The sequence below is a fragment of the Schistocerca cancellata genome, chromosome 8 (assembly GCF_023864275.1).
Source record: "Schistocerca cancellata isolate TAMUIC-IGC-003103 chromosome 8, iqSchCanc2.1, whole genome shotgun sequence".
In the NCBI taxonomy this organism is placed as follows: domain Eukaryota; kingdom Metazoa; phylum Arthropoda; class Insecta; order Orthoptera; family Acrididae; genus Schistocerca; species Schistocerca cancellata.
This window is the reverse complement of record NC_064633.1, coordinates 123,944,717-124,016,805: the sequence shown is the minus strand read 5'-3', so window position 1 is coordinate 124,016,805 and position 72,089 is coordinate 123,944,717. Positions and strand designations below refer to the sequence as shown.

General features: G+C 39.6%; 1 protein-coding gene across 6 annotated transcripts; it reads right to left on the bottom strand.

Annotated features, from left to right (window-relative positions):
• Window positions 1–15,329: 15,329 nt before the first annotated feature.
• On the bottom strand, window positions 15,330–60,451 carry LOC126094489 (elongation of very long chain fatty acids protein 4-like). 6 transcript variants are annotated; one of them, XM_049908896.1, is made up of 8 exons: window positions 60,273–60,451; window positions 55,383–55,460; window positions 51,719–51,906; window positions 50,590–50,670; window positions 35,085–35,256; window positions 21,146–21,273; window positions 16,642–16,791; window positions 15,330–16,545 (listed from the first exon to the last, which is right to left on the bottom strand). In XM_049908896.1, the coding sequence occupies exons 2-8, from the start codon at window positions 55,456–55,458 to the stop codon at window positions 16,417–16,419; spliced, it is 924 nt and encodes a 307-aa protein (XP_049764853.1). In that variant the 5' UTR covers window positions 55,459–55,460; window positions 60,273–60,451; the 3' UTR covers window positions 15,330–16,416. The 6 variants fall into 6 exon arrangements, with proteins under 6 accessions (XP_049764853.1, XP_049764850.1, XP_049764851.1 ...); XM_049908893.1 differs by having other exon boundaries at window positions 55,383–55,464; window positions 60,273–60,450; XM_049908894.1 differs by lacking the exon at window positions 60,273–60,451 and adding an exon at window positions 57,328–57,433 and having other exon boundaries at window positions 55,383–55,464.
• Window positions 60,452–72,089: the final 11,638 nt, after the last annotated feature.

The window sequence follows — 72,089 nt, the reverse complement described above, 5'->3', positions numbered from 1 at the left end:
TAGAATCACCGAAAAGTGGCCACTGTCACAAAGATCATCATGGGGTGACCAGTGTAGTGATGTCATAAGAGCAGGGGAGGAGATTGTGAGAACAATAGCAGAAAAGGTGCCATAAGCAGCACTGTAATGGTCAGGGGAAGCATCTTTGAGGAGACACTAATCAAAGTCTTCATGCAATAAGTTGGTCAATTAGAAGACCCTTACTCATTGAAGTGGCACACCCCCACAGGAGATAGTGTGCATTGAAGTCCCTGAGGAGGAGGTACGGGGGTGTGAGTTGCTGTGTTTAAGGTGGGCAGGTCAACATACGGAAGTGGTCTACCTGGAGGGAGGCAGACATTGCAAATGGTGATTCCTGGGGTCATTTGCACTCATACTGCTGTTGCTCCCAAGTTGGTATGAAGGGGGATCCAGTAACTGTAAAATTTGACTATGAGTGAGAAGTGTGGGCTTTGTCGTAGGTTTGAGTAGTGGGTTACAGTGTGGAAGTTTTTCAAAGTATTTTCATTGGGGGAAATACAGTGGGGAAGCCAGTGGGCATTATAGTGAGATCCTCCCCTGTGAATGCAGAATCTGTAGAAGAAATAAGATGATAGAGGAACAGGAGCATAAGGTCTGTGCCCTTCAGGTGCAGTTACAATATGCTGAGGTGAAATAGACAGGTTGAGGAGTGTGAAGTGTGTTGGGGAATGGGAACTGGCAGTTGGCTAGAAGGCAACTAGGTTAGGGGGTATTCAGACAGTTTTACTTTTTGTATATGCTATATATGTGACCAATTGTCAGGTTGAGTGGAGAGGAGCCTTTTGTAGCTGTAGGTGTAGGAAACATGCAGCAGTCCTCAGCAGTTAGAAGGCCTAAGTCAGTTGCAAAGTCTAACAGAAAGGAGAAGGCTCTGCTGATAGGTAGTTCACACGGTAGAGGTGTGGGCCAGCAGTTGGAGAAAGTGTTGGGGAGTGAGTACCAGATCACCAGCTTTGTGACGCCTAGTGCAGGTCTGGCTGACAGCATAGGGGAGTTATGCAGGAATTTTATGAAAGAAGATCAGGTACTGATTGTAGGAGGAGCAGGGGATAGTCTTGATAGAAATGAGGAATATGCTGTAGGTGGTGACCTGGTAAAGATAGCTTCTCAAATGCTTTCATGCATTCTCAAATGCTTTCATGCATTCTCAAATGCTTTCATGCAACTACTTCAGCATCATGATTAGTCTCATCTTAATGAGGCTGTTACGCACATTAACATGGGGCTGGAGAAGGCACTGATGGCAGAGGGCATAGGTCACATTGCAGTGGTGCCAGTTGAGTCTATCAATAGATCGGGTTTCACTAGGTGTGGCCTGCACCTCAATAGGTATGGGAAGGGGAGGCTGGCAAAGCTTATAGGTGACAGTGTAGTGGGTGGTGGTGGGTTCACTCATGGAAAAATTCCTGTAGTAGTTGGTGTTAGAGTTGCACCTTTTTTAGATTGAAGACAGCTGATAGGTATACCTGCTTGAAGGAAGTCCTTCTAACTAAGGAATCACCTTTAGAGGAGGTCAGGTATCCAAGTAGAGAAGGAATTAGTATTTTTTATGAAAATATGAGAGGTATTACAGATAAAGTTAGTGAACTGCTTGTAGATATTGACTCTGACATTATTGGTACATCAGAGCACCACTTAAATAATTTGACAATTCAGAGGCTTCCTTTACCAGGATACAGATTAGCTGTTTCTCAAGGAGCTCGTTGCAGAGTGGGGGAGTGGCCATGTGCATAAAAAACAGTATTTCATTTTAGTCAACAGACATATCACGGCACTGCACTGAACAGATATTTGAATGTTGTGCAGGGGCAGCTACATTTAGAGAAACTAAATTTGTAATTGTTGTTGTTTATAGGTCCCCTAACTCTGACTTCAGAGTATTTGTGCTCAAGTTAGAGAGGGTTCTTGGTTCACTTTATAGGAAGTACCAGAAATTAGTTAGATGTGGTGACTTCAATATTAATTTCGTATATGATTGTGCAAGAAAAAGGATGTTGGTAGATCTCCTAATCACATATGATCTGATGCAGACTGCGTTTTTTCCAACTAGGGTGCAGGGGAACAGTAGCACAGCCACAGACAATATTTTTATTCATTCTTCATTACTAGATGGGCATTCTGTTAGTAAAAGGATTAATGGCCTTTCAGACCATGTTGCACAAATTTTAACACTAAAAGGCTTTTGTACTCAAACAAATGTCATGTATAATTACAAACTATGTACAGTGTGTAAACTTTTAGATGGAACATCTCTCCCTAGTCGTGAATCGGTAGAAGTCGGTAAACGTTGGGAGGCTTCGGTAGGCACACAGTTTCGACTGCTGCCAACATTACATAGCGGACTGTGTTGTACAAGGTAGCCATTGTCGTCTCCTTCGTTCTTGTTTTGCACTGTACTGTTCTGCATGTTTTTATTGTGCAGTTGAACTAAACATTATCAAACTGAGTGAAGAGGCAGTTGCTGGCCCATCTCGGGACTCGCCAACAACCCCTACCGGTAGCCCTACGGTTATAAGGAAACCAGTATTATGTAGCGATGCTCGCAAAATTATATTGTGTGTTATTGAATGCTGCGAAAGGGAAAGGGAGCAGAAAAAATTGCTTCACCCCATTTACAAATCTTGAGTGAGAGCTGCTACATACACAGGACAAAGCATGTGTAGCATTGGAAGATTCAAACAGTTTTCCAAGAACCATCCTGGCGTATCACCACAAATGCCTGGCAAGAAAAGATGAGTTTCCATTTCTGATATTTTGTTCGCCATCACTTTGAAGGAGCCCCCTATTTCGTCCGAATTACCTTATATTTCATTTTTCCTTGCTACCTTATTGTTTTGTATGGAAACACCACTGGTTATTGTATTATTTTGAAACACATTCATATTACAGCAGTACATTTAACATTGCGGGGAATGAAATAAAATGAAAAAAAAATAAAAATAAAAAAAAAAATAAATAAATAAATAAATTTGCGAGCAGTGGGAATTGAACCCGGATCCGCTGCATGGGGCCTTGTCCTTGTTTCTTCTTCTTCTCTTTTGGAGGTTGATGAGAGCAGGGCACAGAGGGAGAGCAGGCTTCTGCAAGATTTGGAACCAAAAGAGCGTGAATGACCTTCAGGCACACACATGGTGTGTCCCATAGCCGAGTTGTGGGAGCAGGCTTCCGGCCTGTGAGATGGCAGGGTAAGGGGTTCTGTGGGTGGGGGGTGGGGGGGGGATGATGGGGGAACTGCAGAGGAGAGGGGGATGGAGCTGGGATAAGGAAGAGGTAGGCGGAGGAAAGGATGTAACAAAGGCAAAAGTTGAAGAAATTGGCACTGGGTGGAGGTGGTCATATTTTTGGCGAGCCTCAGCATAAGATAGATGATCCAGGGATTTGTATTATTGGATCTTCTTTCCCTTCTTGTAAACTGTGCAATCTGGTGAGCGTGGAGAGAGGCAGTCAAGACAATTGGCACACACAGGTAGTGGAACACAGGGGCTTCCCTGAGGGAGTGTTTAGCCACAGTCCATTTCAAACTTGTATCCACACAAAATCATCATTAGTTTACTCATATATACATATATCCCATAAGTAATACAATATGAAATGTAAGCATAATTTTTAATTAATCTAATCACAGTGTAACTTCCAATTTAGAAGTATGCTGAACTGTACAATGTAAAGAGTTATTTTGTGTTTATAATACAGTGTGATAAAACAAAATTCAAGTTGACAGCATAAAATATAACCTACTATACCAGACAAAATGTACATTTGTGTCCATGAATGACATATCAGATTCAAGGGTTATCCTACACCAAATCATAGAAAAACACTAGTTTGAAGTATGTACAAGAAAATGCAAAGGAAAATTCCCTTCAGTCTGTTAACTGGGACCAAAATAGTGCATCATAGAACTGCACAGAATTCATCCAACCATAGGAAATGCAATTTCAGCAAGTGACTGTAAGGCCACAAAATGTGTTGTATTTGAAGAAAGTCATTTACATCCTAACATACAATCAAATACAAGAGTTAACCTACAATGCACCCCAAGGTCCAAAGGTACTGACTGGCCACCGTGTCATCCTCAGCTCATAAGCATCATCACTGGATGTGGATATGGAGGGGCACATGGTCAGTACATCACTCTTCTGGTCGTATGTCAGTTTCCTTGACCGGAGCCAATCAAGTAGCTCCTCAGTTTGCCTCAGAAGGGCTGAGTGCACCCCAAGTGCCAACAGTGCTCGGCAGACCAGACAGTCGCCCATCCAAGTGCTAGCCCAGCCAGACAGCACTTAACTTCGGTGATCTGACAGGGACTGGTGTTACTACTGCGGCCTGGCCAATGGCCTGATAAATTTTTATAGATGACTAAAAGTATACAGGAAACCTACTGTCTCAATACAAAGTCCAAAATCATGACACAACAACAGAAAAACTACATAAAAATAGAATTTGGCATGAGAAACCTCAATCCAAATTGAAAATGTTCAAGGCCTACATTGCAACGATCAAACTGACCTGAAAAATCCAAACCACTCATACTAACCAGTAAGAAAGTTCATAATAAATTAGTTCAAATACCAAAATCCATAACAAATAAATATGAAAATACACTCCTGGAAATGGAAAAAAGAACACATTGACACCAGTGTGTCAGACCCACCATACTTGCTCCGGACACTGCGAGAGGGCTGTACAAGCAATGATCACACGCACGGCACAGCGGACACACCAGGAACCGCGGTGTTGGCCGTCGAATGGCGCTAGCTGCGCAGCATTTGTGCACCGCCGCCGTCAGTGTCAGCCAGTTTGCCGTGGCATACGGAGTTCCATCGCAGTCTTTAACACTGGTAGCATGCCACGACAGCGTGGACGTGAACCGTATGTGCAGTTGATGGACTTTGAGCGAGGGCGTATAGTGGGCATGCGGAAGGCCGGGTGGACGTACCGCTGAATTGCTCAACACGTGGGGTGTGAGGTCTCCACAGTACATCGATGTTGTTGCCAGTGGTCGGCGGAAGGTGCACGTGCCCATCGACCTGGGACCGGACCGCAGCGACGCACGGATGCACGCCAAGACCGTAGGATCCTACGCAGTGCCGTAGGGGACCGCACCGCCACTTCCCAGCAAATTAGGGACACTGTTGCTCCTGGGGTATCGGCGAGGACCATTCGCAACCGTCTCCATGAAGCTGGGCTACGGTCCCGCACACCGTTAGGCCGTCTTCCGCTCACGCCCCAACATCGTGCAGCCTGCCTCCAGTGGTGTCGCGACAGGCGTGAATGGAGGGACGAATGGAGACGTGTCGTCTTCAGCGATGAGAGTCACTTCTGCCTTGGTGCCAATGATGGTCGTATGCGTGTTTGGCGCCGTGCAGGTGAGCGCCACAATCAGGACTGCATACAACCGAGGCACACAGGGCCAACATCCGGCATCATGGTGTGGGGAGCGATCTCCTACACTGGCCGTACACCACTGGTGATCGTCGAGGGGACACTGAATAGTGCACGGTACATCCAAACCGTCATCGAACCCATCGTTCTACCATTCCTAGACCGGCAAGGGAACTTGCTGTTCCAACAGGACAATGCACGTCCGCATGTATCCCGTGCCACCCAACGTGCTCTAGAAGGTGTAAGTCAACTACCCTGGCCAGCAAGATCTCCGGATCTGTCCCCCATTGAGCATGTTTGGGACTGGATGAAGCGTCGTCTCACGCGGTTTGCACGTCCAGCACGAACGTGGGTCCAACTGAGGCGCCAGGTGGAAATGGCATGGCAAGCCGTTCCACAGGACTACATCCAGCATCTCTACGATCGTCTCCATGGGAGAATAGCAGCCTGCATTGCTGCGAAAGGTGGATATACACTGTACTAGTGCCGACATTGTGCATGCTCTGTTGCCTGTGTCTATGTGCCTGTGGTTCTGTCAGTGTGATCATGTGATGTATCTGACCCCAGGAATGTGTCAATAAAGTTTCCCCTTCCTGGGACAATGAATTCACGGTGTTCTTATTTCAATTTCCAGGAGTGTATGTGAATCAAATGATGTGGAGTTTCAAGTTCCAGACAAAAACCACCTACTACCATAAGACAAACAGTAGTTAGTTTTAGGAGCACAAATAGTCAGCATACAGTAAAGCATGAACAACAATTACAACTCATGTCGTACATGGAAAAATCTTCTAGACAGGTAATATTATTCATGTTCATATGAATGACTGCTTGAAGACAAGTCACATATGTTGGCACCTAAATGATTCAATAGGAAAAGTAATGTACGTATTCAATAATATCCTGGACAGGCAGTTGAGGAACACAATGAGAAAACTGCATATACCACTGATATCATGGCATTGATGTGAGAATGTATCCAGACAAAAGTGGTTCAACATGTGTAATGTGAAAGAATCTATGGCAATCTAACTCCAACATGGAGACTAAATTGAGAGAGAATACTGAAAATATATAGACACACACACACACACACACACACACACACACACACACACACACACACACACACACACACACACACCCCTAAGTTACTTGAAAGAAATTTTATTTAACAGAATATATGTTGATCAATTGGTCACATACAGAAAATATAAATGTTTAAAATGAGCATCAAAATACCATATGACAATGTTGAGCATCAAAGCACTAAAGAAAATATATGATAAATGCTAACAGCCAATACAGAAAACATGACACAAATCATATACAGAATTAATTATAGATAGAGGCATAAGCTCTTCAATCACACATTGAATTTAAGCTACATTTCAGCATGTCAAGTGTATTACATTGCTTTGCACTATGCTTATGCCTTTATCTATATTTGATTCCGTATATATATCAGTATTCTCTCTCAATTTAGTCTCCAACTTGTTGGAGTTAGATTGCCATAAATTCTTTCTCATCACAAATGTTAACCACTTTCGTCTGGATACGTTCTCATATCAGTGTCATGATATCATTGGTATATACGGTTTTGTCAGTGTGTTTCCTCAATTGCCTGTTCTGTATACTATTGAATACTTACATTACTTTTCCTATCGAATCATTTAAGTGCCAACATATGTACTTACCTTCAAACAACCATTTATATTAAAACATGGTATGAAATAATTAGATAGTGTTTTTCTTGTGTTGAACTATGAGACTTCTCCCAAACTTTACCACAAAAACATTTTCACCACATTTTATTACAGTATGAACATGAATAATATTACATGTGTGGAAGATTTTCCCGTATTTGAAATGAGTTGTAATCATTGTTGATGATTTACTGTATCACTGAGCCTTTGTGCTCCAAATACTAACTTCTGTTTATCTTATGGTAGTAGGTGATGTTTGTCTGGAACTTGAAGTTCTACATCATATTGCTTCAAATGTTTGCATATTTATTCCTTATGGATTTTGTTGTTTGAACTAATTGATTATGAACTTTATTACTGGTTAGTACCCAGCAGTTCGGGTTTTTCAGGTTGGTCCGATCATCACAAACATAGGCATTGAATATTTTAAATAGGGTTTGAGGTGTCTCATGCCAAATTCTATTTTCATGTAGTTTTGCTTACTATATCCATTTGAACTGTTTGTCTGTTGTGACATCATGATTTCGGACTTTGTATTGAAACAGTATGCTTCATAGGTTAACTCTAGTATTTGATTGTATATTAGGATGTAAATGAATTTCTTTAAATATAACTTGTTTTGTGGCCTTACAGTCACTTGCTGTAATCGTATTTCCTTTGGGTGGATGAAGTTTGCATGGTTCTAAGCTCTACTTTGGTCTCAGTTAACAGACTGGAGGGAATTTTCCTTCAAATTTTCTTTCATATACTTTAAATTAGTGTTTTTCTATGATTTGGTGTAGGATAACTCTTGATCCTATGTCATTCATGGACAAAAATATACATTTTGTCTGGTATAGTAGGACTGGAGGGAATTTTCCTTTGAATTTTCTTTCATATACTTTAAATTAGTGTTTTTCTATGATTTGGTGTAGGATAACTCTTGATCCTATGTCATTCATAGACACAAATATACATTTTGTCTGGTATAGTAGGTTAGATTTTATGCTGTCTACTTGAATTTTGTTTTGTCACACTGTATTATGTACACAAAATAACTCTTTACATTGTACTTCTGAAAAGGAACTACACTGTGATTAGATTAATTAAAAATCATGCTTGCTTTTCATATTTTATTACTTATGGGATATATGTATACACGAGTAAGCTAACCATCATTTTGTGCTGATACAAGTTTGAAATGAATCGAGGAAGGAGTTATATAAAATGATGTGAAATGGAATATGGTAAAAACACAACACTTTACACTGAAATACAGTTTACTGCATTTGAATAACTCATAAAGGTAAGTTGTAAAGTGCTTCCAACGACAGAGGGGTTATTCTGAGGAAAAAATTAAGTTTTTTTTTTACTGATCTGCATTCACACTAATTTGAGGACACTAGTCTAGATGTGATCATTATGACCATTAAATTTGGACGCTGATACATTTCTGTGGTCCACTGAAATTTTGACTTTGAAATCGGTTTGGTACAGCACCAAATGTCTGGCATTCTGGTTGAGGCAAGTTCTTGTCTGGGAAAAATGAAAGTACAACCATAATTTACTTGTGACTGCATATTTTTTTTAAAAAAATATGTGATACTATATTCACATTTTCATGCCCAACTAATCAGAGATTTGTGAGAAACCAACTCACATTAACATTTTTCTTTTGGAAGTAAGACACATTTTATTAGGTAATAATATGTGTACACTGAATGTAGTCTGGAGTGCATCAAAAGGGCACAAAAATGATAAAACTGTGAAATTTTATACACTAGTATTTTTTTCTATTATAGTGACAAAAAAATTTCATTTTGTATATGAGAAAGTTGACTGACTAATCTTTATATATAACATGTACGCAATAATACATACCTTGTATTAAAATCATACATGCTTTTTAAAATTTTGTTATGGTAGTAGATATATTTCACAGACACTAATCATCAAATTGTTTGTTTCACTAGTCATGATTATGTTCCCTTAATTTTAGCTAGTGATTTAGAAGAGCTTTGTCTCTCTTTGATAGTAAAACCTCTTCAGGGGGGTATTGTAATACCACAACCCCTTGGGGCTCTATACCCTATTCCAATCTCATCTCCACTCTCCCAAAGAGGGCATATATATAAAATTAGTAATTTATACTAATTTAAACAGTTATTTTGACATTTTGTCTCACCAGTAAATGGAGTGAAGGAAACATGTTGGATTAAAAACTAATGTACCATCCTAATTTACACACAATACAACTATCAGGTACATGATGGGAATGAGTTTGCTATTGTTATTATGGAATAATTAATGATTAAATATCCAATATTTTCAAGTCATAGAGACAGCTATTTTTATGTTCTGAAACCAGAAATTGTTTAAATCTCTAATAAAAGTATGACATGATGATTTTTCAGTCAGAATTAAGCACACTTTTTTTTTGTAATTGGTGTTAGTTAATAGAACTATAATTACGACCATATAAAAATGTAAAATTTTACTTGTACAAAAAATTAATTAGTTAAATTTAGGCCTTTCATTCAATAAAACTGATCAGTCTGTTCACCTAAAAATGATAGCATGATTTTTCTTTAAGTCAATGAAATACTATATGCAGATTAACGAAATATATTGCTGAAATGATAAAACATGTAATTTATAGTCTTAATAGAAATAGATTCTTTTCTGTCTTTGTTTGAAATTATTCACTTTTATTCTATGTAATCTGGGAAGATGTATGCAAAAACTTTAATTGTATAAATGCCAAAATTCAGTATGTAACAATGACACTAATTTTTTAAAACTATATAAATAGAGGCGATTTGCATGCCGCCATACTTCAGTCTTAGACCGAATTTTGTATCAACAGCATGTAGACAGACTTTGTAAGTTCTATGATGTATGTTTGCCACTAAACATCTAGTGTGCAAAATAAAATTCTTTGTAAACAAGAAACACTAAAACTTATTTTAACCATCACATGTTATCCATGTGATGATGCAGTAACATCAAAATAAACCTATGACAGCATCAAGAATCAACACCCTAGATTACACAAGATACACATAAAATTGGTGGAGGATATTTTTTTGTGCTGATAATGTGATGTAAAACATGGTGTACTGAACATTCTTTTTCTTGTGTTAAACTACGATACTCATCCCAAACTTCGTAAAAACATTTTTGCCTAGTTTTATTACAAACACTGGGGCTTCCCTCAAGGAGTGGGTAGCCACAGTCACCACACAGAGGGTCTGCAATACAGCAGGAAGACATGTGCCCAAAATACTATCACCGAAAGTATCTCATGGGTGGCAGGATATGTAGCTTCACATCACATCAGTAACACATAATCTTGACCTTCTCTGGGAGGGTATACCCCTCAAAAGCCAGGATAAAGGTGCTGATATTGGTGCGGTTGTCTTTATGACCCTTTTGCACATGTGGAACAAAATGGATGCAGTTTGCATGATGAGGTTCCTACGAGAAATCACTCACTGTACCATATTCAGAGACTGGTGAGGGGTGATAGACACTGGAATGTTGTCAAGGCAATCACAACCATGAAGATCTGTAGACTGGGTGGCAGAAGAAGCTTTGATCAACAGGGAGCCCAACAACATCTTACTGAGATACTCCACTTTCACAAACTTGTCCTCAATATTCTCCACAAAAAACAATAGCTTTGTGGTGGTGAATGTGTCCCTGTCCATCCTAGTACAGACCAGGTAGTGGGGAAAGTATTTCATCCCAAGACAGTGATCTTGGCCCTCCTCCCAGGTTGTAGCCAGGGAAGGGAAGGCTGTAGGGTCATACAAAGCAGCATTCAATGATCCTCTACCAATCGAATAGAAGGCAGTTTGAGAATGGCCAGATTTTTTGCAGCTTGGTATGCTTCATGTGCCAAGCATCCACCCTAATACATCCCACTATGATCAGGGGCTTTGCCTGTGGGCACTAACTATCCACAGCAATGGCTGTTGCTGGGACTTCTGATGCTCTAGGCTGACAAGCAACCACTCCTTGGCATACATGGAGAGGGAACAGCTCAGGTATCAGTAGTGTGATCCCTGTGTCGCTTGGGGGCTCAACCATATGGGTACATAACAGATCCACCACAAGGACTGGCTACTCGTGCTGGTGACCTAGTGGGGCGGAGGAGGAGAGCTATGGTGGGGAAGGAAGAGGGGAAGGAGGAATCCATGCCATAGATGCTAGGGATGGAGTTCTTTCCCAAATGGCTCACACTGAAGACAGAAGTGGAGGGCAGATCTCATTGGGAGACCAAATTGCCAAAACAGGATGAAAGAGAATAGGAGAACAGGCAAAAGAACCAAAATTGCAAGGAATACGGGGAATCAGGTGGACAGCCATGTTAACACAAAGCAGAACACTGAGAGAGGGGAAGGAGGGGGAAGTGGGGAAGGAGTGAGGATGGGGATGGAGGAGCACAGTGAAGGAAATGCAGCCCCGGGAAAGAACAATGGCTGCAATAGCTTAGGGCGACGTGTGGTCCATTCATGAACAGTGAGCCCCCTAATGAGGAAGTTATGACACTACTCACCAGTATTACATACTGAATAGCTCTATATTAATCTTTCCCTACCACATCTAACCAATGCGACTCAATTTACCATTCATTATTGTGACTCTTCTTATTTCGGACTAGACATGAGTAAGATTTTTTTAGTAAAGTTAATGTTTCAAATGATGCACTCAGGCATTTATTGCAGTAAAGATCCTAGCAAATTAGAACATATTTATGAAGTTCATTTGACATATCAAAAATCATCATCATCATTCCATTCTGCACAGAACCCTATCACTTCTGTAAACAGACCTGTTACTATACTGCTGCGAGACACTGAAACTTACTCACCATCTGGACATGACACAAACAACCCACATTCCATTATTGTCAGTCAAAGACCTGCCAGAAATGGCATGCCACTCACCAGATGTGCAAACAACCACAAAAGATAAAATAAAAAAAAAAGAAATCAAAACAAATTTGATGACTGAGGATTCTGAAACATCATAAGGAATTGAACCAAACTGAGGAGTAAAGAAATTTATAGTACATCTTGACAGGGAAAGGATTGATTGATAGGACACATTCAGAGGCATCTATAAGTAACAGAGATGGTTGTTTACTGTGGCCTTGATAAGGGCTCAGATGTGGATGTTTCTGGTGTGAAAGGATTAGCCAATATTCTGTGACATTTCCAAGGTTTCACCCGATTGCTTTTATTTGTCCTGACCACAAGTCATCACAATCTTCAGGGAGACCTCAAAATACCTCAGAGATACACTTTATACATCTCATACTTTCAAGAAGCACTACAACTGCAAGTCAAAAGTTTCCATCAGGAACAATCTTTTACAGAAACTGGCCAGATTAAGTGGGTAGTCAGCCTGAAACATTACAAACCTCTGCACTGGCACTATGCTGTTCTGTGGCAGAGTTTGCATGTCCTCTTTGGTATAATTCAACATATGTCAAACAGGTAGACCTAGCTCTCAATGATACTTGTAGAATCATAACAGGGTGCTTGGAATACACTACAGTCAAATGGCTTTAGCACTTCACAGGAATCAGTGGTAGCACCACTTCCTGTTCAAAGAGAAATAGCCACAAATGAGGAAAGAAAGACAGTGGAGCAGGAGAGAATGCATCCTCTGCATTGAAATGAACCACAGACAGTGTCTGAAGTCAAGAACATTGCAACACTAGGAACCACTGCTGAAAAAGGTAGATTGCAACTATGAAGGGCTACGACCTACCTTCCCCCGACTGGTATACAATTTCAGAAACTGTACCTCCTGGCTACAAAGAGAAATGGATTACTTGGAAGTCTCTGAACAGACTGAAAGCTGGAGATGGTGGATCAAATGTTTATTTGCAAGATGGGGCTACGCTGATCAAGATGGTATTCGGTAGGATTTTGGAGAAAACAGACTGTTCATATGTATCAATGCTGTGTCCAGCCTCCTGCACAGAAGATGATCTTCATCAAAGAGCAGAAAAAACATTGGGAGTGATCAATTTTTGGGCAAAAGTAATATAGTCGTTATTATGTACATATTATGCATGTTTTTGATACAAGAATAAAATAAGAGGCATCTAGGAATTGTGAATTTGGTAATGGAAGGAAGAGTATGGGGTAAAATTTGTAGAGGAAGACCAGGGCTCGAGTCCAGTAAACAGGTTTGAATGGATGTAGATTACATTAGTTATGCAGAGATGAAGAGGCCTACACGTAGAAGACTAGTGGGGGAGTTGTATCAAACCAGTCCTCAGACCAAAGACCGCAACAACAAGTATTTTCATTTGGATGATCTATTAGTTGCCACTTACTTTACAGTAAGAAGTTTTTCAGTCTTTTCAACTATCTAGAGTGATAAACTGCAAATTGAAATTTGGGAATGGCCATTTAAATTTCTTGGGCCAGTACTTTACACTGGAAGTAAGTTTTTTTGGATAAGAGGAAAATCAGTACATAAACTAATTCTTGCAAGCCATCCACTGAATGACACTTGAAGCTGTTTGAGAGACTGTGGAGGTTTTAGGAGCAGTTAGTGCATTGCATATTTCAGCAGCCAGGAATTATAAATTGCAGGAGGACAAGATTCACCAATGTGTCTGACTGACAAAACTGCAACAAAGAAAAAGATGATTTGACAAAAGAGTATCAAAAATATGAGGTTGTAAGGTGACTGATGAAGATTCACAGCAATTATTTGCTTTTATTAAAAAGTCAAGAAATGGGAATTTTGGGAATTTTTAAAAATTGTCACCTTTCATGATGGCTAGAATTCCACCCTTACAGCTCTGCTTGTCATGTTTTTGATATTCAAGTGAGGTGAAAGCCTTATATACTTCTCAAGACATGAAAAAACGTTTGAGTAATAAGACATAAGTCAATGCACAAAAACTTTATCTCCACATGAAGTGTTATTTGTAGCTGTTTTTCAATTTCATGATTTTTCTCATATGTATTTGTTTGTATATCAGCTTCACATATTAACTGAAGCATTCCGTCAAGTTTTAGACTGGGTGATTGTAAGCTAACACATTAGGCATTTCAATTTCATCTTTTTTCATTTTTATCCATAATGAATATAATCTTTTTATAATGTCTTTCTTACTCAAGATTCAATAGATTGGATATGCTGTCTGAATGTATGGGAGAAATCAAAAAATTAAATGTATCTTCAGGATATACAGTGAGGAAGAAATGAGATTTGTGGAAGTATTTATAGTATTGTAATGCCTGACTTTAGCTTTTAGTTGGATTTTGTTACATTTAGTGAATGTCAGTGCATTTAAATCCTCAGATAGACAGGGCACTAATATGCAGAGTGTAGAAAAATGACAGAAAATAGGAGGAATATTCTTAAACAGCAGATGTGATAAATGGAAAAGGTGTGAACAGAGCCTGTGTTGTACATGTTGTGGATGCATTAAATGGTAAGATGTGAACTATGCATGTGACCCTAAACACCAAGCAGTCACATGAATGTAACAATGACAAAAGATGGTAGCATTATGATGTAACTGGATGGCATTTACAATGGATCTAAAATTCAAATCAGAAACTGCTATGTGAGTTTCATGTACAGACTTCCTTTTTATCTAGTTTTAAGGACTGAAGCATCCTGTTAGCTGCTGATGAGTACCAATCTATAGTGTAAGCAGGCCGCTAACTTTACAGCATGCAGCTTCTGATTTTTCTTTAATAAATGGCATTACAGTAATGGAAGTATTAAGTTATCTGCAGGACACAAACAGCAGTTATTTCATAGCACTGAGGGAATAGCAGCATCTCTGCTTTCTTTGTTAAGTTAATAACAATTTAATTATTAATAACCCTGACTTTGTTCTGTTTCTCCAAAGGTTCTCTTTCATAATGGGCTCTATGGAAAATGATGAAAGGATGAATGAATGAGTTTGAAATTAGCATTTGAGACACTATTTGGCTATGGTGCAGAAGCAGTTGACTGAAAGATCATAGATATTTAACCACTTGATCAGCTGGAAGCTAGAAAAATTTTACTAGTTTGTATTGCCATAAGACTCTGAATCTGTACATCTGCATTACTTTTTATTTGTGTCACTTTCTGAAAGTTCTCTGCAGTCCCCTTGTAGAAAGTTGTTTATAAGTTAATTTTGCTGACTAAGGTATGCTGGATAACATAACTAGAATAAAGTAATGTTTTCCATATATAACAAAAGTTTTTATTGCTTTTGTCATTTGTGTAGCATGACAGAGTGTAAAAATGACAGTAATGAAAGCACACAATTAATGAAAAGTGAATAGAATGATAAACATTTCTCACAACATATGTTCTGAAACAGTAAAAATATGCGAGCTTGCAAGTTAGAGTTACATCAGTTTTATATTTCACACAATTATGACTGCAAGTCAACAGAATGACATGTCATAACTTATAAACAAAAATCAGAATTATGAGACAACTATGCGGCACACACTCATAGTAAATGAATATTTGTTAATTACAGCCTCAGTTTAGAATTACATGGCAGTACACAGTTGATATTACATTCTTGTACCTGAGCATTAATTGACAGTATGTGTAGAAATATACATTTTAAACTTGAGTTTCAGTAGCATTAACTGCCAATTAATAACTTTACATTGATCCACTTTCATTTATTGCTTTAGTTATTACATTGACAGATTTTCAAGTGAAAAACCTTAAACCATAACAATTAAATTCTTTACTGTTCATTGAAATTGTTACACTTTCATTGATTGTTTCTTTCTAATAAATTCACATTCTACTGTGTTACTTCCTCCTCTAATTATTTTAAATAATATTTATGGCTTTAGTTAATAGTATTGCTTTGATATTACATTTTTGTTAACTGTCATTTGTGTTGTTCCTATTAATTACCACTTTGAATCACTTTGCTAACAAATATTTGAGCACTTACATTCACTGGAATATGTAAGGGAACTTACCTTCTCACTGACTATGTCAGCTAAAAAAAAACAAAATTATGATCTTGTATCACACACACACGATTTTCAGCCATACAAAACACTTGTATGTTGTCTTGGATCAACAGTGACAATATCAACAGCACTCACCCACAGTAGTGAAAAATAGACTTCAGATGAAGAGCACTATTCATCTAACATTATCAGTCAATTACGCACCAAATTTGTACAAATGTTCTGTTTCATCAAGAAACAGAAAATAGTTTAATGTCTTCTGGAGCAACAACACCACTGAGTCATTATTAGTGTCTCAAAAATTTCAGGTTTGGTGACCAGCACATATTAGTACCTGCACATTTTATTTATTTTATCTTTTTACTCCTGTCTTCAATAATTCCATTTGATGTATGGTTCTTGAAGCCATTCTGATGGACTTCTTTGCTGATAGGTCTCCTATAAGAGCTTTCATTACCATCAAATATTTTTGATCCCTAAAAATGAAATAAATGAAAGACATTAATGTCAATTTTTTTTGTTTAAATGAGACTCTTTGAAGATATTTTACATGCACCAATTGTAATTCTTACCTTGGCCATATATGCTTTTGCATAAAAATTTCCAAAGAGGGCAATGAAGGACATCATATAAATTACTAGTGTATACTGCATCCATATAGGAAAATCACAGCCATTTCTAATACCATTGATACCCATTATCATTGCGGTTGTGAACTGAATCTGCAACATACAATGCTTTGTCAGTAACAAATTAGTCATTTATTTTTTTATCTCTTGTCACTTGAGTTACTCTATTATTTTTGCCTTTTGAGATGATAGGTTTGTGATATTTACTTTACAGATCTGAGCTCTGAAACTCAGCAGATTTCAAACACACTATTTTCGCTTAAAATATGTATATATTTTCTGGTTTCATCACCAAGCAGTTAGTTTTGCTCATAAATGCAGTCACATGATATCCTGTAAGAAGGAAAATTTCATCTGCATCTACATCTACATCTACATTTATACTCTGAAAGCCACCCAACGGTGTGTGGCGGAGGGCACTTTACGTGCCACTGTCATTACCTCCCTTTTCTGTTCCAGTTGCGTATGGTTCGCGGGAAGAATGACTGTCTGAAAGCCTCCGTGCGCGCTCAAATCTCTCTAATTTTACATACGTGGTCTCCTCGGGAGGTATAAGTAGGGGGAAGCAATACATTCAATACCTCATCCAGAAACGCAACCTCTCGAAACCTGGCGAGCAAGCTACACCGCGATGCAGAGCGCCTCTCTTGCAGAGTCTGCCACTTGAGTTTGCTAAATTTGCTTGAGAAAACTATAAAATGAACATTTCGTACCTCCAGGAGGCAAAACCCTAAGACTGCCAATCTTTCCTTTGTTGCCAGTGCCCTCTATCCAGCATTTGTCATCTCCAATTTTATGAAGAACCAACCTTACCCATATAGGGGCTATGGCTATAATGAAGTTGCTGCTCCCAAAGTCATTTTAAAGCTACTGCCAGCTCTGCGCCCACTCAGTGTACCCCTTCTATTTAGACTCAGTGTAGTCACACAGTCAAATGTGACATTGTTTTCAAAGAGTTTGTCCATCATTTATCTGAGTTGGGGCATGGAAACCAGACCAGTATTTACCTCATTAGATGACAAGCACTGCCCAAAAATAAGATCCAGGCTGGTTGGCACACTGGCCTCCAACATTAATAATGAGGTGGATTTGATACAGGGCCAACATGCCTCTCTGTTTCCTGGAAGCAGGCTCTGTAATGCACATGCCTACCCAGGTAGGTACCAAAACTGCCAATAGACAAGTATAAAAGTAGAAAAAACTATATGAGGTTGCCTCCAAGTTCTCACAACATGTGAGCCCCTTTCAGTCTATGTCGTGTTTTGTAGCTTTCTTCAACCTATCACTCTTTCCTCCCCATTGAAGGAACTAATGATTCCTGAAGCTATGATAATTGTTCTAGTTTTATGTGTGTCTGCAAGAAGTAGTAAGAATTTTTCCTCTTGGTGGTTAAGCATATACCTCTGATCCAGTTTCCTTGTTATTTCATAGTTTTCACATTAAGCACACTGGATAAACAGTAGTGCCTGTTTTCATACGAAATCTCTAGATAAATATCCAATGTATGAACATTTCGAAAAAACAACCAGAAAGGAAAAATGACTTACTCAATCCATAACCCAAAATTAGCATGACACAGATTTTAAATTCTTAGGCCTGTAGGCCGTTAGGATAACACCAAATGGGAATGCTTCACAAGATATTACAATATGAAATTTTATTCTGACAAAATTTTCAACCTAATGCAGACATAGACAGATACTAATTTGGAAAAAAGCCATTACACTATTCATAGTGCAGCCATCTTCCACTTGCTGTTTCTATATTCTGAGAGTGTCATTTTTTAGAAAAAAATGAGCATATATATCAGTATTCAAGGTAGAAGCTCGAAATTCATATTGTAATTGTATGAGTCTCACTTTATAAATTGTTCCCTTTTAATGCAAGTGAACAAATTAACAACATAACAAATTGAAAGCCCAAGCAGGGCTTGAACTTCAACAAATGAACATAAACTTAGGAAAAAGAGGACTACAGTACATGATTACAGCACAGTCACCAACCTGCAAGAGCTGTTGGATCCTTTTTGGGTAATACAGTGGACATCAGACTTTTGTAATTGGACAACTATGTCTATTATAATTATGTTTTAATGGAAATTCTTAAATGTAATGTATTTCCTTATAATATAATTCATGAAAACATTGCATGTTATAGTATTTCACAACTCTGAGTCATTCTATGATTTTGGATTTAAGTATAGAATTTGACCCTAGTGACATAACGTGAAAATGTGGCCCAGTAAGGTAGAATTGCTTCTCTTTCCCTGTAGCAACTGTGCTCTACTATGAAACTTAGCATAGAGAGAAAGGAAAGGGCTGAGAGTGAGAGAGCAAGAGAGAGAGAGAGAGAGAGAGAGAGAGAGAGAGAAGGAGAGGGTGCGGGGTGTGGAGGGGGGAGGAGAGAGGTAAAGAGGGGAACAATTATGTATATACCTTCTGAGTACATTAATTAACAATAAAATGTGAATGATACACAGACATTGTTTACATTAATTTCACTACTCTGTACCAGTGTTTTTAAGAGTTTCTCGCCAAGCATCGCCTGCTTGATATCCACAGCCACACTAAAAAGAACACTGATTGCCAACCTACACTGGTCACTAAATGAGTATCTGAGCTTTGCACACAAAATACAGAAAACTTTATATAGGTAACATATATGTCTGTCTGTTGAAATAAATGAAAAAAACCAGTTTGCTTTTGTTCTACAAAAGTCTGAAGATGTCCTTGTAAGTCGAAAACCAGTTTACAATAAAAGTAATATTGTAGAACAAAAGCAAAATGGTACTTTCCATTTATTATAATGTTGTTCTACCAAGAACTGACGGAAGATTCTGTTAATCTGTCTGTTGTATTTAATATAAACACTCACAGGGGTTGGACAAAAATATGGGAACACCACAACAAATGCATGCTTGAACATAAATGCAGAGGCTAGCTGAGCATACACATTGCACTGTTATATCTGACAATGAACGGCCCCTAGGCAATGTCCTCAGTGTGTTACAAGTGACAGTTGTAGTCAGAAGTGTTCTGTGTAGTTGCTAGTGCATTGCATCAGAGATAAGTGAATTCAAACATGGGAAAATTGTCAGTGCTTGTATGGTGGGTGTTTCTGTAACCCAGGGAGCTGAAGTGTTTGGTGTTTCAGGAGACACTGTATCAAAAATTTGTACTGCATACGGAGAAACTGTAAAAACATCATCTGCTAAGTTACGATGTGGACAAAAATGACTGTTGAGTGATCATGGCAGATGATCATTGAAGAGGATTGTGACCAAAAATTAAGAGGATGACAGCTGCTAAAGTCACTGCTGAACTGAATGTCACATTTGTGAACCCTGTGAGTATCAAAGCAACATGAAGGAAGCTCCATAAGCAGGGGATTGCAGGGTTAGCTGGAATTCCAAAACCACTAATTAGTGATGCAGATGCCTGTAAAAAGAAAATGTGAGGCTGATGCCATAAAGCCTGAACTCTGGCACAATGGAAGAATGTCATTTGGTTCAGATGAGCCGTGTTTCAGATTGTTTCTAACTTCTGGCTGAGTTTACGTCCCAAAAGTAAAAAAAAATGGCAGGGGTTTGGTGATGATTTGGGCAGCCATATCAGGATATTTCATGGGCCCCATGGTTACTTTGCAAGGACACACTACTGCTAAGGATTATGTGACCATTTTGGCTGATCAGGTTCATCCCATAGTACAATGTTTGTTTCCCAACGGTGATATCGTGTTCCACGGTGACAGAGCCTCCATTCACCCAGCTCACATTGTCCATGACTGTTTTAGTGAGAACAAGGGTGAACTGTCAGCACAGTCACCAGATTTCAGTGTCATTGTCCTTTTGTGGTCTACTTTCCAGAGAAGAGTGTGTGACTGCTGCCCACCTCCACTGTTATTACCTGAAACTACCATTTTTTTTTTCTCAAAAGAATGGCCTAAGATTCCCTTGAGAACCATACAGAAACTGCATTTATCCATTCGGAGATGACTGAAAGCTATTTTGAATGCTAACAATTTTCGTATACCATATTAGGGATGGTAATGTGTTGTGTTTTTTAGTGTTTCCATATTTATGCCCACCCCCTGTAACATTCAGTTTTTCTTTTCAGTCATTTCTTAAATAAATAATCTAAAATAATTCTTAATTTTATAAGTTGCAATGTTTCTACCTTCAAATCAAGCCTCATCTATAAGCATATGACTTCCAAACCTGTCTTGTGAAATGGTGAATTCAGAAAAATGATGATTGCATCATTTGATGCTGAACATGAGTTGTTGTTGTTATTATTATCATCATCCAAATTTATCTGTTTCCACAGTAAAATTATTCACTTGACATAATGTAAATCTACCAATTAGCTATTCAGATGTCCTATAAGTGCATAAAGAAAAGTGACATTTTCTTTTCTGTTTACAGAGACTACAAATATTGGTAACTCACAAGCTGCAAAATGGTAAGGTATTTCTTCCACCACAGGTACTTAGCTACTGCTGGGCCCAGGGCAGAAAGCCCATAATATGTGTACATCAGTACATGGATGAAGCTATTAGCCATTGCTGGAAGGAAGGCTGAAAAACAAGGATACATACCTTAAATACTAATCCAAGTAAGAACACTTAAAACATTTATACTACAGAGAGACAATATCCACTTTTTAAATTCATCTAAATAAAATTGAATGGTAATAATAACACTTTTAAAGGAAAATAATATTGCTTAGTATAAAGAAAGTAGTATAATTCACATAACCCATTACACGTGGTAAAATTGACACTTACTGTTCCCAAAAGTAAAAAAAATGAGGAAATATTTGTAGTTACTGAAGGATTATGAAAGTATAAACTAGTATGTATTTTGTATACATGGGAATGAACATTGAAAATAGTGGGAGACATCTGAAAAACAAAGAGATCACCACTCAGTGAATAGAGGCACTGCTGAGCAGTGGCAAGGCACTTAGAACACAACGATACAAGCTATGCTGTGTCCAGGCACTGTGTGTGTGTGTGTGTGTGTGTGTGTGTGTGTGTGTGTGTGTGTGTTTGTGCAAGCGCACTCTGAGGATAGCTGATAATCCTTTTCTCGAGTGTGTCTGCTGCTTGATGCCTTATCTATTCAGTGACTGTTCATCATATGGAAATGCACTCTATCTTTATCAGTCCTTAAAAAATATTTATATTTCATCCTGGATTTGCCATTGCTCTATGTATGTTAAATCTTTTCACAATGCACTACTAACAACTGGGTATGATTTCAGATGAGTGCTGGTAAATGTTGCATACATATTAAAATATTATAGTCATATTGTTGAAATGAGACAATAATCCATAGTCACCATTTATGTTGAATTGCAATCATAACAGTACACCAGCTACAGAAATAATAAACTAATAAGCTTTGTACAACAGTGGCACTATGAAAGCACCACTTTATGGTTCCCTGGAATGACCCTTTGACATGAGCTGTAAAAGTCCCTAGCATGGGCTGATTATTTAATCAGTTAAATTATGGACAACAAATTTTGAGACAGAATTTCTGGCCAGAATTTACCTTAAGAGGTCATGTGTGTAGTACTGCTGATAGATACATATAAAAATAACTGTGATACACTTACTACCTTTTGGATCTAACAGTTTCTTCCATAGGATTGGGAGAGGGATAAGTTTGGGTAAGTGAAAAAGGAAAGGTAGCTCACTTAGACCCCAGGCTGAGAGGGACCCCCTATTGTGAGGATGAGAGCAGACAAAGATGAAGGGGGAGGCATCACAGAGAGCAGTTAGAGGTGATACTTTGGCAAGCAATGTGCCAGCTTCAGTCCAAAAAGCCTCCCAAAAGTTGTGGAAAGTACAATTAGGTGCTCCTCAAACATTGGTGTAGTACCAGAAAATTCTTCCAAATAGGTGCTGCTACATGGCAACAGGGAGTATGCAACAAACACAGGTGCAAGTAGTCCTCCTCAGCACCAATAAGACACATGATACAATTCAGTTAACATTTGTTACAGCGTCAGAGTCTGTTACTTAAGCATAAAGTTAATCTCAGCCCCATTTCCCTGCTCCCTCTTCTCTTCCAATTAAGCGTTTCAATCAGCTTGTAATATATGTTACGGACTTTAACAGCCATAGTAAAAAGTGGGTACATGTGGTACAAGATGGAAATAAAACTGCTCTCAAAGACTGGGTGGAAGTGAACAGTCTCCACCTCATCTACAATGCTAACCATTCAGTATTTTTAGATCTGGCAGATGGCAAAAGGGTTATTCTCCTGATTTCTCCATAGTGTCATCACCAATGTTTAGCAATGAAAGTACGACACAAAGGGAAGTTGTCAAGTCATTCCCACACAATCAACATGGGCCAATCATCCATTATGGTGTAAAATCTCAATTATTATCTCAGTTCCACATCCTTGATGGGACCAATTTAAGAAGAGGGTTGATGGCACTGTCCAATGGATCTCTCCAATTCCTGCCACTTATGAGACATTTGTCAGCACTTTAAAATCTAATGCCATGAAGTTCATACCATGTGGATTTAAAAACATCTGTACATACCTGGAAGGGTGGAAGAATGCAACAAATTGTACAAACAATATCAGCAGTCAGACAGTGATACAATTACTGAAGATCTCTTGAAGGCTCTCAATCAAAACAGAAGAGATAAATGGCACAAGACCAAAACTGGACTGAATTTTATGCAATCCAATTGTAAAGCTCAGAACCTTATAAGGAAACTTCATACAGATCCACATATACCAAGAAGAAATGCACTCAATCAGTGAAATACCAAGAGATCTCATTTGGAACCTTGCATGTTATTTTTATATATGTGGGCTCAGCTTATCCCTGGGATTTGTGAAAACAAATAAACCTGTTGGTTTTGATGGAATATGTTTGGAGTTCCATAAAGCTGTAGGCCACATGAACAAAACAGTCTCCTATGGCCAAAATGATTTCCCCTGTATAGTTTTTTCATTATGATGCGGAACGATACTCAGAAAACTTTTATGTCAACTGACTCTGGTCACAGAAGCCTACACAGCTATAAATGTCTCCTGCGATTCTTCAACAAAATTTTGCGAACTGGAAAGCTACCAAAGATATTTAGAAAATGTAAAATAATCACAGTTTTGAAACCAGGCAAAGAAGAACTCAATGCAGCTAACTATTGACCTGTCTCCCTTCGCAGTATGACACAAACTACTGGTGTGGCTAATTCCCAACCAAGTCCAAGAAGTCACTGATAAAATAATTCCAGCTGAACAGAGTGGCTCTAGAGAAAGACAGAGTTACTGTGATGAAGTGTCAACTATCACAGCATTGTTGGAACCCAGTTTTCAGAGGGGCTTACCATCAGCTACACCTTCCATCAGTCTGACAGCAGCTTATGATACCGTATGGAGAGAAGGGTTTGTAATATAAAAGACTGAGATTTGCCTATTGAACACCAATGTAGAACACTTGTATATTTCATTTTTCATAATTAATCTTTCAGTTCTTATATTGCTTCATAGCATTCCAGTAGTACTATTCAATTATGCTAATTTTTTGTAATTTTTCATTTATTTGTACTCATTATTCTATAAACAAACCAGCTGACTAAATCAAATAATAATAACAATATGAAAAACAATGTATTGTTAATGATGTAATTAATGTGAAATGAAATGTCGTGTGGCTAGGGCCTCCTGTCGGATAGACTGGTCACCTGATGCAAGCCTTTTGAGTTGATGCCACTTTGGCGACTTGTGTATCAATGGGGATGAGATGATGATGAAGACAACACAACACCCAGTACCTGAGCGGAGAAAATCTCTGACCCAGCAAGGAATCGAAGCCTGGCTCCTTGGCATGACAGTCCATCGCACTGACCACTCAGCTATCGGGGCGGACAAATTTCATATAAAGACATCAATTCTGAAAAATTATATTAACTGGAAAGGTGCTTGTATTAATTGATATTCTAATTCTTGTGGACAAATGTTAAAGCCCAACATAAATAAAAAAAAGTATTAAATTAAGGTAAGTGTGGGAATTTTTAGACTTCTGTGAGCAGTTGCTGACATACTGCCTGTTGGCTTCTGTCTTGGGTTCTTCAGGCAACATTTGTTTGACAATAGTTCTTATGTTTCACCAACAAGAGTGACGGGCATTGTCAAAGCTTCACCCTCCATCCACATCTAGTAATGAAGGGTGAAGCTTTGACAATGCTAGGTTCTTGTGCTGGTGAAATGTTAGAAATATTCTCAAGAAAACATTGTCCAAAGAACCCAAGAAAGCCAGCAGGCAATGTATAAATGTGTAAAGTTTGGCAATTTCATCAAAAAATAAGAATGTTAGGTGAAAACACTATAGTAACTGTGATTGAGTGAATTGTCTAGCAAGTCTTAAAGTGAATTTTGTAGGGAAATCATTTGCATTACATAAATGTAATTTTGGTGTAAGTTTTAATAAGGAAGTAAACAGTTAAAAGGTGACCATGGCTGTGACTGCATGCTCAACTCAAGATAGTATTTACTCAGTTTTTGTTCAGTCTTGGGTTAATGTTGGCAGTATTTGTTTCACATAGTTTTCTGTGAATAAATGTGGCTCTTAAAGAATCATTTGTGTTGGGTTTTTATTTCCAAAAGCAAGATTTATGTATGAAGAAAATGCAACCCAAAAACACAGAAGTGTAGGACATCTGAAGCTAAGAAGAATAATGTGCTTACTTTGTCAACAACAGTGGACATCCACAGTTCATCAAGCTATGTGACAGTAACAAAAACTATTTTCTATTAGTTGCAGAAAAATCATTAATAACTTAGAGTACAATAGTGTGTATAAAGTTAATTTTTAAAAATCAGTTACATCCTAGATGAGAATACGAACATCACAGGTGCTCAAGCTTGTTGAAGTAATTCCATGTCAGAAACTAGTAACTTTAATCAACAACATGCTCTCTGAATGGAAAAGCCAACAGATGGAGAACCCTGAAGAACGGGTTGCCTCAAGGATTAATCCTGGTTCTCATTTTGTTTAATTGTTATGTTCACATCATTTCAGCTATTAGTTTCAAGAAAATCCAATATGTAGATGACCTAGCATTAATCCTCCAGCCACAGGAAACATGCATGTGCTGCTGATTCTGTGATGCACACTGTTATCCCATCGGATGTAATTTCTGGGCTATTCGTATATTGGAAGTTAGTATTTTCCTGTCAAATCTTTTTGTTGGTCTTGAACATCAGGAGTCACATTTAACACATTCTCAAATCTCACTGTCAACAGAAATGGACAAGTTGTAAAATTTACATCTAAGCAGAAAGAAAAATCTGTAAACATGATTTTTCACTGAACTGGAATCAATCATCTTGTTAGAAAAAGTATATTTACACCAGAAATTGCAACAAACTCACTATACTACATCATATGCAATACAACTAATGTTATTATTTTCAACTACCGTACTGGATCTTACTTGGAAATGAGTGAGGTTGTCTGAAAGTTCTAATGGCAAATAAAATACTACAGTTGTACCCAAATTATTTCTTCAGCAGTCAGACAACAGCTGGGGAATTTCAACAATGGAAAGATCTGTAACAATTTAGTATCACTTGTGAAGCATCAGTGCTGACAGTGAGTCCATATTCTCTACGTCTCAAAACATGCTATATATTCTGGTGATGAGTCTGAAATACTGAATCCAGTAAAGATTCCATAAATTTTGGAAGAGACAATGACAGCTCTGAGGGAAGCCTCAGTGACAACAATGAAGAATGGGACAAAAATGATGGATTTGTAAGTTGGCACGTATGGAATTAAATTGATTATGTAACTTTCCTACCGCTACACCAGCTTTCCCTTTTACTTCAATCCTGGGAGTAAAAATAAATTTAGATTTTGATGTATGTTTTGATGTCGATTCATATTCTGGAAACTGAAACCAACATGTATGCATATCAAGGAAACACCAGTTTGTAAATACAAACTGCAAGTCACATAAGTGTTAGTGAAGATGGAATGAAAGTTTTCACAAGCATTTTGTTATTACAAAGTACAGTCAGTTTACCTGATCAATGATGGTACTGGTGTGCTTTCAATCTGCATCCATGCCAAAAGTTATGAAAAGCACACAAAGTTATTGAATATTTGTGAAACTAATTCAGCTCAGCTTTAGTTCCAGAAAGAAATATTGATGTCGATGAAAGCTTATTATTATTATGCAAAATCAGGCTTGGCTGGAAACAGTGTATACCAATGAAAAGATCTCACATTAGTATACAATCATTTATTCTGTTTGAATCACAATCAGCTTACATATGGAACTTTGTTGGCAAAAGTATACCATGCTTGTATAAGTATATGGAATATTGTATGTCTACCAGAATTGTTTTACATGTATTGGAGTCCCTATTAGACAAAGACTACTGCATAGGAAATGACAATTTTTCACATCATTAGCAGATTATTTGGTGCAAAGCAGGATGGATGTCTATAGAAATCTTTGAGCAAACAGAAAGTAACTACTGACCCATAAAACCTAAAAAGGGAGAAATTGGAGCTTTCCAAAGAGGCAAAGTCATGGTCCTAAAGAAGCAAGAGAAACAAGAAACAATTTGCACTTTTAACACTACACACAACCAATCATTTCATATAATGGAAACAAAAACTGGTGAAGGAAAAACAAAATCTCAGGTGATGAGAGACTATAATGATACAATGGTCTGATCAAGAATTTCTTTTTACGAGACTATGCAGAAACAGCAGAATAAATATTACCAGAAAGTATTTCAGAATTTTATTGACTGGTCTCTATTCAAAACATTTACTATATTCCACAAAAACACAAAAAAATACATTTTTGAAATTTAGAATGGATGTAATTGAAACATTTTTTGAGTAAAATGTGCAAGCATTACCTCAAGATGTACAGTAAGATACAAGTACAACAAAACTTACTAACAATCAATTATTGACAAAATTATTTAATTGTAGAGATAAAAACTTACCAAGTGGTGGCAGAACACACACATAAAAGACTGATGTAATTGACAAGCTTTCCGAGCCAGTGGCTCCTTCTTTAGGCAGAAGGGTATAAGGGGAAGGAAGACGGGTAAAGGAAAAGGACTGAAGAGGTCTATGGAAAGGGATAAATTTTGGGAAAGTCACCCAACTGCAGGTAAGGGGAGACTTATCGTACGGGATGAGAAGGAAAGATTGATCGTTGGGAACTGCATCAGATGAGATTTGAAAACCTGAGAGATTAAAGGTGAAAGTCAGGGTAATATGAGACAGAGATTACAGCTTAAACATCATGCATGAGTTATTAAGAGTGAAATGCTAAGTGCATTGTATATAATAGAGGTGGGATGGGGTGGTGAAAAATAGACAGGAAACACAATGAAAGATGCTGAAAACTAGAACAGAGGGAAGCAAAGAGTAGTTACAGTGAAGAAATGCTGAGACAGAAGAAATTAATGTAAATTCAGGCCAGGTAGGTAGTTGGCACTAGCTCCCGCCTGTGGAGTTCTGAGAAACTGGTGTCTGGGGATGAATCCAGATGGCGTGTTTGGTGAAAAAGGCACTGAGGTCATGAAAGTCATATTGTAGAGCATGCTCTGCAACAGGATATTGCAGTTGATAATTTAGTGGTAATCATTCCAATGTAGAAGGCCAAACAGTGTTTACATAATAGCTGGTATATGATGTGTTTCACAGGTGGCTCTCCCTTTGGCAGTATATGTTTTGCCAGTTACAGCTCTATTATAGGTGGTGGTAGGAGGGTGCATAGGGCAGGTCTTCCAGTGGGGATGGTCACAGTGTTAGGAGCCATAGGATAAGGAGTTGGGTGCAGAAGGAGCATAGGGTCTGACAAGAATATTGCAGAGATTGGGAGGGTGGTGGAAAGCTATTCTAGGTGTGGTGGGCAAAATTTCAGACAGAATGGATCTCATTTCAGGGCACGATTTTAGGAAGTCATGACCCTGTTGAAGTAGCTGATTAACACATTCCGGACCAGGATAATACTGAGTCACCAATGGTGTGCTTCGAAATTGTTTTGTGGAGGGATTAGCACTACCCGGATTGGATGTGATGGTCCAGGAATTCTGCTTTTTAACTGGGCTGGTGGGGTAATTATGTGCAGTGATGTCTGAGATGAGAATGGTGGTGTACTGCTGTGAAGAGGCTGCACCTGAACAAATACATTTTCCTTGGATGCCAAGGCTGTACAGGAGGGAATGTTTGACATGAAAAGGATGGCAACTGTCAAAATGTAAGTACTGTTGTTTATTGGTAGGTTTAATGTAGACAGAAGTGAGTAGCTGGCATTCAGCGAGGATGTCATCAACATCAAGGAAAGTGGAATGGGATTCGGAATAGGACCATATGAAATCTAATTGGGAGAAGGTATTCAGAGATTCTAGGAATTTCAGCACATCAGCCTCACCATGAGTCCATATGGTAAAGATGTCATCAATGTATCTTAAGCAAACCAGGGGCCGATGACTTATGGGTCCCAGGAAAGCCTCCTGCAAGCAATCCATGAAAACATTGGCATAGGAAGGAGCCATCCTGGTTCCCATGGCTGTACCCTTGATCTGTTTGTATGTCTGCCCCTCAGTGGTTGTTGTTGGTAAGCATAAAGGTGATTAAGGTGAGTAGGAAGGATGTCATGGGTTTGGAATCAGGTGGGCACTGACTGAGGAAATGTTCAGCAGCAGACAGGCCATGTATGTGTGGGATGTTGATACAGAGGGAAATGGCATCAATGGTGACAAGCAAGGTGTGTGGCAGGAGAGGGACGGGCACAGATTTCAGACAATCTAGGAAATGGTTGGTATCTTTGATGTAGGAGGGGAGTTTTTGTACTGTGGGTTACAGGTGTTGATCAACTGAGGCAGATATACATTCGGTGGGTGCTTTAAGCCAGCAACTATAGGATGGCCAGGATGCTTGGGTTTGTAGATCTTAGGAAGAAGGTAAAAGGTGGAGGTGCATGGTTTGGGTGGGGTAAGAAGTTCTATGGACTGAGCTGTTAGTCCTTGTGAGGGGCCTGAGGTTTTGAGGAGGGACTGCAGGTCAGTTTGAATCACAGGGATGGGGTCTTGATGGCAGATGCTGTATGTAGAGGTGTCAGACAGCTGGTGTAGTCCTCCACTAACATACTCTTTCAGTCAAGTACTAAAGTGGTCAATCCTTGTCTGCAGGGAGGATACAGATGGAGTCATCAGTTTTTAGGGAATGTAGAGCCTGGAGTTCTGCAGAGGACAGGTTAGGGTCATGTTGTAGGGACCTGAGGAAGGGTGTGAAGCAATGCAGGATGTGAAGAATTCTTGGAAGGCTTGTAAGGGAAGATTTTGAGGTAGTGGTTGTGGATCAAATTGGGGTCGTGATCTGAACTGTTCAAGGCAGGATTCAATGTCAGATTTGCTGACATCTCCCTACCCTTTTTTCTCCTACCCTATGACCATCCCCGCTGCAAGACTTGCACTATGCACCCTCCTACCATCACCTGTAATAGCCCTGTAACTGGTAAAGCAAATACTATCAAAGGGAGAGTCACCTGTGAAATGACACGTATATACCAGCTATTATGTAAGCAGCTATTCCACATTGACATCAATTAGGATGAATGGGCATGACAGAGGGTGTATCCTGGTAACTTGCAATATCCTGTTGCAGAGCATGCTCTACAGCATGACATTTGTGACCAAGGCACCTGTTTCACCACATGCGCCATCTGGATTCTTTCCCCTTACACCAGTTTCTCAGAACTCTGCAGGTGGCAACTAGTGCTACACTGTGTCCTTGGTTCTTGCCACCCACTTGGCCTTAATTTACATTAATTTCTTCTGTCTCAGCATTTCCTCACTGTAACTGCTCTTTGCTTCACTCCGTTTTAGTTTTCTACATCTTTGATTGTGTGTCCCATCTAGTATTCACTGCCCCTCTCCCACCTCTGTTACATACAATCCACTTTGCTTTTCACTTTTATTAACTCATGAATGATGTTGAAGATGTAATCTCTGTCTGAGTATTACCCTGTCTTCCACCTATAAGCTCTCAGGTTTTCAAATCCCATCCGATGAAGTCTCCAAAAATCAGTCTATCCTTCTCATCCCGTACGGTAAGTCTCCCCTGACCTGCAGTTCTGGATGACTTTCTCAGAATCCACCCCTTTGCCTAGACCTCTCCAGTCCTTTTCCTTCACCCTTCTTCCTTCCCCTTCAACCCTTCTGCCTGAAGAAGGAGCCACTGGCTCTGAGAGTTTGCCAATTACAACAGTCTTTTATGTGTGTGTTCTGCTGGTTCTTGGTGAGTAGATGTTTTATCTATCCAATTAAATAAAACTGACAGAAAGGACTTCATATCCCGTATACCTCCTGATCCAATAAAAAGAAACTTCATAGAAGATACAGCATATGTTGTTCCAGAAAAAATGGTGACACGAAAAAATACAGAAAGAAACAATAGCCTGGAGTGAAAATTGCAATGTGGGATTGTGTATGGGACCTTGGTTCAAGATACACCACACAAGGACAAATTAGCAATATGTTTCTCCCATGTTTATAGTGTTGAATGTGATTTTCATATGTTAAACCTCAATTAAAAATCATTTCTACATCCAGGTTTTTTTTTTTTTTTTTTTTTTTTTTTTTTTTTTTTTTTTTTTTTTTTTTTTGCTACATTCCTTTGATATAATTCTTAGAACTATTCTAATTATCAGATAAAATTGGTCCTCAATTTTAAACAGAAAAATTGGAAAATTGGTACAGTTGGAGGTTTAATATGCCATAACAAAGATATCAAACATTGTGAAAGCACACTCTCAAGTGACCTCAACATACTGAATGAGTACTTTTGCAAATGAAGACTCCAACCACACTCTGGAGAACAAAAGTTACAGCATTCCATCTTTATAATAAAGAGGTACATGGGAAGTAACGTGTTATTTGATGAAATCAAAGTTTCCCACAAATATGTCCCTAAATATTTAGATATCGCCCTTGATCAGACACTGTCACTTAACCAGCAATGTGTGAGCATGTCAAAGAAACTTTGCTTAAGAGAAAATCTACTCCACAGCTGCAGAGAAAATGCAATGCTGCAATTTCTCTTGTATACTTAGCTGCTGAATATAGTGCCCCTCCGTGAGAAAACAGTACACAACAGCTCAGATTGACGGATGTGTGAATGAGGTCATGAGGACCATTACTGGCAGTCAGATTTATTTACACTCACTCAATGGTTGCCTGTTTCCTCCCTCTGCATCTGAGATGGAAAGCTGGCACTGTGCAAATTCTTAAGAATATGTAGTCAGAAAAGTATTCATTTCTAAGTAGGGCTTTCCAGAATACACCCTTCCATATGTCTGAAGTTACACAAACCCCCATGTGTGGATCTTTGGGTTACAGGTGATTTTTTATGTAATTGAGAAGTGGGAGGAATGCTGGAATGCTCATCCTTGTCAGAATGCCCACCAAATTTGACACCAAACTGTGAAGATTGTAACGTTTGAGCTTCTCCACCATGAATGGTCAAGACAACTGTGTCCAAACAGGAAAAGGGAGATGTGCCAAATCCTGAAGAAGTGAGAATATTATGAAAGACCTTCATGTGCCTGTGGTGTTGATGAATAGACAGTAAGATGTATTGTAGAGAACTCCAACTCCTGGTCTGAAAGACTTGAATGAAAGACACTCAGTGCTGTGATCTGGCTGTCAAATTTAAACATTAATGAGTAAATTCATTATTTATGCACATATATATGCTGTGTTATGCCATATAATAATAATAATGATCATCATTCACAGGCTAAAATTAAAACCATATGGTCAGTTGTGAAGGAAGTGTCTTGTCAGCAGCACAAGGTCAACAATATAAGGTTAGTTTGCAGTAAAAATATTTATGTACTGGTAAATCAGATATATATGTACAGTATTTAACAATCATTTCCTGAGCATTGCTGGTGAATTAAATAACAATTTAGTTTCTACAACGAGTCTATGTGATTGCCGTAAGCTTAGTGACAACAGTGCATCCTAATTTAAGTTATACAATACAGCACTGAAGATGGTCACTCAGTGACAGAAAATCGATTTTGCGATAGTAAAAAATATACGACCAATGCTGTCTCTTTTTTCAAGTTTATGATTCACTACATTTTTGTTGCTCATGTGATAAAACTTGAGCATCAGGCATACTATTTTAATTTATTACTTCTCTACTACTAAGTCTATTTATAATACATTTTGCAGAAAGTATCCACATATATCACTGAATGTACCTGCAAAATTATATCATTATATGATTCACAGCTCAGGAGTTGTGATGCCATAAACATTGAGATGCGTGAAAAACTAGCTTTTCCTTAAAATGGAGTCCAGATTATATTTGTCCAGTGTTTGATAATGAGGGCACTTAGTGACTTCCAAAAATCTTTAAACATAATTTCCAAGCTTTTCAAAACTTTCTCAGTTACATGTTTAATGTCAAATATTTAACACTTTAACTCATTTGTAAAGTAATCAGACATTCGTAGCTGTTCTGTACATGGGAATTTTGATTCTTTAAGGAATGAGTGGTGTGGGTTCACTGACACCTATATAAAATACTATGCAGTTGACACAAGTTAGGTAATAAGCAACATGCATGATTTCACAAATTGCTCTACCTTTGACATTGTATCAAACAATGGAAAATCAAGGATGGAATGTAACAATATTGTGAAAAGGAAAGTTGCTACTCACCATACAGCGGATATGTTGAGTCACAGATAGGCACAACAAAAATACTGTCACAAATATAGCTTTCGGCCAGTAAGGCCTTCATCACAATTAGATGACAAACACACACATACACATTCACGCAAAAGCAGCTCACACACATGACTGCAGTCTCAGGCAACTGAGGCCAGGTATGATTTACCAGTGGTGTGGCTGGAGTAGTTGGTAATGGGTTGGTGCAAGGGACAGATTTTACGCAGGGACAGTTGCACAGGCAGGAACCTTGGGGAATGTGTAATGTCTTTAGGTTTGACTAGCACGTTACACAGGTTAGGAGGGCAATGGTAGGTGGCAGTGAGTGCTGTGTGGAGGATATCAGAAAGAAAAGATCTCACTGCAGAATTGACTTGAGAAAGTCATAGTGTTGGTGGAGAAAAGTATTAAGGCATTCAAGGCCTTGGATGATACTAGGTGATAATGGGAGTGCTTCTGAGTTTTTTATAAGTGGAAACTATTAGTAGAGGAGTGACAGGAGGATAATGCCTGGGAGATTTGTTTATGAATAAAATCTGTGTAGTTGCAGAAAGGAAAGTCTTGGAGAGGTGTTTAATTATGTACTGAAAGGTTTGATGATGGAGCAGATATTTTTGCTATGGATGCCTGTGGGCCCTCCTTACAGCCTGGCTTCCCTGGACTATGGACATGGGAACTTGCCCTCCCATATATCCTTGCAATTTGCACCCTAATATCTTCCTGGATGCCATCTTCTCTTCTTTTCATTATTTTTTAATTAAATGTATTTTTTATTATGAATCTTTTTGCTGTCCTAATTCTTACTTACATTATTCATCTCTCTTTTCCATAGCCTATCTTTATTTCTCACTCTGTCTTTATCATCTTTGAAGTGAAGCTGGCGCAGTGCTTATCAGTGTGCCATGTATTACTTAGTGTCTCTGATACCTCCACTTTCATCTTTTGTCCATCCTCATTCCTGTTTCACTCACCCTACAGTCTGAGTGGTATGACCTTCCTTCTTATCTTCCTGGACATATCCCTCCTCCTTCCCAACAAAGCATTTATTTGTTTCAAGGCCTTGGTGGTGTGTCACTTTTGCTTTTATATGCATCCATTGGCTGTACTAACATTTTGCCATCTGAAGTAAATACTGACCACCAATTCTGTCTCATAATTCAGCAATATACTAATCTGAATTTTAGTAACATAATCACACAAATTTTCAGTTAAGGGTATCAGACTAATTTGAAATTGGAGTTAACAGAACTTAACTGTCCAGCCACCAGTAGCTGAAACAGTGTACCTGCATTATAAACAATGCCAGCAACTCCACTGTGCTGACACAATTCTATGGCATCTGCGTGGCTCCAAAGAATACAAGTTATATAACTATCTGCTGGCCACATTGGAGAAAATATATAAATAAAATATATATCTGATGCATAGGCTTGGCATATGGGTAGATGGTATTTAAATCAATTGAAGTGTCAGGGAAATACATGAGTGCACACAGATAAATTTTATATTGTGCGTACTTTACAAAGTTCAAAAGACCTGGGAAGAGGCAAAGTGACTCTTGGTATGCTCATGAAGTACCCCCATAAATTTAGCCTTGTAAAAAGATTACAGTTAATAACTGTCATTTTTAAATACTTACTTGAACCACTAGGCACCCACTTAATGCCTATCCACCACAGAGAAAACATGGTAGAGTGATGGTACACATGTAGAAAGGTCAGTTGGTTGTCCTTCTTTCGCAAAATGAAAAAGAATGTGTCACAGAATTCAAGCAGTTTTGAAATGTAGTACCACCACACTGCATTTGCTATCTGGAAGAAGGTGAATAAACAGTTACATAACTAAGTAAAATAATAATAATAATAATATAATAATAATAATAATAATAATAATAATAATAATAATAATAATACAAAAACAACATTTTGTCATATAAAGATGGTAACACAATACATGGCAGCAGTTTAAATTATACTACTTTGTGACAAAACAGTGATCCCAGTATTTTAAAATCTACACACACACATGATCAAAGTACCATGTTCTACATAAATACGTAATGTTATCACTTAATTTTCCTTTTTCTTGAAAACCGAGTTACATTTAAGCAGTGTATCAGAATTAAAGATAACTGCAATGAACCTTAAGAATTATTTGTTCATAACTATAAGCATAATATTTACTCTATAATAGGCAAATGTCAGTAGAGTGAAGAACAGCTCTCATCCACACTCCTCACAAAACAGGCTTCAAAAAGACCCAAACAATTACATATGAATATCACTGCAGGATGCAGGATAAGATTCTTTCAAAAGTTTTTCTCAATAGAGAAGAGCTGCATTTGGACCCACAAGTGACTTACTTTTTTTTTTGGGGGGGGGGGGGGGGGGGGAGGGATACCAGGGAGTGTTCAGAAAGGGTAGATCATACTCTGAACAAATACTGAAACTCAGAAACATTATGGCATATAAAAAATCAAGTACAAAGACAGACATAGTTTCCATCATTGATTTCAAGATGATGTTTGACTCGATTGATAGAGAATCTCTAATATCAGCAATGAAAGAACTGGGTTTGGATAAGAAAACAACCAACATAACAAAAGCCACTGTTAGAAATACATTTTCAAAAGTGAAATAAATGTAATGAAGTACCAAACCCAATTGAAATAAAAAAAGGATTAAACAAGGAGATAGTATTTCCACATTATTGTTCAGTTGTGTACTTCAGAAAGCAATCAGAGAATGAAACGAAAATATAAAGAGTGGAATAAGACTGAGCTGAAAAAAGAAGAATCTCAAAATCAAATGCAGTGCATTTGCAGATGATCTGGCCCTGTTTGCTAAAACAATGGAGGAAGCAAAGGAATAAATCTTTGAACTAGAGAAACAAGCATATAAAGTAGGTCTTAACATTTCCTTTGAAAAAATTAAAATCATAGTAATTAAAAAACAAATAAATACCCTGAAGTCTAAGAATAGAAAATAAAAATAGTAAAGAATTTAAATATCTGGGGGTATGGATCTGTTGGAATGCAACAGAATGTAGGGCAATATAATCTATGAAGAACGAACTTGAATTAGCCTTCCAATTGAGAAAACAGATTACAACAAGAAATCCCTTTCATGGGGGTCCAAAACTAACCATTGCCAAACAATGATCAAGAAGAAGTATTGTATGCAGCAGAAACACTAACCATGAATCACACAGGCCAGATATAACAATTGGAACTCAAAGAAAGAAAAATTTTAAGAAATATCATAGGAAAAAAAACATCAGGATGATAAAATAGTATACATAAAGGATGAAACTCTCTACAAAACAACTGAAAAACTCACATTCTATGCAATAAATGAGACTAAATTTTTATGGACATCTTTCCAGAATGGACTCTTAACAGATTAACTAAATTAATTTTGAATTTCTTCCATAACCACATAACAAAACCTAAATGGTTTACAGAAATTGAAAAAGACCGTAGAGAATTAAAAATTACAGAAAGGTCATTACTCTGTAGAACAATGCAGATAAGTACCATACTAAAAAAAGATCCAAGTTCAAGTTCCAAGACAAAATTATAAATAAAGTCAAAACTCATTACCTCAGAAGAGGAGAGGAGGAGGAGGAGGAGGTGAGAGAGAATGAAGAAATATTGAGCATAAACAAAGGAACAACATATAAAGAAATCGCTGATTCATTAGGCTCCAAAGGGGGTGAAGTGAAAGAAGAAGAAACAGAAGAAAGCACACTGTGTTCCACTTTGTTTATTACAATATTCTGGGTCCAACTTAATTACAAGCTAGGTGCTGAAAAAGAGTGGAAATTTTTAATTGCAAGTACAAGGTGGGCAATGGAAACAAATGATTACTGGACTAATTGACTTGATGTTCACTATTATATTTGTATACTTAACAGTTAAAATCTTAAGGTCCCATGACACTGGGGACATTAGAAATTTATTTATTTGGTTGTTATTGTTTAGTCTCATGTTTCTTATGATATACAAAACATACAAGATATACGACAATATCATCTAAACACATTACACAGGATACATTAGAGAAAATAAACACACAAAAATGTTTCATACCTTTCTTATAAAATTGGTCACGTTAAAACAGAAGAACATTTTGTCAGCTAATCAAATATTTAAGGTCTTCATAATACAAATAAATGAAAGCCACTAACTGTAAAACACTATTAAGCAGCATTTACACTAAAAGGTACTTCACTGTTACAAATAAGTATAAGAAATACTTGAAATACATATAAAAAGTAAAAGATCTTCTCAGCTTAAGAAAATGTACAGGACAGCAAAAATATAAGGTACTCATATGAGATACAAGTACTTAGGTATAGACTCTCCCCATTTATGCCACTGACTAATGCAGTTCCCATTTCTCTGCATGTACTTGTCAACAGAGTAGAAAATATTTTTGCTAAGTATATCTTTAACATTTTTCCTAAATGTGCTTTTCTTCTTTCTTATGGTAAAGGGTAGTTTGTTGTAAAGTAACCTTCTCATGTTTCTTACTTCAGCAGTACAGCATCTGCTCACTCCTTGAACTGTTACATGACTGTCTCCAGTAGTTCTTTTATTATATCCATCAATTTTATTGTGTTTCAAAGAGGTATAAATTTTTCTGAATGAGGCATATGGCTACTGTAATACAGATGCAGGGAGCTGGCAATATGTTTAGTTCCTGAACAACTGGTTTGACTGTTGTTCATGAAGATATACCTTTAATGATTTTTATGATCTTTTTTGCATTAAGAATACTTTTCTGTTGATGCCACACAGAAAGGTAGGCCACATGGAAGTTGTGAATGGGCTAAACCACAGTATGCTGTTTTCATTGTATTAATGTCACAGGATTGACCAAAACTTCTGGAAGCTTAGCAAAGGCTGCTTCATTTATTTAGCAGTTTCTCTCTGTGTGCATCCCACTGCAAAGAATTATCAGCCTATCCACCCAAGAATTTAGAGAATTGACAGTTGCTCAGTTTTACTGTCTTCTATTTCTACTGGCAATGTGTGGGTTGGCTGTTATCTGGACAGACAGCATAACAAGTGTGCTTGTTTTCTAGTAATCAATAATGATCATTTTGAAGAGCCAGGACAGTAGTCTGCTAATACCATCAGTGAGCCTAGTTCTTCTTTGGTGAATTGATGTGCCATGGAACAACAAATTTGTATGATCAGCAAAGACAACTAGAGGAGCATCAGGCAGATTGAGAGTGAGATCATTTATAAAGTCAAGAGAGAGAAGGGGTCCCAATACTGTACCTACTGAGTCCTGCAGCACACCACAGTTGATCAGATCTTTTTCTGCTCAAACTTTTCGTTTAGTGATGACTGATTTCTACCAACTGTTTCAAATAAAATAACACTGGGGCAGTTGCAATTTAAAGGTATGTATGACTACAGTTAGATACATGTAGCAAAAAAAAATGTAGGGTTGCAGTAAGTGACTTTGTTCCACTCTTGGACAATATAAATTGTTTACCAGGGGTGTTAAAACAGGTCATAGAAATAACTATCAATGGCTACAAATGCTTTGTGTCTATAGTCCTATTTAAATTAGTTGGTGTTTGACAATGAGTGGGCTGAACTGCTCCCACTAACAATACAACAGTGTTGGCTGTATTGGCATTGCTGGCTCCCAAGGTTTTGTATTGTATTGTATTGTATTTATTGGTCCAGTAAATCTTACATGTACAGTACAGCGCATCAGATATTGGACAGGTCAAAGTATATGTTACAATTAAAACACTTTAGAAACTAGAAAATTATGTTCACAAAATTTTACAGCACTTCATGCCACCTTAACTGTGCAAAATATTGTATCTGCCAATTCTGAAGTAGCAAACTTTTCCAAATGCCAAACTTTCATCTATCTCAAAAAGAAATATAAGTCAGACATAAATGAAAATTGTAAAAGATTTTTTTAAAGATACTTTTAGAAACTATATAAGCCTGTATCATAGTGAATTTTGCCGTTTTTACATAATTTCTGTGGGAGATATTTGTTATGAGCTATATATTAGGGAGGGAGGGGAGGGGAGGGGAGAGGAGGAGCAAAGGTCTTTTTCAATGTTTATACTTAACAAATGCAGTGTGATACAAAACTTATTACAAACATTTATTGCTGAGTGGGATACTTTGGTAATAAATGGAAAAAATGCATTTCAATGAATCCATGGTTTTTGAAATATGATGTGATAAATTTGAAACTGTTTTCTATCAGGAAAGATTCAGCCATTGTGGAACTGCTGAAAGTCTTATAACAACAACAGCAGTAACACTGACAGCAAATACAACAATAGCAGCAAAAACAGCTGCAGCTTCAGCAGCATCAGAGTAACAGATAATACTGCACAGGTATAGTAACAATGAATCCTGCTACAGCTGCTGCTTCTTCAACAACAACTGCCACTGTCATAATGGTGAAATGATATACTTATACATAGATACTGTGCAATCAATCATATGGTGCATGGTGGAGGGTACCCTATACCAATCATATGGTGCATGGTGGAGGGTACCCTATACCAATCATATGGTGCATGGTGGAGGGTACCCTATACCAATCATATGGTGCATGGTGGAGGGTACCCTATACCAATCATATGGTGCATGGTGGAGGGTACCCTATACCACTACTAGTCATTTCCTTTCCTGGTCTACTGAAATAGAACAAGGGCAAAACGACTGTCTATATGCCTCCATATGAACCCTAATTTCTTGTAACTTATCTTTATGGTCCTTACACACAACATATGTTGGAGGCAGTAGAATTATTCTGCAGTTACCTTCAAATGCCAGTTCTCTAAATTTTCTCAATAGTGCCCCTCAAAAAGAATGTTGCATTCTCCCCAGAGATCCCCATCTGAGTTCCCGAAGCATCTCTGTAATACTTGTGTCTTATTTGAACCTACCAGTAACAAATATAGCAGTCTGCCTCTAAATTGCTTCAGGGTCTTCCTTTAATCCAAGCTGGAATGGATCCCAAACACTTGAGCAGTACTCAAGGACAGGTTGCACTAGTGTCCTATATGTGCTCTCCTTTACAGATGTATTACGCTGTCCTAGAATTATTCCAGTAAACTGAAGCTGACCATTCACCTTACCTGCCACAATTCTCTTACCTACCGCAATTCTCACATGTTTGTTCCATTTCATATTGCTTTGCAATGTTACACCCAAATATTTAAACAACACGACAGTGTCAAGCAGGACTACTAATGCTGTATCTGAACATTACAGGTTCGTTTTCCCTACTCATTCACATGTAAATTGCGTTTTTATATATTCAGAGATAGCTGCCATTGATCACACTGATTAGAAATTTTGTCTAAGCCATCTTGTATCCTCCTACAGTTGCTCAACTTTGGCACCTTACCATACACCATAGCATCATCAGCAAACAACCACATATTGCTGCCCACCATGTCTGCCAAATCATTTATGTACATAGAGAATAATGGCAGATCTGTCACACTTCCTCGGGACACTCCTGATGGTACCCTTGTCTCTGGTGAACACTCACAGCCAAGGACAACTGGGTTCTGTTGCTTAAGAATTCTTTGAGCCATTCACATATCTGTGAACCTATTCTTTTGTGTTAGCAGAAGAGCCAACATCGGGTTATGAGTGGAGGCTGAAATGCACACATTTTAGCTCAAGCAGGCCAGTGTGAGGAGGAAAGAACTATACTGACGTGAGGTCTAGAACATGACAAGGAATGAGAACTCAGAAAGCGGACGTAATTAGTTTGATACTTAACTTTAATCCATTAATGATGAACATTGCTCTTGACGGTACATGATTCACAATATTATGTGTTCAGAATACATTCTTGAAGATAGGCATTATAGTAACTGAATATGGCGCCTTGCTAGGTCGTAGCAAATGACGTAGCTGAAGGCTATGCTAAACTGTCGTCTCTGCAAATGAGAGCGTATGTAGACAGTGAGCCATCGGTAACAAAGTCGGCTGTACAACTGGGCGAGTGTAGGGAGTCTCTCTAGACTAGACCTGCCGTGTGGCGGTGCTCGGTCTGCAATCACTGATAGTGGCAACACGCGGGTCTGACGTATACTAACGGACCGCGGCCTATTTAAAGGCTACCACCTAGCAAGTGTGGTGTCTGGCAGTGACACCACATATTCCATATGCCCATACCTTCTTTATTAGCCTGCATTGAGGCACTGTGTCAAATGCTTTCCAGAAGTCTAGAAATATGGACTCTGCCTGTTGCCCTTTATCCCTAGTTTGCAGTATATAATGTGAGAAAAGGGCAAACTGAGTTTAGCGCAACTGATGCTTTCTAAAACCATGCCGGTTTGCAGACATACAGTTCTTGGTCCCAAGAAAATTTATTGTATTCAAACTAAGAATACATTCAAGGATTCTGCAGCAGGGATATTGGCCTATAGTATTGTGGGTCCGTTCTTTAGCCCTTCTTATATATAGGAGTCACCTGTACTTTTTCCAGTTGCTTGGGATGTTGTGCTGGGTGATAGCTTCATGATACATGCAAACTAGGTCAAGAGCCAAATCCATAGAGTACACTTTGAAAAGCTGAATTGGGATTCCATTTTGACAAGGTGAGTTATACGTTTTCAACTCTCTCAGTTTGTTTCTCTACGTCAGTGATGATTATTACTGCGTCATCCATACAAGAGTCTGTTTGATGGTCAAATAATGGTATGTTTGTTCAATTCTACTGTATGAATAATTTCTTGAACATGAAATTTAAAACTTATGTTTTTGTTTTGCTATCTGCAACTGCCACACTAGACTGGTCAACAAGTGAGTGGATGGAAGCTTTAGACCCACTTAGCGATTTTACATAAGACCAGAATTTTCTTGAGTTCTCGGCCAGACCTTTTGTTGAGGTTTGACAGTGGTAGTAGTTGTATGTTTTATGCATAGATCTTTTCACAGATGCACAAATCTCTATTAACCTTTGCTTGTCATCATTTCCACATTCTCTTTTGAACCAAGAGTGCAACAGCCTCTGCTTCCTCAGCATTTTCTGAATCTTGTTATTAAATCATGATGGGTCTTTCTCATCCTTAATCCTCTTAATAGGCACATAATTTTCCAGGGCATGATTTACTATCCGCTTAAACTTTACCCATAATTTCTCTACATTCATGTTATTGGAACTAAGTGATGTCAATTCACTGTCTAAGTGAGATGCTAATAACTACTTATCTGTTCTAGCAGAAACACTCTCCTAGCCTGCTTAACTAATTTATCAGTTTTTGTAGTCATAGTTGCTGTAATTACATCATGATCGCTAATCCCTGTTTCTATACTGATGTTATCGACGACATCTGGCCTATTTGTAGCTACAAGATTTAAGATATTTCCATTGCCTGTGGGCTGCCAAACTACCATCTGCAATGAATCAATCATAGACATCTGAGTCTATACTCAACGTAATTGGACAGTTAACCAATTGGCAGTAGGAGAAAACACACACACACACACACACACACACACACACACACACACACACACACACACATCCTTCTGAGCCAATGGCTCCTTCTTCCAGCAGAAGAGTTCATGGGGAAGAGGGATGAAGGAAAAGGACTGGAGAAGTTTAGGAATAGGGGTACAGTTCGGAAAATGGAAGGTCTTCCACCTTTAAACTCTCAGGTTTTAAAATCTCATCCAGTGCAGTCCCCAACAATCAGTCTTTCCTTCTCATCCCATCTGGTAAGTCTACTCTGACCTGGGATTCTGGTTGACTTTTCCAAACTGTACCACTTTTCTTCAAATTCGCCGTTACACTCAACTTTGACCTTAATTGACGCAATATTTTTGTCAACTGCACTGAACATTTCCCTCCTATGGCCTCTGATCTGTCTTTCTGATACACGTTCCTTTACTCACTAAATATCTCAGAGCTTTCCTCTTCAGGTTTCAGCTAGCTCTTGGTCCCAACCATAATCTGAGCATGAGAACTTTCCTAGAGGTCACTAAATTCGGGAACTTTGTTATGAATACTTCGACAATTTACTGATAAAATTTTGACAAACTATCTTTACTCTGCCTATCAACTGGTGAATGTTCATCAGAGAAACTCAAACTACCACCTAGCCTAAAAAACCCTCACGAGCACTCCACAAGTATTCTGTTACCCAAATAACTGCTTTTTTTGTGTAATGCACCCCTGTCTTATCAAAGAGTGTCCTACAAATCCCCAATCAATAATGCAGTTCTAGAAGTCTGCAGCCAAGACTGTCACAGAGTCAATGAATCCTTGAGTTGAGATCCTTCACTTGGCTGCAAACTAAAGGACCCTAATCAACTCTGGAAACAACTCTGCAGATTGTGAAGTCTGCTTTTATTCCATGTATGAGGCCAAGAGCCTTCACTACTTCTGCCAACTGCCTGTATGAACTGAGGACGGCCTCAGAAGCCATACAACAGGCATCATTGGTGACAATGTGAGCCACAACTTGCAGACGACTGCATCCTACACACTAGACAGCTGCAGCTTAGGCCACCTCCACATCTCGGATGAGGTCCTGTGGCAGACATACCAAGTGCACATTGGGCTTCTTTCCAGTCCTGAATGATAGCTGCCTAAGGTGCTCCATGATGCGCCTAATGTTGAAGCTCTCGATAACTAGTAAACCTCCCCCCCCCCCCCCCCCCCCTCTTGTGCCTACTCAGACCCTGCTGAAGGAGTGGCCACCTGTTCACTGACAGGGGCAGTGGGCAAGGCCAGACAGCCAGTATCCACATTGGTCCTCCGCCATGAGCTACGCAAATGTATTACTACTACCCATCACTCATTCTGCTGTGAGGGTGGATCCACCACGTTGCATACACTAGGAGGTGTCTCAGTAGCAGAGCCCATGGGCAAAATAACTGAGACCTTAGGTGTCCCATGCAACATGCCAGATTCTCTGCCACCACTACACCCTGAGGCAGCAGCTTGAAGGTGACTGACCATAGCCAGAATCAAACAATGGAAACTCCAGGTAGGTCTATCAACAATGTAGGAAAAGATAAATTGCTACTTACTGTAAAGAAGACACATCTAATTGCAGACAGGCATGATTAAAAGACACTCACATGTATATTTTGGCACACACACACACACACACACACACACACACACACACACACACACACACACACACATGGCCGCCAACTCCAGCATCTTGGGCCAGAATAAGCATTCAACTGTTCGTGAACTGTGGCCAGCTCCTTCTGCATCTGCACACAGCATGCACACATCCTACCCATCCAAGCAAGACTAACTGAATAAGTAAATTATAAAAACAGACATAATCCTTGATAAGGAACTTGCTAACCTCCTGATTTGGCACCAATGGACACTGATGCTTCAATGAGCCATGTAGCAGACTGTTCAGAAGAAATGAAAACTGCAATACTGCTTGGATTTACACTTACAAAATGTGAGCTTACACCTCTTAAACAGAAATACTTGCATGAAATTCAAGAAATATTCCATGAGGAAAACAAAGGGATAGGTATTAGCCAGGACAGGTGAAATGGTGGTTTGCCAGTCTACTTCTTCAAAGTTTACACTTAGCAAAATCAGAGCCATACAAAGCTTATTAGAAACATTTATTGCTGAGTGGGATACTTTGATAATAAATGGAAAAAGAATCTTTTCAATTAATTCAATCATTTTTGGGATATGACATGGTAAGTCTGAAACTGTTTTATGTACAGGGAAGATTCAGCCACTACAGAACTGCTGAAAGTTTTATAACAACAGCAGTATGATTAATGGTAAATACAACAACAATAATAACAGAAACAAAAGCAGCTTCAGCAGCAACAGAGTAAATGATAATACAGCACTGGTCCAGTAACAATAGCAACAATGGATAATGCTACTGCTGATAGTTCAGCAGCAACACATGCCACTGTTATAACAGTGAAATGACAGTTTGCTAGCAACTCTTTTAGTGTACTACACTGTCAATTCTGTATTTGACTCTTAAGACACCATGCAGGGCTTTTAACTTTCAAGCTCACAAACAGGAAGGAATATTAGGGTTTAATGTCACATCGACAATGTCATTAGAGACACAGTATGAGCTTGGATTGGTGAAGGAAATCAGTTGGGCCCTTTCAAAGTAACCATTTCAGCATTCACCTCAAGAAATTTTGGAGAGATCACCAAAAACCTACATTTACATGACTTTATGGGGATTTTAATTGCTGTCCTTCAAAATACAAGTTCATAGTCTTACCGCTGTTCCACCTCACTCAGTCACAGGCTCACAAGGCACGTGACAAACATTAACACTTCTTTCTTTTATCAGTAGGACAGGAGTTGTTACCAGTATTGTAGAACATCTGTTATGAGAGTGATATAATGCCCATGGCATTTACAGCACTTCAACAAAAGCTGTCTTGGTATCTTTGAGGCACATTTATGTCGCATCAACTCCGCTAGCTTCCTTTTGAGCCACTAATCAGTCAAACAAATAGAGGATTGCCATATAGCCATTTGCAGGCAGTTCAATTCTCTTGTAATTGTTGCTTGTTGCATGGTGTCCAGGGCTGGTCATACAGAATGCTTCCTGTACATTATTTGGCAAACAGAAACATTGGGAATTTTTCACTTTGAGAAGAAGTGCAGACAGCATTGCTCATATACAAACAAACTAATGACTGTTTATATGGTTTGTGACATGAAAAATGTTCTTAAATTAGATAAATTCTCAATCAATTCAGCATTGAGGAAGAATGTTATTTTCCAAATGAATAAGGGGCTACTACTTCATTCAGGACTCTCTGTGTAACAAAACTTAGGTTGTCTTTGTCTGGAGCTAGTCATGGCCTATGGCAAGCACAAGTTCACTATTTACAGCAAAATGATAATTACTGCTTGTCCAGAGGCCAGTAGTTCAACTAGCACATCCACAAGGTGACAAAATCTATTATCTTACAATCACACAAACAGAAAGAATGTTACTATGAGAAATAAAACTACCAACAGAAGCATGAGAACTAAGTGGCCCAATGATGAATGTGCATATGTGTTGGCCTGTCAACTAAAGCTTGACAAAATATCTAAGGAATCTTGTACAAAAATATATTGCAGAAGAATTTTGATCAGTCACACCAACATAATGCTGTGCAGCTCTGTCTTAACAAAATGCCCTTGATAAAATAATGCAGCATAATGCTGTAATAAGTAAGCTAGTAAGTGCAGAATTGAAGTTGTGACAGAACTCAGTGTGGACATAATTTTGTTCCAAGAACAATACTCCAAAGATGGTCAACTCAGATGCATTCTTCCATAAATAGTAACAATTAACGATGACCAAATGCCAATGCCTGCCATAATAGTACTAAATAAATAAACTGTGGAAGCCAAAATAGGTTGCCACCATGCCAAGCACACAATAAAAACAGATATCTCATGGGTACATACAAACTGAGTCACTGCATCTCTCTCTATGCACAGTACTCTGATAATACTGAACCAAATGTACATTGCATTAGGAGCACTCTACAATACACAAGACACAAAAGCCTGTAGTAAATTGGTGTTATGGCACTCCAACACTACTGATGATACAGTTAGAAGAGTAAATGACACACTACACAAACAGAGTTTACACATTATTAACAGGGATGAGTAGCCACATACCTTTTAAGGAGACCCAGGACTTCAAAGTAACACAGATATCTCTGTCATAAATAATAAAGCCCTGACACAAACAGGAGACTGGACCATTTTCAAAAGCTGCACACAAAGTGATCTTAATGTGATTACAATAAAAACCCAGATCCACAATGTTGCAGAGAGATTTTTACACTGTCAATAATACCTGTTTGTCCTCTACAAAACATAATACGAAATGTGGATTACAAAATCCTTGCATCGACTGAACTGATAGAGATGGCACAAAAATCAGCAATACCATACACAAACAATAAACCAAAACAATATTAAAAAATCCCATAGTTACATGAGCTCAGTCCCATATTTACGTGAGCTCACAAAGCTAAGGAGGGGGGGGGGGGGGGACAAGATAAAATTAGAAAATACTACAAATAAACAAACAGTGACAAAATACTAGTAGGACTACAGATATAGAGAGATGAAGAATAGATACAGAACTGCCATTTTCCAGACAAAAGAACATCATTGGGACAACTTTACACAAAAACAATTACAAGAATACATTTAAGGATTAGCTTACAAAATTTTAATGGAAACAATCATAATCCCTCTGATCTTGTCAACACTGAGACAAAATAATGGCACATGAGGGCACAGGTGGAGAGGACTGTAAAAACTGAGGATCAGATCTACAGATTCACATTAACCTGTGAGCAGCACCAGAATGTAACAACAGAACAGAAGATGCACTTGTCCTTTCCACAAGAGGAGGTTGTGTAAGCGATAACAAGAATAAGGGGAAAAAAAGCCCGTGGACCTGATGGTGTCCATGTGGAAGTCCTACAACACATTGCACTACTCATTGTCTCATTCCTAATGGGGAACCTGAACAAGACTCAGTGAATGGGGAGAGTAGCAACAGTGCAGAAAATAGAAAACACTGTAGTTATTAAGAAGGGCACAGATAAAGACCTAACCAATACAAAATCATACTGGTCAATTTGCTTCTGAACTCACTTGCAAAGGTCCAAGAACACCTTTGGTGTGACAGATTATGTTACACAGGGAGCTAACGGGACTTATCTCACACCAATATTGACTTCAGAAAAAAAAAAAAAAGAAAAAAGAAAAAAAAAAAAAACAAGTCAATTGATGAAGTGTTAAACCAAGCACTCTGTAAAATAGAAAACAGAGATCAGAAATATGTAACAGCCATAATGATCGACATCACAGGCACCTTTGACAACCTCCAGGAGCCTTTGATGTTTATGCACCTTAGGAAGCCGTGAGTCTGGCCACCCTGTGCCACAGCCTGTTGGGTTGCTGGGTGGTGAGCAGGCAACCAGAAAGTGGTCAAAAGACTAACTACTGGATGCCCACGAGAACTGACCTGTGGGCAGCCCATCTGCCGGGATCTAGCAATACAAACCCTTTTACATCTCATGGAGAGCCATAACTGCATCAGTGGAATCTTAGCATATACCAACAACCTGTTGGTAACATTTTCAGCAGACTCTTGAGCACAACTCAAGGGAAAAAAGCCAGTGGTATACTGCAACATGTGAATAACTACTGTACACAAAATAAACAAATGATTGCCTCAAACAAAATACTTTGCCTCCTATTTAGAGGTCGGCTCATTAAAAAGTCTATTGATGAAACTTGCAAACAGAAGCACAGGGTGAAAACAGATGACTAGATAACCGAGAATTATGATTGAAGAAGGACTCTCTTTCAAGACCCACATACAAACTACAGCAGGGAAGGCTAAACTGGGAAGAATAAAAAATACAGATTATAGACTCCCACTAATACATGTGAGAATATACTACTGTGCAGTCAATGATCCATTACATGCTTTGTGGCAAGCAAATGGGCACATAAACTTCGCTGCCAACAAACAGAACTACAATGAGATGCAGGTAGGAGAGTGTGCTTCTACAGATATCAGGTGCTTTTAGAGCTACATCGCTGGAAGTCCTTTGTGTGATCTTTGTGTCTATGCTGCTGGCAACTGGTGTAGTGAGATTTCTTGACATGGCATAAAAAATAAAAAGCAGTAGTTTTATATTTTCAAATATGATTTGGGAAATTTTAGTCAAGAGTTATAAGCCCAAACTATGTCATGACATGTGCTTAAAAGTGAATAACACAATTTAAAGAACGTTTTTGTAGGTTTGATGATTAAGACTATATATTTGAGCAATGGGATATTTGCAACACTGGTAATCATTCAAAATGAGCAAGTTTTGATTTATTCATGGCAGTGCCACATTAAACTCTATTCAACCCAGCCAGACATATAGTCATCTTAATAATGTAATAGATGACTAGGTTTCCATATTGAGGAGGTTAAGACTACCTCCCTATACCAGTCCTGAATAAAAAGTGATTACTTTATCCATATCATTTGTTATAATGATACTTCAAAATAAAATCTGATTAAGGTAGGAACAAGCAGCATGAGTAAAATGAACTGTTGCTTGAAAAATCAGTTTTAGCTGAACTGTGATCTACATAACCACAATATAAGACACAAAAATAATTTTCATGTTTGCCTCCTTGTCTAGGGTTTCGAGTAGAGTGATGTACTCTGGTACAGAAGTATTCAACAACTTCCCATCTAACATACATCATGAGCTACTGCTACTTGTTATCTGCACAATTAGGTTCAAGGATTGACAAGTTCTGTAAGCTGTCAATAAGATATAGGCAACATCTTTCAGTGTAGCAGATTTCTTTCTAATTTACGAGATTAAATTTAGCTGGAATACGCATAAACAGTGTTAAGCAGTACAGGAAAAGTTAAGACCTGTTGCTAACACAATACATGGATTAAATGTCTATGATTTGCTTGCCTTTTGTTAATATGAAACTTGGTATCTTTTACATCCCAGAAGGTTCTCCCTCTTGATGGACCCATGGAACATGATGGATGAATTACTAACTGAAGGAGGTGTACATGAAGTGCTAAATGCCTTTTCTTCTAGAGACAGACAAACTATCTAGTCATTTGAAGACAAAGATATCACAGCATTATAGGAATCAATCTTTCACTCTGCACTGGAGCATACACTGTTAAGAAACTTTTTGACTGGCTAAAACTGGTTTCCTGAATGGAACTAGATGTCTCAGCTGGTAAGAATGACAATGGCCTGATATATAGTTCAGGTCCATTACACAGTTAAAATAAGAATGTTAGCTGAAACTTCCTGGCAGATTAAAACTGTGTGCCAGATCAAGACTCGAACTCAGGACCTTTGCCTTTTGCGGGCGAGTGCTCTACCAATTGAGCTACCCAAGCACAACTCACGCCCCGTCCTCACAGCTTCAATCCTGCCAGTACCTCATCTCCTACCTTCCAAACTTCACAGAAGCTCTCCTGCGAAGCGCACACTCCACTGTAGAGTGAGAATTTCATTCAAGAATGCTAGCTGCTTATACATTTTCAGTTGACTGAAGGACAACCTAAGAATATAAGTTGTAGTTCATCATGAAACTCACCCTCAGTTCTTCTGGACTCCTCAGTCTTGTAATTGGTTGGCAGAAATAATTGTATCTAAGTTTTATTGATGCTAACAGGAGCTGTAATGATAAAATGGAGTATTATTCATAAAGACTGTGAAGGCATGTTACAAAACAAAAGTACATGCAGGTGAATGTCATATCAATATTATGTTTAAGATTAGAAATCTGAGGAAATAGATTACCAGAATTTCTTTCAAATCTTTTCTGCTTAAAAGTTAGACAATAACAGACAAGAGCATGAGAAATGAGTTTATTGTCCAATATTTACTATCCTATAGTCATTAAATTCTGATGTGTTTAAATTTTTGAAACAATATTTAAAATTTTGGACAATGTCTAAGTCAGACTTTTTTAACAACCTTCAGTTGCAATTTCAAGTGGGTACCAGTTATTCCCATTGTATAAGACCTTTTGCATGAATTTCTGTAATTATCTTCTAAACTACACTTAAAGAAGGAAATATACAGTAGAAATTTGGATGGTCAGTTGGGCTTCAGATTAATGGTAGACAGGTGTTCCCCAATTTAATTTCACTTAAAATATTTGTCACATATATTAAAAATGTGACCTTTGAATTCAGGTAATCTGTGATGTTGTTTTCTTCTATTGACTGAAAAGTTGGGTTTGTCCTCAAAAGTGTGCAGTGCATGAATGTCCAGCGCAATAGGTAAAATTTTCAGATCTGTTGGCTCTTGGACATTTACATTTATATCTATCTGATCAATAATTTCTTTTTGACTTCTTGTGTTTTATAGTTTATATCCAACATTAAAGGAACACTAACTTTCTCACAGATCATAATGTTTAACTTTCTCACAGATCATAATGTCTAAAATTTTATGGCAACATGAATTTAGCATGTGATTCATTGCTTTCATTACAAAATGTTTTTTAAATAACAATAATGGAAACTCCAGGGTAGAGAAAAAGATAAAATAAGGGAAAGGCAACCACTTACTTGTAGAGGTCTGGTGTGTGGTGCACAGAGACACATAATAGAAAACAGTTAACACCAGCTTTTGAGATCCTGCGCTTTTTGTAGTGAGCACATACCTATTCACACACACAGCCTCACAGTTTAGTATCTAGGAAAGCTGAATCTTACCTCAAAAGCAATGTAGAAATTCAATGCAGCCATGGCTAGATTGTAAGGCACAAGTGCCCATCGTAGGTTAAAAGGCTTTCGATTCCTCATCAGACGTGGACCAATCCAGACAATGAGCAAATACAAGGCAGTGTATATGATAGTCGGAATGGGGGAGTCGACCAGTGGCCATCCTCGTGTGCGGTGGTCTGAAATAATGCATCATTAAATTCTGTTTACTTATTAATGAAGTAACAGTACAATGTGTTATTTGCTATACTTGTGTGATAAAATGTAACAACTGTTATGACTACAGGAAAGGAAGCTCACCAGCCATCATTACAGAGGAATTCAGTAGGATTGATCTTTCATTGTATCTCATAAACAGTAAGTGGCTATGCAGTATATTAACTGTTTGTGTGGATGTGCTGCAAACTCTTAAGGTAACGTATCTCATATGTACAAACAAAATAATATTTAGGACAGATCAAAAAGTTGTGAAATATAGGAAGAAATGAATATGGTCTGAACAATAATAAACAAGACTAATGAGTATTTTGTTTGGCCACAGGGAATGGCCAGAAGGAGAAAGGATATTGACAGTGTAGAATGTACTTGGCTGTTGCCATCTGAGAGTGTTGGGCGCACCACATAATTTCATTAGCAGAAATACTATACAACATAATATCTGTGTTCTTACTATATTTGTCATTTTACATAAAATGAACTGTGTATATGGCTTTAGTGGCCAGGAGACCCCATTGGGGATATTTGGCTGCATAGTGCAAGTCTTTTTGTTTGATATCACTTCAGCAAGTTAAGCATTATTGATGATGAAATGATGATAAGCACAACCCATACACACCCCCAGTCCTGAGCGGAGAAAATCACCAGCCCAGCCGGGGTCCCGTGATCAAGAGTTAGCAAATGCTAACCACAAGATCACAAGCTGGTGGCTGTCATTGTACATAATACCTGGGCGTAATTACATTCTGTAAGATACATAACAAGTGCCATTGATGTTAACACATCATTCAGTCATCTCCATGTCCTGAGAATCTGGAAGTCTGCTATTTTAGCAACTCTGAATAAGGGTAGATTCTGGTGGCCTAGCAATTGTAAGAGCATGACACAAACTATCTGTTGTTAAAGCTTCTAGAAGGAGTATGAGCATGTGATGCGCCATGCAAAGAGTAGCTTCTGACAGAAAATATAGCAAGGAGGGATATCTAAAATTAGGTATCACAAGCACCTCTGTTTTTAATTGAATATTAGGCTGCACTCTGAAAAAAAGTCAGTTGACACTCAAGTATAGATGAAGTGACACCATTCAGGCAGAGTGTTGTATAAAACTGTACTTGGGATTAGATATACTACAGATAATAGTTATTAATTCTGGATCGCAGATTCCTTATAAACAGTGCTTTCAGTTCTGTTAGTGATTAATATCTGTGCAATTTTGGTGACAGAAATATATGTTATTGTAAATAAAATACATAAAGACATCACAACTTTGGAAAAAAAACCTAGCAACATATCATTATCCAGGTCTTACTACAGCCACATTTGTCAAAAATATTACTAGAATGAACAATCCTTTGCAGGAACAAAGCAGTAATTTTGATCATGGAAGTGTCTGAACTTAGCTGAATGTCAAGGTATGAGAAAATGTAATATGTCTCACTCAGCTTAATCTCTAGCAGTTTACATGTAGAAGGAGAAAAATAACTGAGGTGTCTTGCAGACTGTCCATCATGTAAGGCCAGAATATAACTACAGTGGAGAGAGAAGCAGGGCTATGAATTCGAGTTGATGTTCCGGCTGTCAAATTCAGTGATATGTGAGTTCTATCAAAACTCATCTTGGGTGTTGTCTGAGTAACTCATGGCGTACACACCATCTCCTCGTGTCATGGACATAGTAACCAAGCTGGGATGGTAATAATTAAAGCAAAGGTGTTTTTTGTTGTGGTGAGATCTTCTCACAAAATTTCAATCACCAAATTTCTCTCAAAATTTCAATCACTAACTTTCTCCTCTTACTGTGGAAATATGTTATTGATTCCAGCCTACATAGGGATTAATGATCATCATAACAAAATAAGAGGAATCAGAGCTTGTACAGAAAGATCTAAGTGTTAATTTTTCCCATACACTGTTAGAAATGGAATGGTAGACAAATAGTCCGGTGGTGGTTCAAAGAACCCTCTACCAGGCACTTAAGTGTGAATTGCAGAGTTGTCATGCTAGATGTAGATATACTGACTGAGATGGTGCATTGGTAAGACACTAGACTCTTGTTCAGGAAGACGACAGTTCAGATCCCCCATCATTTTGATTTAGGTTTTCCTTGATTTCCTCAAATAGCATGAAGGTGAATACTGGGTTTGTTCCTTTGAGAGATGCTGCTTATATCAGTCCTCGTTCTGAAACTTGGCTGTATCTCTAATGACCTTATCATCAGTTAAACACTAATTTTCCTTTTCCTTACTTTTCATTCCTTATCAAAATTAATGTTGGTTATGGGAAGACATTAGATATCATACACCTATAAGACCATTAAATTGTTAATCAACCCAAGTCATAAGAGTGAAGTGCAAAATTTTTTAATCATAAAGATGGACGAGCTCATTATCATTTGAATCTTCACTGATCATCTGATTGTGAAGAAACCTATTACAAAATGACACCTAGCCATTTCCATAAAAAAATCTCAATATACAGATTAAAGTTCCTTTCCAAACACGCACATTACTATGTCACATTACTTGGAAATAATTATGACAGTAGTGAAACTATTCATGAATTTTTACACAAATATGTAATCAACAATCAGAGTTTACAATTGACAACTGCTAACCTACTATTAAATTGTGAGTGGATGACACGTCAACTTAAAGGTGTGTTCATACACATGTGTGCACCCACAGACTGACTTGGTGTGTATTTCTTTTATTTATTTGCAACATGCTCCATTACAGTATTTGTAATACTGTGTGCATGTTTTGGGTATGTGTATTGTAATTAGTGTAATATTTGTACTATGTGATAATGAGGTAAGGAAGAGGGTGAAACCTGGTGGCAGCACATAGCCTACTACTCGCAAATAGCACCAAGGGGGCTGCCGAGCTTAAGGTCCCCTATCCGATGAGTGGGTCACAATCAACAGTGTCACATGCCCTCACTTCATGAGAAACTGTGGAGAGGTTGGGTATTTAAACTAGGACACTGGCACAAATTCTGGTGATCAGGAACTTTATGCTACCATCTCTTATTCCCTTGCTGGCCAAATAATGGCAGCAAAAATTTTTTCCAGCACTAGGATTCAAACCCACTTACCTCTGGCTCGAGTGCCACTGTATAAGCATGTGTTTGTGACCTCAGCCACAGAAATGGGCAGAGAGTGTGTGTGTGTGTGTGTGTGTGTGTGTGTGTGTGTGTGTTTGTAGGAGTGAAAGCTAGCATGATTTTTCAGAGCTTTCAATTGTGCTTATGTACCTCTCATCCTTCATCTGCAGATGATTCTTCACTCCTTGTATTCCCGTGCATGGTGATGAATACATTTTCAGATGTAAATGAATGTTGTCTGACATTTGTAATAATTGTGAAAAGAGCAATATGCATAACTGAAAATTTTGTAAATTCAAATGATTGAAATTGTGAGAGTTGTACCATAATTTACTTACCAGATAAGGAAAGCGTCCACAGATAGTAGTTGTAGGCATCATAAAAAATGTTCTGTGTTGAATTTACAAATGACATTTCTGTCTGAAACAAAAAGAGAAGAAAAATGGAATATTCAATTGGATACTTTCTACACTACATTTCTATCAACAAAGAACTGAAGTTCATTTACTTAAGTACTGTGACATGTAAACAACACCATGTTACAAGCTGGTCCTGTGTGCTGACTGACTACTAAATGAGAGAGAAAAGGAGGTTATCTTATCTGTGACTACTATTGTAACTACACTATTTTTATATTTGTTATTATATGTCAAGTATTAATTGTCATTTATGAGAGTTTGCTTCAATATAAACAATGCTGGTCATTAGCTTTAATGTGTTTGCACTTCAAATGGCTTCATATTGATTAGAGGGGAGCTGATACTTTGTAAAAAAGTCGAAAGAAATAAATCCTGCCATTTCCCCAATTGCTTTTCAGCTTCTACTATGTAATACAGATTTTTGAAAGTACATGGATATTATGAGTGGCCTATAAGATGGGACACTCACATGAAAATGGATATTATTCCACATTATTCCCTAGAATGCTAACAAGGATTTCAAGTGCCAGAATTCAAGTACAGTATTCAGACAATTCGTGTAAGGAATTCCTTTACATCAGAGATATGAAATGTTGTTTGGTGGTATGTTGGCTATGTTACTTCTCTCTGACAATACTTGACAATCCGTTTTCACCTCCAAAGGATTTTCTTTGCATTGAGATACACAGAACACAATTTATGTTAGAAAGAAACTGACACATCATTATACAAAGTTTCAAGAATCAATTTTAAGTGTTGAGTATAGGTATTACTTCAGTTCCCTAAGTATCACTCCTGTATGAATCGTGGAGTTAAGATTAGACTAATTACAGCATGCACAGAGGTTTTTAAGCTCTGAGTCTTCCCATGCTGCAGTTGTGAATGAAATGGGAAAAACACTGTTAAGTGGTACGAGGGGAAGGACCCTCTTTCATGCACTTCACAATGATTTTCGGAGGATGGGCATAAACATAGTAGAGGCAGAAGGTTGGTTTGAACATCACACTGCTTTACTCGGCACAGTCCTATTGGAGGTGATAGGAAATTGCCTTCCTCTGACATTTGAACTGACTTACTCAGCTTGATATACTGTATAGTCATACTCTGAACTGTGGTGCAAATTGGTATTTTCCATATTGAAAATTAATTACCAGAGGTGAAAAAAGTAATAAGAGACAGAAAAAATTATATACACTGAACTCTGAACCTTTGGATTTGTAATCTAACATTCTCCCATTAAGCCACTGAGCCTCTCGGGGATGAAAAGATTAATAATAAATGGCAGCTAGAAGAAAACTGAAGCAATAGTTTGAGTGTTTTGGTTGAAGAAGCAAAGGCTGAAACAGTATCATCTCATGGAAAGTATGAGAGGTGGCAAAAAATAATAATTTGCACATCTACAAAAGGAGAACATAAATCAACAGGAACAATGATGTGCTAAGGAAAGAGATGATTTAAGATTAGTTTATTTAACATGTTGTGGACATTAATTGTGTCAGAATAAATGATAGACTAATGACCGTAGCAGAAACTTTGAAATAATCCAGTATGATGCAGATTATATGTTTCATAAAGTGTCTTACCATTTGTGTACAGCATTCATAGCCCTGTACCAGTACAGAGTTTGATTACCATCCTTCATACTATACTGTTATAACAGACACCTGAGAGAGGTGCAAAATTTTTACCAAGTAAGAGATCACAAGTTTCCAACTATCTTTTAAGTGATTCAAAGTTGCAAGTTTTATTGAATGTAGAGGTGCAAATTCTAAGTTACCTTGGTAAATTATAATGTTGACTGGTAGTTCTTCAAAGAACAAAAATATATAAATTGAGAGCATGTATATCATCTGTAGTAACTCACCTACAGAGATTTAGACTATGGTGCTGGTGAGACAAGCATGAGTGCCTGTAGAGCTGGTGCAACTGAAAGTGAACTCCACAGCCAGCAGTAGGGTCAGTCACAGCTACCCCCCCCCCCCCCCCCCACTCCTCCCCACCCACCCATTCTCCCACGGCCCCACCGCCCCCCCCCCCCTTTCATTTACCCCTCTCTTCTGAGTTTCCTACCTTTCCTTCAGTACCTGGAACTGTTTCCTTCTGCAGATACAACAAGGACTATGACTTTTCTCAAACCACTGTTTACAAAACTGTCTCATATGGTGACAAAGACACAAGTTTTATGAAGTACGCTTACATTACTTGCAAACAATGTAGCTCACATGTATGTATGTATACTATGCAAAGTCATCTGAAATATCTTTTTGGTGCACAACACATTAAAAAGTATCTTGATATTTTTATAATAAAGACAGTAGCTTGTTTTTACTGAATGTGTTGAGACTATACAATTTATGTGCTCCGTAAACTAGATATTAATCAGTTTTTGTCACCCTGTAATTAAGTAAAGAACTAATTTTTGCACAGAATACTTTTCTTTTCTTTATGAATTGTACATGCTGAAAGATATTTAAGTGCAGAATATGCTCTAAGAATTGCTTCAGAGCCTTGCAATTTTTTGTAGTATCTGTTGATTCTTTCACAGGAATATATATATATATATATATATATATATATATATATATATATATATATATATATATATAATCTTGTTTGTAGTGGGAAAGTAAATGAAGAGGAAAATACTATTTTGTACAATGTAAAGTTTAATGTAAAGTTTTAAGAAAAATATGATGGAGGTTGAAAAGAATGTGATTCCATAGCACATATATGTCATTGAAACAAAGCATAATTTTCCATTGGAAGAGACAGTTTCGAGTTATATAAGGAGGAACTTCCATAATAACATACAACTCCTACTTCCCCGCGGGAGAGAAAGAAAACAGAAGCAAAGAGTGCCTCGAGGAAGAATTTGTTTTTCCATCGTCACATTTTTAAATCAGGCGCTTCTGCTTGTTAGAATGAAAATATTATTAGTTACTCGATAACGATTAGATCTCTTCTGTCCGCTATGGTTTCTCTTAGGGGTCGACAGTATAAAATTTCGCAGACGTAGACTGTTGTCGACATCGCATTTTTGATGATATTTTGATTAGTGCTCAGAGGAAGGAGATTTCGCAAACTTCCGGTACCCGTATTCATAGTCAATTCAATCAGGTTACATTAATTTATGTAGTTCAATACAGAGGGCTGCTGTCTCAAAATGATAGAATATATTCCTATTTCTTGTACTTAATGTACAGCACTTTATTGTGATTACGAATCAATTACTTGAGTTTCCCTGTCTTAAATCACCCGATTGTAAATAATACGGCGCTCTCTGTTTCCTATGTAGTTCCACTGTGTACTATAATATACACGGATTTCTAATGATTCTAAGACAACTCTTCTCATTGTGTTTTGTTTCAATATTTTATTTATAATTTTACGTAATTGCTACAGAGTTCTACTGAAAGGAAGCGACGGCGTTTAAGGCCATCCGATTGTCACAGATCACAAAACACTGCGTAAGCGTTGATAGATACGAAACAATTGGTCAGGGAGAGATATCTTCCGGTCCCATAAATTCGGGGCGTTTGTCCATCGTTCGCGTACAGCGCTAGTCAGTCGGGCGCATACAAAGGTGTGGAACAGTGAGAATTACATCCTTTGAGTCATATGCTGTAGTAATCATCAAAATGAAACGGATGCAAATTGATATTTGATTGTGGTATTGTATGGGGCGTATCTCTTTAGTACTAATCGTTGTGATTTGTGTGATTAACTGGAGGGGAAGCCCGCGTAGCATCGTTTTTCAAAAATTTCTGCTCTCAAACATTTCATTCGCTGAACATACCGCGTAAGCTTATTTTCTTCTAATAAACTGACACCTCACGTTAACTTAGGGCGTTCCCGATGGAGTCACGTTCGACTAGGTAAATTATTCGAAATAGAATGAGGGGAATAACAGAAAAATACGAAATCAAGAAACAGGTATTCCGCGGTGACGCGGCTCTTATCTTCCTTCCCACGACCACCGTAAAACGGATTCTGATGTTAATAACAGCGTACGTCGTCATGTGCTGCATTTGACTGTAGTCAGTGTTATTCTAACTTATGACTATTATTCATGAGGCTTAAGAGTTACTCGTTCTTCGAATAATCACTCTGGGTGTCAGGTATAGCATTGTAGACGGTTCTGGTAGGAGGTAGCTGGTAAGATTTTGTAGCTTCTTCCGTGTTTCTTATCACACAATTACAGATTTAATCAAAATACTGATGCACTTTAGTAACATCACTTTGAAGAGAGTCTCGAGTGACGTCCTGGCATATTGTTGCAGTGTTAGCGAGACACTAGCAGCATTTGCTAAGATGAGATTAAAGTACTTAGTGCTGATTTTTTAACATTGAAAGCGGAAGTACTATTGTATTATCAAAGTTGCACCATCTCCTTGCTAGGATGAAATCCCACTGCAGTAGCCGATGCGGGAGAGATAACAGTCCTCGAAATATTCACTCCACACGATCGCTTCCTCACTCTTATCGGAAACACTGGTAATACATAAAGTTCGAGAACTGGAACTTGTTTCATAGTGGTTTTCGAGTACCAGTAACTATGCGTAGCGAACAAAATTTGCGTGTTTCGATTTCCTGCGTGTTCATAGGCCAGGAATAAATGGTAAACTGCCTCAGAGACCTGAACGTTCCCACGCCGCAGTGACTTTGGTATCGATGAGATCAGAAATCAAAAAGTACTCGCCACATACTGTACACGGTCACTGCGCTTGCAGTGGAGGACGGTGTTGGTTGTGGACAGGGTGAGTTTCACACACTGGCTTGTGCACACGTGTAGGTCTGTGTGGCGCTCACCTGTGTGGGCGCGCCTGGCCGCGAGCGGCCGCACACGCTACGTCGCGTCGGATGCGCCCGGCCGGCGGCACTGGACTCTGCTCTCACGGCTCGCGGCGGCAGTGCGGGCACAGACGAGCCCCGTTCAATCGATCGATACTCTCCGCGGAGAGAGGCTAGCTAGGCCAGGCTGGGCTCGGAGGCAGCACGGCCGGCGCGGAGCGGCGGGCTGCCGGCAGGGGCGGGGCCTGCCGCCTCTGCCGCCGTGCGTAAGCGCGTAGCGTGTGCGTGCGCACGCATCTTCCTTCTGCTGTGCGTGCGCACGCCCGCGCTTGCGTAGGACTGAGGTGCACAGCCGGCAGGGCTGCTCGGAAGCTCTTCGGGTCGGGTCGCGTTCCCCGCAGCGGCGCGGAGGCTACTGTAAAATAGGTCACCGTTACGAATCTGTTTCCCTGTCAGTGAGCGCTCAAGGGCTCTCACGATTCAGGGGCGATTTGTCCATATAGCACATACCTCAGGCCTCGTACTGTACTGTCTACTTTTTATGGTGGTGGGGACGGGGGGGGAGGAGGTAAGAGGAATTAACCGTTAGCAATACTGGATGTACAGTAATGAGAATGTCGAAGACTCCGTGCACACGATAGTGCAGTATTTTGAAAATTCCGGAACTAGATCATTGACATAAATCTGTGTATATTTTCGAACGTCTGAAGAATAAAAAAAAAATGGTTCAAATACCTCTGAGCACTATGGGACTTGTCACCGCCAGACACCACACTTGCTAGGTGGTAGCTTTAAATCGGCCGCGGTCCATTAGTACATGTCGGACCCGCGTGTCGCCACTGTCAGTGATCGCAGACCGAGCGCCACCACACGGCAGGTCTTGAGAGACGTACTAGCACTCGCCCCAGTTGTATAGCCGACGTTGCTAGCCATGGTTCACTGAGAATTACGCTCTCATTTGCCGAGAGATAGTTAGAATAGCCTTCAGCTAAGTCCATGGCTACGACCTAGCAAGGCGCCATTAACCATTTCTAGAGAGAGTCTCACTTGTATCATCAAGAATGCTGTATACAAATGATGGATTAAAGTTAAGTATTCCAGCAGCTACGTACTTTTCTTTATAGCATTCATTACGTATCCTGTTTCAGACCTAACGCAAGCCTTCGTGAGTTGACGCGTGCATTTCGGCCTCCTCTAAAAACAGTGTTGGCAGTTCTGCCGCGCCGGCCGCGGTGGTCTAGCGGTTCTGGCGCTGCAGTCCGGAACCGCGGGACTGCTACGGTCGCAGGTTCGAATCCTGCCTCGGGCATGGGTGTGTGTGATGTCCTTAGGTTAGTTAGGTTTAAGTAGTTCTAAGTTCTAGGGGACTTATGACCTAAGATGTTGAGTCCCATAGTGCTCAGAGCCATTTGAGTTCTGCCGCACTTCACTTAACATCTTTGGTCATAAGTCCCCTAGAACTTAGAACTACTTAAACCTAACTAACTTAAGGACATCACACACATCCATGCCCGAGGCAGGATTCAAATCTGCGACCGTAGCGGTCGCGCGGTTCCAGACTGAAGCGCCTAGAAACGCTCGGCCACATCGGCCTGCTCATAAAAAAAAAAAGTTTTGCATCACCTCGATTCCGAGAGTTCTGGAACCTTTACAGAAAATTGGAATAGAGATCAATGTAAACCCTTTTTATTGCTCATGGAAACCACACATTGCGTGTTGTACCAGAATACAGCGAGACCTTCAGAAGTTGTCGTCCAGATTGCTGTACACACCGGTACTTCTAACACCCAGTAGCACGTCCTCTTGCGTTGATGCATGCCTGTATTCGTGATGGCACACTATCCACAAGTTCATCAAGGCACTGTTGGTCCAGATTGTCCCACTCCTCAACGGCGATTCGGCGTAGATCCCTCAGAGTGGTTGGTGGATCACGTCGTCAATAAACAGCCCTTTTCAGTCTATCTCAGACATGTTCGATAGCGTTCACGTCTGCAGAACATGCTGGACACTATAGTCGAGCGATGTCGTTAACCTGAAGGAAGTCATTCACAAGATGTGCACGATGGGGGCGCGATTTGTCCTCCATAAAGACGAATGCCTCGCCGATATGGTTGCACTATCGGTCGGAGTATGGGATTCACGTATCGTAATGCCGTTACGGCGGCTTCCATGACCACCAGCGGGGTACGTCGGCCCCACATAATGCCAGCCCAAAACAGCAGGGACCTCCCTCCACCTTGCTGCTCTCGCTGGACAGTGTCTCTAAGGCGTTCAGCATGACCGGGTTTCCTCCAAACACGTTTCCGACGATTCTCTGGTTGAAGGCCTATGCGACACTCATCGGTGAAGAGAATGTGATGCCATTCCTGAGCAGTCCATTCGGCATGTTGTTGGGCCCATCTCTATTCCACTGCATGGTGTCGTGATTCCAAAGATGGACCTCGCCATTGACGTCGAGAGTGAATTTGCGCATCATGCAGCCTATTGTGCACAGTTTGAGTCGTAACACGACGTCCTCCGGCTGCACGAAAAGCATTATTCAACATGGTGGCGTTGCTGTCAGGGTTCCTCTGAGCCATAATCCGTAGGTAGCAGTCATCCACTGCAATAGTGGCCCTTGGGCGGCCTGAGCGAGGCATGTCTCGACAGTTCCTCTCTCTCTGTATCTCCCCCGTGACCGAACAACATCGCTTTGGTTCAGTCAGAGACGCCTGGACACTTCCCTTGTTGAGAGCCCTTCCTGGCACAAAGTAACAATGCGGACGCTATCGAACCGCGGTATTGACCGTCTAGGCATAGTTGAGCTACAGACAACACGGGCCGTGCACCTCCTTCCTGGTGGACTGACTGGAACTGATCGGCTGTCGGACCCCTCCGTCTAATAGGCGCTGCTCATGCATTGTTGCTTACATCTTTGGGAGGGTTGAGTGACATCTCTGAACAAAGGGACTGTGTCTGTGATACAATATCCACAGTCAACGTCTTCTTCAGGAGTTCTGGGAACCGGGATGATGCAAAACTTTTTTGATGTGTGTACTTCTATTTGCTTACACCATATTTCACATACAGTAGTACAAATAGGACAAGTGTTTTTTAAGTGTTCTATTCCCCTATCGATTGTTGTTAGGAATATGCGCCACAATATTGTCGAGACAGATTATTTGCCTTAGCATCTATAATACCAAACAGTCACTGTCCTCAGTTGCAGGTTGCTTATGTAACTGTTTCAATGGCCAACAAAAATTTGATTGCGCTGTCATAATTACTCATTAACAGTTATAATCTTACGTTAAAAATTTAACACAATAAGCCAAGCATTAAAGTTAGGAACTACGTTTATGTCTTGAGGCAGCGTACTTACACACATTGCATTGCTCCTGTATTTGAGGAGGAGAGTGCTTGGCGACTTCCAACACACTTTACATATAATTTCACTCCTTTCCAAAACATTTTCTCTCTGACACCACAAAATAAAGGAAAGAAGAGAGGTTATCCCTTATTATGTTTTCGCTGCTCATACAGTAAAACTTCAGCATCAGGCATGAGGTTTAAATTTATTACTTCTCTACTACTAACTATATTTGCAACACTTTTTGTAAACAGTATTTACACGCACCAGTGGATGACACAGGAAATACACTACTGGCCATTAAAATTGCTTCACCACGAAGATGACGTGCTACAGACGTGAAATTTAACCGACATGAAGAAGATGCTGTGATATGCAAATGATTAGCTTTTCAGAGCATTCACACAAGGGTGGCGCCGGTGGCGACACCTACAACGTGCTGACATGAGGAAAGTTTCCAAACGATTTCTCATACACAAACAGCAGTTGACCGGCGTTGCCTGCTGAAACGTTGTTGTGATGCTTCGTGTAAGGAGGAGAAATGCGTACCATCACGTTTCCGACTTTGATAAAGGTCGGATTGTAGCCTATCGCTATTGCGGTTTATCGTATTGCGACATTGCTGTTGGTCGAGACCCAATGACTGTTAGCAGAATATGGAATCGGTGGGTTCAGGAGGGTAATACGGAACGCCGTGCTGGATCCCAACGGCCTCGCATCACTAGCAGTCGAGATGACAGGCATTTTATCCGCATGGCTGTAACGGATCGTGCAGCCACGTCTCGATCCCTGAGTCGACAGATGGGGACGTTTGCAAGACAACAACCATCTGCACGAACAGTTCGACGACGTTTGTAGCAGCATGGCTATCAGCTCGGAGACCATGGCTGCGGTTACCCTTGACGCTGCATCACAGACAGGAGCCCCTGCGATGGTGTACTCAACGACGAACCTGGATGCACGAATGGCAAAACGTCATTTTTTCGGATGAATCCAGGTTCTGTTTACAGTATCATGATGGTCGCATCCGTGTTTGGCGACATCGCGGTGAATGCACATTGGAAGCGTGTATTCGTCATCGCCATACTGGCGTATCACCCGGCGTGATGGTATGGGGTGCCATTGGTTAAACGTCTCTGTCACCTCTTGTTGGCATTGACGGCACTTTGAAAAGTGGATGTTACATTTCAGATGTGTTACGACCTGTGGCTCTACCCTTCATTCGATCCCTGCGAAACCCTACATTTGAGCAGGATAGTGCACGACCGCATGTTGCAGGTCCTGTACGAGCCTTTCTGGATACAGAAAATGCTCGACTGCTGCCCTGGCCAGCACATTCTCCAGATCTCTCACTAATTGAAAACGTCTGGTCAGTGGTGGCCGACTCTTGATGAACTGTGGTATCGTGTTGAAGCTGCATGGGCAGCTGTACCTGTACATGCCATCCAAGCTCTGTCTGACTCAATGCCCAGGCGTATCAAGGCCATTATTATGGTCAGATGTGGTTGTTCTGGGTACTGATTTCTCACGATCTATGCACCCAAATTGCGCGAAAATGTAATCACATGTCAGTTCTAGTATAATATATTTGTCCAGTGAATACCCGTTTATCATCTGCATTTCTTCTTGGTGTAGCAGTTTTAATGGTCAGTAGTGTACACTCCTGGAAAGTGAAATAAGAACACCATGAATTCATTGTCCCAGGAAGGGGAAACTTTATTGACACATTCCTGGGGTCAGATACATCACATGATCACACTGACAGAACCACAGGCACATAGACACAAGCAACAGAGCATGCACAATGTCGGCACTAGTACAGTGTATATCCACCTTTCGCAGCAATGCAGGCTGCTATTCTCCCATGGAGACGATCGTAGAGATGCTGGATGTAGTCCTGTGGAACGGCTTGCCATGCCATTTCCACCTGGCGCCTCAGTTGGACCAGCGTTCGTGCTGGACGTGCAGACCGCGTGAGACGACGCGTCATCCAGTCCCAAACATGCTCAATGGGGGACAGATACGGAGATCTTGCTGGCCAGGGTAATTGACTTACACCTTCTAGAGCACGTTGGGTGGCACGGGATACATGCGGACGTGCATTGTCCTGTTGGAACAGCAAGTTCCCTTGCCGGTCTAGGAATGGTAGAACGATGGGTTCGATGACGGTTTGGATGTACCGTGCACTATTCAGCGTCCCCTCGACGATCACCAGTGGTGTACGGCCAGTGTAGGAGATCGCTCCCCACACCATGATGCCGGGTGTTGGCCCTGTGTGCCTCGGTCGTATGCAGTCCTGATTGTGGCACTCACCTGCACGGCGCCAAACACTCATACGACCATCATTGGCACCAAGGCAGAAGCGACTCTCATCGCTGAAGACGACACGTCTCCATTCGTCCCTCCATTCACGCCTGTCGCGACACCACTGGAGGCGGGCTGCACGATGTTGGGGCGTGAGCGGAAGACGGCCTAACGGTGTGCGGGACCGTAGCCCAGCTTCATGGAGACGGTTGCGAATGGTCCTCGCCGATACCCCAGGAGCAACAGTGTCCCTAATTTGCTGGGAAGTGGCGGTGCGGTCCCCTACGGCACTGCGTAGGATCCTACGGTCTTGGCGTGCATCCGTGCGTCGCTGCGTTCCGGTCCCAGGTCGACGGGCACGTGCACCTTCCGCCGACCACTGGCGACAACATCGATGTACTGTGGAGACCTCACGCCCCACGTGTTGAGCAATTCGGCGGTACGTCCATCCGGCCTCCCGCATGCCCACTATACGCCCTCGCTCAAAGTCCGTCAACTGCACATACGGTTCACGTCCACGCTGTCGCGGCATGCTACCAGTGTTAAAGACTGCGATGGAGCTCCGTATGCCACGGCAAACTGGCTGACACTGACGGCGGCGGTGCACAAATGCTGCGCAGCTAGCGCCATTCGACGGCCAACACCGCGGTTCCTGGTGTGACCGCTGTGCCGTGCGTGTGATCATTGGTAGTACAGCCCTCTCGCAGTGTCCGGAGCAAGTATGGTGGGTCTGACACACCGGTGTCAATGTGTTCTTTTTTCCATTTCCAGGAGTGTATAATGCCAAAAACATCGAGACACGTGAAACATTACAGGTAATTTTAAACTTTTTCTCGGAAACACCTGCATTTGTGAAGTGATCACGTGTCTGAAGCTGTTTTATTCATGGGAGTTCGATTGTTTAGAATTATTTTTGGTTGTTAATAAAGCTGTTGATATGTCTCCGCACCAAAGCGAAACAGTCGAACAACCAGACTGCTCCCAAACTATGGCAACTATTTACTTGGATTGAAATCAGCACTTTTTTTGGCTTGTGACCTGAAGGCAACACAGCCATCTCTAAGTGTTTTAGGATTTTTTTTAAAGATGCTTCAAAAGAAGATTACTTTTATTTAAAAAATTCATAATTGGTTTAAAGGTAATAAATTATTTTAAAGTAGGAGAGCTGTTCTGTTAGTTGGAAATGGTTGATGACATCCGATTAACTGTTGTACGATATTAATTTGTTGCTTTCCTTACAGTTTATATTCGAAAAAAAGATTTGATTGGTTTCTCCTACTGCTACTCCATCACATTCATAATAATGATTATGTCGACCTAGTATTCGGTGCAGATAGCTGGGAATGATCGGTGATTAAATTTCATGCGAATTGTGGAACTTAAAAACTTTTTGTTCACTTTAATTGTATGGAACCACGGCTTCGAGGGAATGTTTGGCTGCATTTGACCATACTTTTTCCCTTTACTGGGTGCTGATGTGATTGATATTTATCTTACCTTGGCGCCTTGTTCTTCTGCATAATACAGTCTTCGATCTGATGGGGGTAATATGGCGTTTTTAAATGTGCCGTTTTGAGCGGCGGTCTTCGCTAACTCATCGACTATTTAATTATATTTCATACTAACGTGTCCCTCGATTCACAATAATTTCACATTCTTCCGGAGATTTTCCTTGAGTGCTTTCATAATTTCCATTACCAGTGGATTAGTTTTCTTGAGAAGAGCTGGTGTCTAAGTAGCTTGGAGTAAGCTTCCACAATTCATTGAAATCAAAATGTTTTGCACTGTGAGCTCCTGCAAGTAATGTAGAACAGCAAGCATAGCTGTGACTTCTGCAGAAAAACTAGAAGTTTCACTGGGAAGCGAAATCTATTCCTTATAGCCTATGCTTGGACACAAGGACACGCTAACTACTCTGTGATTGCCATTGTGGAGCTTTCAGTATATAACTCGAAATACTCCGCGGAATTATCAGCAAAGCAGGTTTTTATTAACTGCTCTGCTGCGGCGAATGTTTGTACTAGAAAGTAGAAAATGTCGGCTGCTGAAGTTATACAGAAAATTGGTATTATCGAAGTTGGAGTTCTTCAGAGATAAGGTAAAATTTCCTTTAAACTTATGTAGCGTGTATATAATTCTGATTGTTGGGCAATCTTTATTCTCTGTCCATCTATTTGCCATTGGCACTGTCTGTCGAGTTTCTGTGCCAGTGAGTGGTCAATTGCAGAAAGAGTTTTCAGAAGGAACATGTCTGTCATTAATTTTAATCTATATATGCTGGACATTTCAGTAGCTCCCTTTAACAACGCATTTGTTGACATTGAATGCCTAGGTCCTTGTCAAGTCCTGATGAAGCTAATCTGGATTTTTTTCTAGTTTCTTCATTTTATATCTTCTTTGCAGAACAACATGCTACCATAGTAGATTTCAGATATTGTAATTATAAGACTCCTGTATATTAACAACAGAAAACTGTGATCCGCTCCCCACCCAGAGCACAACACGTTCAGACAAGGCTGAATCTTCCCTGTGAGACATGCAATATACCTCGTCCATGAGAGGCGTGTCCTAGGAATTTTGTTAGACTATTCATTGGAAAAAAAACTGATCATTTAATGTCACGTATGTTAGACCCTGTATACTCCTTCGCCTACCAAAGTCAACAGCGTTCGTCTTGAGAAACTGAAAGCTTTAAGCCTGTAGATGAAAAAAGTAGCTCTGCCTGGGACATTGCTGAACCTAATACCCCTCTTGTTTCTTCAAGGACGATAGCAGAAGTATATATACACATATCATCAGCCCGATGAAGTACTTGAATAGCTCCTGGCAGCTTGGTCACCATGTCCGGTTGGTTGGTTGGTTGTTTTGGGGAAGGAGACCAGACAGCGAGGTCATCGGTCTCATCGGATTAGGGAAGGACGGGGAAGGAAGTCGGCCGTGCCCTTTGAAAGGAACCAACCCGGCATTTGCCTGGAGCGATTTAGGGATATCACGGAAAACCTAAATCAGGATGGCCGGACGCGGGATTGAACCGTCGTCCTCCCGAATGCGAGTCCAGTGTCTAACCACGGCGCCACCTCGCTCAGTCCCATGTCCGATGTGTATGCATTAAAGAGTAATGGGCTTAATATGATTCGTGTAGAAGACCAACAGTGGTATGCGCTGGGCCTACAGTTTTATTTTTTAGGCGTAAGACGAAGGTTCTTCGAACGAAAAATTTGCTTATACCACAAACCAAGTTGTAATGCAGTTCAGTCTCCATCATTCTTTGCCATAATAAGGGAATGATAACTAATCATATGACCGTTTCCGTACCCACAAACATAAATGTAACATACTACGTTGGTGGTTTGAAAAGTTCTCGGTATCACTATGAGAGGTCAGCGCTAGCGCAACGAGTTGTTCACCCGAAATTCATTGGTCTGTTGCCTGTGAACACGTGCAACGTCAGTGCTATTGGAAGAGAGCTGTGGGGGTGGCGTAGTGATTTGCGAAGATGGGAAAAATCGAGATTCGAGCAGTGATTCGTGTATGAAAGCGAAGGACATTCATGCCGATTTCCAGAATACACGGGGGGACTCTGCTCCTTCATATTCAATTGTTGCCAAGTGGACAAATGAATTTAAATTTGGTCGGATGAGCTTAGATGATGATCAGCGCAGTGGTCGGCCAAGATGTGTCACGACTCCAGAAATCATTTCAAAAGTGGACAAAATGATCATGTAGGATCGCCGACTGAAAGCACGTGAAATTGCTCACGATTGCCAGATGTCATCTGAAAGGGTATATCACATTTTAACTGAAGAATAAGAGATGAAAAATTATCTGTAAGATGAGTGCCGCGACTGTTGACGCTGGATCAAAAACGCATGAGACTGGACATATCGGAACAACGTTGGGCCCGTTTTAGGAGAAACGAACAAGATTTTTTGGGCCGGTTTGTGACCACAGATGAAACTTTGGTGTACTACTATACCCCAGAGACAAAACAACAATCAAAGCAGTGGAAACATACTGATTCTCCGCCATAAAAGAAAGCAAAGACAATTCCTTCAGCGGGAAAGGTCATGACATCAGTATTCTGGGATGCAAAGGGGATTCTGTTTGTAGATTATCTCCCCACAGGGTAAACAATTACTGGAGAATACTATGCTAACCTGCTGGACAAATTGCAACAAAAGATACGCGAAAAAAGGCCAGGTTTAGCGAGAAAGAAAGTCATCTTCCGTCAAGACAATGCGCGCCAGCACACATGTGCCATTCCCATGGCAAAATAACACAAAGTAAGGTACGAACTGTTGCCACACCAGCTTTATTCACCTGGTATGGTTCCGTCAGACTTTCATCCTTCCCAAAAGTGAAAATGTTTCTTGGTGGACGAAGATTCGCATGAAACGAAGACTTGATAGCCGGAGTTGACAACTATTTTGCAGCCCTGGAGGATACTCATTTTAGAGATGGGATCAAGGCACTGGAACATCGTTGGACCAAATGCATTAATCTACAGGGAAACTACACTGAAAAATAAAAAAAAAGTTTTAGTGATGTAAGTACTTTTTTCTATTCCATTCCGAGAACTTTTCAAACCCCTCCTTGTATCTTTCCTCAAATCGCTTTGTATGTGCAAGTTAGTTGTGTAAAATTATTATATAATATCGAACGATGTTTACGAAAACAGTTTTGGTAGTATAGTAATGCATACATGATAAAAATTAATAAAACCACAAACTGCAGGGACAGACTACTGACTGGAAATGTAAGAAAAAAGGTCATATGAACAATAAGCGTCCGGAAATGCATCCGTTGCGACAGTAAATGACGCTGACGAATGAAAGTTCCTCTGACAACATACTGTGTGTTCCTTGTGTGTTACAGGCTGTGTGATTGGGGCAGCGTACCGTGAGCAGCAGAATGGTCTGGTAGTCGTGTCGGGAAGAAGTCGAGGTGGTGTTTGTGTACGGCCGAGCACATAGAAACGGTCGAGAGGCAGCACGACTGTACCAAAACAAGTACTCTCCCAGACACCAACCCTATTGCACAACATTTCAAGCCCTTTGTTGGTGTTTGTGCGATCAGGGTCCTTTCAGACAGACAAACGCGCAGAGAAATGGCGGACTGTGCGAACACTGGATTTGGAGTGCCGAGTTCTCGCTCGCGACCACCTCCATCTGCTTAGCTGTACACAGACACAATCTCGGCTTGTTCCCGACATGAATGCCGGACCATTCTGCTGCTTACGGTACACTGTGTCAATCACACAGCGTGCAACGCGCACAGAATGCAAGGCACGTTGTCAGAGGAACTTGCATTCGTCAGCGCCATCTACCGTGCAACGATGCAATTCCAGACGTATGAACATAGGATCTTCTTTCCTCAGTTTCCAGTCAAAATTTCGTCCCTGCAGTTTGTCGGTTTTATTAATGTTCACCATGCATATTGTTAGTTTCGAGCCACCATTCGAGAAGATTTTTAATTAATCTTTCCAAGGTTTTCGCAATGCATGACGAGAATGCTAGGACCTGTAGGAGGTGGCAGCCCTTGGATCCTTCCCAGGTTTCAGAATTGGTATAATTATCTGTGTAACGCAGTCCTTAGGAAATGAGTCGTATATCCAAATTCGATGGTAAATTTCCAGCAGCCGTCCTTTCACTGGATCAGTTAAGTTTTGCGACATTGAGTAATAAATACTGTACACTCGTGGTGCTGTATTCGTTGTGCAAATGACGGTTCTTCCTTTGTGAACAGCGAGCATAGGGACTGGTGTGAAACTTTTGGAGCACTCAAAGTTTCTGACGGTTCTTGTCAAGAAATGTGCGAATGATTCATCCATCCTTTTTAAGTTGTTAGTTTCTTGGTTCCTATGCTGAAGAGCCTAAATACCTCTCCATATATCAGCGGCATTAGCATCTTAACTAAGTTGTTACAAAATTCTGTCCCGCTCTCTTTCATTTTCTTCAAAACACACTTCACTTGGGGATCTTCTTTCTTGTATTGAAAGAACTTATCGGGTGACAGGTTTGCACGACGTTCTCTCAGTGAGTTTTTTCTTGCGCAACTGCCTTTGAACATTCTGCATCACACCACATGGTTGGATTTTTCTTTGGTTTCTCCGATAGTTTCTGCATGGGACTGATTCGACAGCTGCTTTTTTATTAGATTTATTTATTTATCGTATGGCAGAC

What these genes read in the sequence shown, in the direction of transcription:
- LOC126094489 (XM_049908892.1), bottom strand. Translation starts at nt 57,313, where the DNA reads ATGATATACATGCTCTCAATTTATATATTTTTGTTCTTTGAAGAACTA. An exon ending in GGAGTCCAGAAGAACTGAGG is followed by an intron (nt 35,257 to 50,589) that starts GTGAGTTTCATG and finishes ACCTTCTTCCAG; the next exon opens with ATAGCAAATGCAGTGTGGTG. An exon ending in GTGGGTGCCTAGTGGTTCAA is followed by an intron (nt 21,274 to 35,084) that starts GTAAGTATTTAA and finishes CTTGTTTTTCAG; the next exon opens with CCTTCCTTCCAGCAATGGCT.